General features: G+C 36.8%; 2 protein-coding genes across 3 annotated transcripts; both read left to right on the top strand.

Moving 5' to 3' along the window:
* Positions 1–31973: 31973 nt before the first annotated feature.
* LOC130246921 (transmembrane protein 196) lies at positions 31974–49360 on the top strand. Of its 2 annotated transcripts, none has more exons than XM_056480090.1 (4): positions 31974–32306; positions 35533–35589; positions 44863–45117; positions 48588–49360. In XM_056480090.1, the coding sequence occupies exons 1-4, from the start codon at positions 32142–32144 to the stop codon at positions 48654–48656; spliced, it is 546 nt and encodes a 181-aa protein (XP_056336065.1). In that variant the 5' UTR covers positions 31974–32141; the 3' UTR covers positions 48657–49360. The 2 variants fall into 2 exon arrangements, with proteins under 2 accessions (XP_056336065.1, XP_056336064.1); XM_056480089.1 differs by having other exon boundaries at positions 44863–45132.
* A 3288-nt stretch (positions 49361–52648) lies between these two features.
* Positions 52649–62413, top strand: polr1f (RNA polymerase I subunit F). The gene is made up of 4 exons (XM_056480490.1): positions 52649–52951; positions 54706–54847; positions 57757–57965; positions 60901–62413. The coding sequence occupies exons 1-4, from the start codon at positions 52674–52676 to the stop codon at positions 61601–61603; spliced, it is 1332 nt and encodes a 443-aa protein (XP_056336465.1). The 5' UTR covers positions 52649–52673; the 3' UTR covers positions 61604–62413.
* The last annotated feature ends 9676 nt before the right edge of the window (positions 62414–72089 follow it).

The raw sequence follows: 72089 nt of genomic DNA, 5'->3' as shown, positions 1-72089 counted from the left end.
TCAGATTCACAATATTGTAGACAGCGCACTCTAGTGGAATTGTCATCTAAAACATCCAATTAAATGTACCTTAAGTAACGTATTTCAAATTCGCAGTAATTTAGACAGCGCCCTCTAGTAGATTTAATATCTGAAACATGCAATCACACACATACACTACGGCCAATTTAGCTTATTCAATTCACCCATAGCGCATGTCTTTGGACTGTGGGGGAGACCGGAGCACCCGGAGGAAACCCATGCCAACACGGGGAGAACATGCAAACCCCACACAGAAATGCCAACTGACCCAGCCGGGACTCAAACCAGCAACCTTCTTGCTGTGAGGCGATTGTGATACCCACTGCGCCACCGTGACGCCCTTCATTGTTTTAATTGAATTTTAATAATTTTGTTGTATTAATTTTTATTAATTGTATTGTTTATTTATTTATTGCAATAATAAAAGAGTTACAGTACAAATAAAACTGAATATAGTCTACAAACAAGTTCATTTTCAACAACAAGGGAATTCACTATTTGAGTGGATAGTTAGTTCATTAAAAATAAAGCATTTAAATAGTTTATGGAGCTGAATACAGTAAATGGTCTGTATGAAAAAGGACAAAAATAAAGCTATGTACATAATATAGACTTTATAAACAAATTATTTAACATGAAGAGATGATTACTGCAGTAAAATATGTGTAGTCTTTTAATAAGCATGATATGTACAAGATAGAGATGGCATAAAAAGTTTGGAAATTTGTGAGACGGAAGTTCTCCAAAAATTAACGCAAAACACACTTGGTTGTTGTCATCCAGTGAATCCAGCCAATCTTCTAATATCGGTGTCGTCATCGCAGCTCTCTTCAGATGCTGCATCAGCTGAGTCTGCCGTCTGATCTCGGAGTGATGTCGCGGCACTTGTGATAATCATGTGGAGTCGGTGCAGCATCAAGTCGGACAAAATTTCTAATCGCCATACCCTACTTTGAGACCGATTTCGATCGGCCTGTGCAGCGCTGCATGAAGCCGAACAACCTAATATCTTCATAAGCTTGACAACCCATGCAAATAAAGAAACATGCTGCAAACAGTGCAGACCACAAAGAAAATGGGATTGAGGACCAAATAAGTGACGCCCTGACCAGCCTGATCTCACGAGAAAACGTAAGTATTTTACGTTTTGACAGTTTAGTGGCTTATTCGTACGAATTCGTACGAGTTCAGTCGTACGAAATTGTACGATTTTAAAAAGGAGGCGCGGCACCTAACCCCACCCCTAAACCCAACCGTCATTGGCGGATGAGCAAATCGTACTAAATTGTACGAATTAGATCGTACAAATTCATACGAATTAGCCACTAAATCAAAAAGTTACGAATTGCCGTGAGATTGTGTTGCCCTGACCGCTTCCTGTTTAGAGCCAGCGATGTTCTGTTATTGTTTTTACGTTTTAATGTTGTGGTTGTACATTTTGTTTTTCATTTTATTAATCACGTAATTAATATTACAATAAGCTGCAGCATTCATTAACAAAGTTAAAAATACTATAATATATACAGTATAATACATTTGACTATTTCCTACAGTATTTTTTCACATGGGTTAAATCGGATTCATCCGTCTACACGTGATAGCTTAATTTCAGAATGCAAAATGAGGCACTATATGAACAAATATGAACGTGTTTTTAGAGCATAATTGAGATATGAAACTAACTTATTAGAGTGTTTGCATTTTGATGAATAGCTCCTCTGCTGTGCTGAGAGCAGTTAGACCAATATGAAGGACGTTTTGAGTCTAAGTCTCTGTAATTCTCTGCTTCGGACTGAATGAAGCTCAGCGAGGTGTCAGAATCTGAGGCTTCATCGGTGTGAAGCATGCGGACGTGTGTGTGACAGCCTGTCAGAGCTCTGTCTTACACTGATATTTCACTGCCGGAGCTTTTCTGGAAAGAGTAAAAAGTGCGGTCAGACGAAATCATCTCCTCAGTGCTCGTATGTGTGTATGTGTGTGTGTGTGTCAGGTCAGCTTTATTTCTGTAGTGCTTTATACAATACACTGTTTCAAAGCAGCTTCACTTTAATAATAAGGAAAAGAATAATACAATCATTATATATAATATATACTGTAGGCTTAAGGCACATTAACATTTGTCTCTAAAAAGATTTTACTTTCATTATTGAGTGCTGAATATGCAAGTACATAATATGAATGAGAGAAGTCCTTTTTGAATGCAATAAATAGTTTTAAGTATTAATTTAAAGCATTAGTTTTCTTATTTACTTATTATCTGTTGTTATTTTGTATATTGAGAAGCCCCAAAGAAGTGTCCCACCCAGAGTGAGAGTGAAGCATGGGGGTGGATCAGTGATGGTTTGGTCTCCAATATCATGGCGTTCCCTTGACCCAATGCTTGTGCTAGATGTGTGCATCACTGTGAAGGACAACTAATTCATTCTGGAGGACCAAGTTTACCCATCGACTTCCATAGTATTTGTTTTTCCTACTATGGAAGTCAGTGATTACAGGTTACAAAATAGCTTACTTTGAGTTTAAAAGAAAAAGGAAACCCAATGAGGTTTTGAATCTCTTGAGGATGAGTAAACAGTAAGTACATTTTTATTTTTGGGTGAACTGAACTGACTCCTCTGCGACTTTGACACCTCTGAAAGACCTTGAGGAGGAAGACGTAGAGGTTGATTGATTGATTTCCAGGTTGACTCATTGATCTCTGCAGCGTCTCTGTGTCACCTTCATCAGCGTCTCTCCTGGTTTTTTTCTCCAGGTCATCAAACGCAGAGCTTTCAGTAACAGGACACTTCTTCTCCTTCACATTCACTCAGACCTGCAGATCAATGCAGATGGAGACGCCATCCCTTTCTCCAAAACCGTCACACAACTCATCATTCCCGTTTTCTCAATACAATACAGGCCAAAGTTGTCAGTTTTGACTTTGTAAAAGGAACAATTATTGTACATTAACAATTACAATAATAAACAGGGCATTAGCGCTCACTGCTTATCTCTGTATTAATGGCTTTCCGGCGTGACTGGTTTGCTTGGTAGCTTCAAGTCCCGTGTAAACCTGGTAAAATGAATCCCAAAACAAAGAGCAATGTGATGCCATGGTAGAAGCATGCAGCTGCGATGGCTTTTCTCTTCTAGTTTGCTTTTGAAAACAGTATTGATTGGGTTTATGGAAGGGGGTTGGTCAATATCAGGCTGATATTTTATGCACGACAACAAGCCGACCGGCTTCCTTCATGGAAGCCACGAGAAAGACGTTAGTATTTGTAGAAACGTACACAGCGGCCTCTGGTGGATTTACGAGAAATGGCACATATGTGAAAACCTGCCCCACTAGTGTATTTGAGATTGTCAAAAATGTACATGGTGGTCGGCGCCAGCGGTGTAGTGGTTAGTGCGTCGACACATGCACTCCGGTTTTCACGGCGACCCGAGTTCGATTCCCGCCTCGCTGTCCTATGCCGATCCTTCCCTTCTCTCTGCTCCCCATGCTTTCCTGTCAATAATCTCTACTGTTCTAGATATTAAATGTGAAAACCCCGAAAAATAAAATAATAATAATAAAATGTACATGGTGGCCTCTAGTGGATTTGTGAAAACAAAGAACAGCGTACATATTTGTCAGTTCTCCAAAATGTAGTCCTGGAAACATATTTCCAATGAGCCTGGGTTGCAACATTGGGCATGAAATTATTGAGCTGAATTTCCAACCTTATCACTCCAGTGTTCAGTGTCACATTATCCTTTGCAAATTCATTCATTCATTCATTTTCTTTTCGGCTTAGTCACTTTATTAATCCGGGGTCGCCACAGCGGAATGAACCGCCAACTTATCCAGCAAGTTTTTACGCAGCAGATGCACCAGCCGCAACACAGTACTGGGAAAATCCTTTGCAAATCATTGTCAAAATCATCTTTAATGTTGAATTCATTTTTAGTCTTATTTTTAGGTGAACAAACTTATGATGCATTTTATAGCACAGTATTTTGAAAAGAATATTAAAACGAAGAGCATTGATTTCAATTAAACAATGTCAATTTCTTGTTCATTTTCAGTGTTGATAAATAATCACAAATGCTTCTTGATTATCAAATCATATAAAGAAAAGCATATTATAAATGATTTCTCAAGGATCATGTGACACCAACTTGAGTAGACTGGAGTAATAATGCTGAAAATTCAGCTTTAGAAGATGCATCACTGCTACTTCAGTTTAAATCTGAATATTTGATTTGACTAATTTGACATGGGAAATAAACTATTCTACAATTGTGTTTCTTATTTAAATTAGCATAGCTTCTATGTCATAAACTTGAGAGTTTAATAATGCTTTGAAAATGCCTTAGAATTTAGATACTCCTTCTGCATGCTGAAGTACTTGCATGATCATTTTGGGCAGGTTTTTTTATTGCCTTCACATGAAGCTTATGCAAATGGTGTATATGCACAGGGACTTTTCATTTTCAGTCATCCAGCTCAAGCACTTCTGGTGAACTGTCATATATGCCATAATAAAATTATACTATAATAGCATATTATGGTATCAGTAGTAGTAGTCATTGTTGCAGTAGTATCAGTAGTAGTAGACATTGTAGTAGTAGTATCAGTAGTAGTCGTCATTGTTGCAGTAGGATCAGAAGTAGTAGACATTGTCGTAGTAGTATCAGTAGTAGTAGACATTGTAGTAGTAGTATCAGAAGTAGTCGTCATTGTAGTAGTAGTAGTATCAGTAGTAGTCGTCATTGTAGTAGTAGTATCAGTAGTAGTCGTCATTGTTGCAGAAGTATCAGTAGTAGTAGACATTGTAGTAGTAGTATCAGTAGTAGTAGACATTGTCATAGTAGTATCAGTAGTAGTAGACATTGTAGTAGTAGTATCAGTAGTAGTAGACATTGTAGTAGTAGTATCAGTAGTAGTAGTAGACATTGTAGTAGTAGTATCAGTAGTAGTAGTAGACATTGTAGTAGTAGTATCAGTAGTAGTAGTAGTAGACATTGTAGTAGTAGTATCAGTAGTAGTAGTAGTAGACATTGTAGTAGTAGTATCAGTAGTAGTCGTCATTGTTGCAGAAGTATCAGTAGTTGTAGACATTGTAGTAGTATTAGTCGTGGTTGTGGCTGTAGTAGTTGTAATATTAGTCATTTTCTGTAGTAGTAGTTGGTGTAGCACTTGTGATTTATTATTATTGTTGTTGTCAGGTATTATTACTGTTGTCCTTTCTTTTTACTGTCATTATTACTATCACACGTTACAAGCATTGTTGTCACTCCTTACCACTGACTGCTTTCTTTCTATGTTTTATTTATATATATGATACTTGCTTCATTTATTGACTGTTATTGTCCCTTATATATGTACTCTGAGCTGTCCACCAACATTTTTGCATATTCTAATTTTAAAAAAAGCATATTATAAATGATTTCTCAAGGATCATGTGACACCAACTTGAGTAGACTGGAGTAATAATGCTGAACATTCAGCTTTAGAAGATGCATCACTGCTACTTCAGTTTAAATCTGAATTTTTGATTTGACTAATTTGACATGGGAAATAAACTATTATACAATTGTTTTTTTATTTAAATTAGCATAGCTTCTATGTCATAAACTTGAGAATTTTATTAAGGCTTTGAAAATGCCTTAGAATTTACCTAAGTACTCCCGCATGCTGAAGTGCTTGCATGATCATTTTTGAGCAGGTTTTTTATTGCCTTCACGTTAAGCTTATGCAAATGGTGTATATGCACAGGAACTTTTCATTTTAAATTTTTAAACCATTATAAAATCGCTACATTTAAGATCTGATTTCTTTAAAAATCAGTGATCTACACTGCCTAATTGATATACGATAGGGAGTCTCAGACCAGACAAGCGTTGCATTAAATTTCATTGATCCGCTCCATGTCTTTAAAATATAAACATTTATTAGTTTCATTGCTCCTCTGCAACTCCTGTTAGCGCTTGCCTTTCTTGTTTTAGGCTTCAGCAACTAAACGAATGCTTAATTCTATCGAATGAACTAAATTGGTGTAAAAGTAACCTAATGAAATTAAAAATAGTCACATTAACATTTGACCTGAATTTGACCAGTGACTGAAACACTTGCTGCACATTTAGCGCCTTTGTTCACAGATCTGAGAGATTTACATTTTCAAAGCATCTTATTTCCTGTTCATCCTTCAGGAAAGTGTATTTTTACATTTTCACCGCAGTGTGCAATATATATATTTATATTTTTTACAGTCAGTCGCCTGTGTGCATTCATTTTCTCCAGGAATCCTCCAGCATCAGCATGCAGAAGTGTCCAGTGCCGGCCAGTGCGAGGACAAATGGGGCTTTCAAACAATTAGCATACAATGCAGCAGATAAAACTCAGCACTTCCAGCGGCTCTTCATCCTCCTCAGAGACGCAGGAAAGACCCCCGAGTCCTGCTTTTGCAGACCACTGCTGCAGTTTCTCCAAAACATCCTCAGGCTCTGCCAACATCAGGTTTTTACTACTAAAAATTACTCACAAACCAAAAGTGTCTATACACAAAAATCCATAAAGTAGCAGTTTTCTGTATTTTGTGATTCATGATTTTATTTTTCCACATTTATTGATGCTTTTGAATTGCATTATGGGAGTTTGATCTTTCTTCCAGCTAAATTTAACCTAGAAAATATTGAAAAAGTGAGTTTTATGAATAATTTTAATAGTTTAAAGTGCTATATTTTCTGGGTTGGTGTTGTATATCACGCTACAATAACCTTGTAATAAACTGCCAGTACATTTTCAGTTATTTTACAGACTTATTTCTCTATATATTATTTCTTAAACATTATATTATCCTCAAACTACTAAAATGTCAATAAAAGTCACTCTGTTAAACTGTAGAGTTGAATTTTCAACATCAAAAGTCGACAGAGCAGAGATCAACATCCCATAATGCAATTTGGCTAATTTTTAAATATACAGAAATATTGCAGTACTGCAAGTCCCTCATGAAAACCCTAACCCTAACTGAGTAGTCATTTATTTTACTGTAGTGCTTTTGAACCATACTACAGTAAAGTACTGGAATTAATCTGTTGTAGTAAATCTGTTGTTGCTATAGTAACACAAAAACTATAGTAATACAAATAATGACACAAAACTGTAGCTTTCTATAACTAAAGGGTATATTCAGCCTGATGTCATGGGGAAACGTGAGTATTTTACGTTTTGTCAGTTTAGTGGCTAATTGATACGAATTCAGTCGTATGACAAGGCACGATTTTAAAAAGGAGGCGTGGCACCCAACCCCGCCCCTAAACCCAACCGTCATTGGGGGATGAGCAAATCGTACTAAATTTTTATGAATTAGATTGTACGAATTCTTACAATTTAGCCACTAACTCAGAGAGTTTTAAATTGCCATGAGATTGTGTTGGTATATTATACTACACTACACCACGGTTTGCTGTAGTAAAGACTAAAGTATACTACATTATTTATTACAGTCCAATATAGTTAATACTACAGTATAATGTAGCATTTATTAACGAATAGTTTCTATAACTATACAATATATTCAGCCTGATGTCATGAGGAAACGTGAGTATTTTACGTTTTGTCAGTTTAGTGGCTAATTGATACGAATTCAGTCGTATGAAAAGGCACGATTTTAAAAAGGAGGCGTGGCACAAAACCCCGCCCCTAAACCCAACAGTCATTGGGGGATGAGTAAATCGTACTAAATTTTTATGAATTAGATTGTACGAATTCTTACAATTTAGCCACTAACTCAGAAAGTTTCGAATTGCCATGAGATTGTGTTGGTATATTATACTGCACTACACCACGGTTTGCTGTAGTAAAGACTAAAGTATACTACATTATTTATTACAGTATTAACTAAAGTTAATACTACAGTATTTATTAACAAAGAGTTGTAAAATACTACAACATGTACAATATAATACACTTTACTATAGTATGGTTACTATAAATTACTATATATTTTTTTTCAAGTGGGAGGCAATGTGCATATGTTATCATATTTTGCATTATATATACGTTACATAGCCATATATGAAAGTAAAACATTTATGGAACATATTAGGAATGGGAACAGTGCACTATATTAACATTATAAATTCAAGTTCATACAGTAATGAATGTTTCTATAAGTGAAATACAATTTTTGGAAGAAGCATGTCACTGCATTCCTTTAATAAAGAGAGAGAGAGATTAATTAGTATAATTTAAAGAGAGAGAGAGAGATTAAATCACCATATTACATGATACATATAACAAATCATCATATAAATTTTATTTTCATATAAATTTTACCCACATGAAAAATACTATAGTAGTTTATAGTAAATACTATGGTATTTTTGAACCATACTATAGTAAAGTGCATTATAGGCAAGGCAAGGCAAGGCAAGGCAAGGCAAGTTTATTTATATAGCACATTTCATACACAGTGGCAATTCAAAGTGCTTTACATAAACAGGAATAAAAGAAACAATTATAAGAGAAATAAAAACAAACATAAAAATGGTAAGAATAAAAATAAAATAAAAGCTGATAAAATGTGTTATAAAAGAATTAAAAAGAAGAGAAAAACATAGTAGTCGGACGTAGCACAGTGCTCATTCAGTAAAGGCACAGCTAAACAGATGTGTTTTCAGTCTTGATTTGAATGTGCCTAATGTTGGAGCACATCTGATCATTTCTGGAAGCTGATTCCAGCAACGAGGGGCGTAGTAGCTGAAAGCCGATTCACCCTGCTTTGACTGAACTCTTGGGATTTCTAATCTATTTGATCCTAAAGATCTGAGTGATCTGTTAGGTTTGTATTCAGTGAGCATATCTGTAATGTATTGAGGTCCTAGGCCATTTAGTGATTTATAGACCAGTAATAATACTTTAAAATCTATTCTGAATGTAACTGGGAGCCAGTGTAAAGACCTGAGGACAGGTGTGATGTGCTCTGATTTCCTGGTTCTGGTCAGAATTCTGGCCGCAGCGTTCTGGATGAGCTGCAACTGTCTGACTGTCTTTTTGGGAAGGCCAGTGAGGAGGCCATTACAGTAATCCACCCTGCTGCTGATAAAAGCATGAACAAGTTTCTCTAAGTCTTCACTGGAAACAAAGCATCTAATTCTTGCAATGTTTTTGAGATGATAGTATGCTGATTTACTAACTGCTTTGATATGACTATTGAAACTCAGATCTGACTCCAGAGTCACACCAAGATTCTTGACCTTATTTTTTGTTGTTTGACCCTTAGAGCCAAGGTACGCATTCACCTTGAGAACCTCATCTCTGTTCCCAAACGCAATGACTTCAGTTTTCTCTTTGTTTAACTGAAGAAAGTTTTGGCACATCCAATTGTTAATTTCATCAATGCATTGGCAGAGGGTGTCAATGGGGCTGTAGTCATTAGGCAGTAAGGCTAGGTAGATCTGAGTGTCATCAGCATAGCTGTGGTAGGAGATTTGGTTCTTTCTCATTATTTGGCTCAGAGGGAGCATATAAAGGTTGAACAGGAGTGGTGCCAGAATCGAGCCTTGTGGGACTCCACATGTCATGGGTGTCCACCCTGACCTATGGTCACCTATACTGACATAGTAACCTCTTCCTTCAAGGTAAGATCTGAACCATTTGAGGACCGTCCCAGACAGCCCAACCCAGTTTTCCAGCCTATCCAGAAGTATGCTGTGATCGACAGTGTCAAATGCAGCACTGAGATCGAGCAGTACCAGCACTGTTAGTTTGCCTGAATCTGTATTTAGGCGGATGTCATTGATTATCTTTATAAGGGCGCTCTCTGTACTGTGATGTGGTCTGAAACCAGATTGAAAATTGTCCAAACACCCCTTGTAGTTTAGGAACTTGTTAACCTGGTTAAAAACAAGTTTTTCAATGATTTTGCCAATGAAAGGGAGATTTGAGATGGGCCTGTAATTGCTCAATATGGTGTTATCCAGGTTGCTCTTCTTCAAGAGGGGTTTAACAACTGCAGTTTTAAGTGAGTTAGGAAAAATCCCCGAGAGAAGTGAAGCATTTACCACTTTTAGAAGATCCATTTCTAAGCAGGTAAACACCGTTTTAAAGAATGATGTGGGGAGCGTGTCAAGACTGCAGGTTGATGTTTTCATAACTTGCACGATCTCTTCTAAGATTTTGCCATTAATTGCCATGAAATCGGACATAATGTCTGATTTCTTAAGTTGTGGTTGAGCTAGTCTGACGTCGACACAATTTGGCTGATTGGATGAGCTGATTGCCTTTCTGATATTATTGATCTTGTCAGTAAAGAAATGAGCAAACTCATTACATTTGCTTTCAGAGAGTAGCTCACTGGGAATCCGACTGGGGGGGGTTGTGAGTTTCTCTATCGTTGCAAAGAGTTTACGAGCATTGTTTACGTTGCTGTTTATAAGGCTTGAAAAGAAAGTCTGCCTAGCAGTTTTTAGTTCCATATTAAAAGCACGAAGACTGTCTTTATAGATATTATAATGGACTACTAGTTTCGTCTTTCTCCACATACGCTCAGCTTTTCTGCACTGTCTTTTCGTCATTTTTAATTTTGGGGACTTAGTCCAAGATCCCCTTTGGCTGCTAGTTATATTCTTGGCTTTAACAGGAGCAATGTCATCTATGACATTCTTAACTTTAGAATTAAACAAATCAAGGAGAGAATCAACAGAGTCTGCAGATATACTTGGTGCTAGCGATATGGCCTTCATAAACTGCTCATTAGTGTTCTCATTTATGCATCTCTTTCTGACAGAGACAGATCTGTCTTTAATAGCTGGAGTGATCAATATATCAAAGAAAATACAGAAATGATCAGATAGTGCAACATCCTTAACAACAGTTGATGAAATGTGTAAACCCTTAGTTATAAGTAGATCAAGAGTGTGTCCACGATTGTGTGTGGGTCCTTGAACATGCTGAGTCAGATCAAAAGTGTTCAAAACAGTCATCAGTTCTTTTACAGCATTGATTTCTGGATTATCAATGTGAATATTAAAATCCCCAGCAATGGTAAAATAGTCAAATTCAGAGGTTACTAATGATAACAGCTCTGTAAAATCATCAATAAAAACTGGAGAATATTTTGGAGGTCTGTAGATAATGATCAGTAAGATACGTGGAGCACCTTTTAGTGCTATACTCAGATATTCAAAAGACAAAAAGTCACCAAATGACACTTGTTTACACTCATAGACATCTTTAAACAGGGCAGCAATGCCTCCACCTCTCCTATTGGCTCTGCAAACACTCAAAAAGTCAAAGTTTAAAGGAGCTGTTTCATTCAGAACTGCTGCACTACAGCTGTCATCTAGCCAAGTTTCATTTAAAAGCATAAAATCAAGGCAATTTGAGCTGATAAAATCATTGACTAAAAGTGACTTATTGTTGAGTGATCGGATGTTTAAAAGTGCTAACTTAACAGTTTTAGCTGTTTTTGCTACAGTAGTCTCAGATTTATATTTAATAGACACAAGATTTGAGTGATTTGCTATACGGCCTGAAAAAGTCTTCGGTTTTCTGTCACGTAATACAACACATATATGTGTAGAGAAAGCTACAGGCACACTGGGTTCCTGCTTGTTCTGTAAACATCTGATAAAGACACTGTTATCTAAGCAGGCACCCGAGACACATCATGGAGAGCAGTTTTGTTCACCAGCTGAGGATGGTGCGTTGTTGTTTGGGCCCTGGCGGTGGGGCAAATGTCGGAGGGCTCTTCCACGTGGGCTCAGAGGTGGTTGTGGAGCAGGCCGCTTTTTGGTTGGTAACTGGGGGCTTGCGGCGATGGAGTGTGAAAGTTTAGTTCCAGCATGCACCAGTTCCTCCATCTTTTTTGAGAAACCCAAGAGAGGCGAGCAAGGTGATAATGGGAACGTGTCTGGCGACAGAGGCTGTGGCTCTGGAGATTCTGGGTGCTGAAATATGTTTTCCTGGGTGTTTTCCTGAGGATCATTTTTTAGTGACGAGACATGATGCTGTTCTGATGCGTCACAGTCTGTCTGTGTTGAGCAGAGGGCCAGCGATAGTGTCTCTATCAACAGTGGGTGTTTTGGCTGCGTGGCGTTATCACTGTCCTTGGGTGATGCGTCAACCCCAAGTCCACTCGGGAGCTGATTTGAGGTCTTGTGGTCGTCCGGACAGATGCTAGGTGTGTATGTGCCATTTGGATTGAGGTCAGTGGCACATACAGCTGATGGATGATGGAGGGAGAAGAAGATATTGTCCTTTAGCACCTTTGCACCAAGTTTGTTTGGCTGAAGGCCGTCTGATGTCAACAGTTGTCTTTGGTTCCAGAAGAGATTGAAGTTGTCAATAAAATTCAGTCCTTTCCTGTTACATGCTTTCTGCAGCCATACATTTAGACCAAGCAGCCGTGAAAACATGTTAGTCCCTCTTGCAGGGAGTGGTCCACTGATGAACGGCTGAATTTTCACTCTTTCAACTGTTTCCAAGAGCTCACAGAAATCTCTCTTGAGCAGTTCTGACTGTTCCTTCCGAATATCATTCTTCCCCACATGGATGATAATCCGTTTTGCAGTCTTGTGCTTCTTCAGAATTTCCTTAAGTTCTTTGTTTACATCAGAAACTGTTGCATGAGGGAAGCAGTATGTCATTGTAGATTTGCTCCTAAAATTCCTGATTATTGAATCTCCTACAACTAGTGTTCTTATCTCAGGTGCGATCGGAGCAGAATGCCGCTGTCTAGTCGGCCTTGAGCCTCTGTTCCATGCAGAGTTAGCTGCTGAGTCATGCGATCTCTGTCTGACTGCATTTGGGGATTCTTCACCCATATTACTCAGTACTTCATATCTGTTCTCAAGCTGTATTTGAGTCCGAGCTGTATTTGGGGTAGAGGACGCTAATGCGGCAGCATATGATCTGACCCCACGAGTACCCTTTGGTCTCGCACCTTGTTTATGCCAATGCTCATTTTCCACAGTTTTAATCTGTTTTTCAGTGCTCCAAATAGTGGTAGGAATAGATTTATGGGACTCACCGGCTATTTGCTGTGAGCGTCCACAATGACGCTGCAGTTCTGGTTGGATCGCAAGTAACTTTGTTTCAAGAACTGCAATCTTTTGTAGAAGTTTGTGGCAGTTTGTACAGCAGTGAGAATCTGAATTAATCCGATCCAGAGGCATTTTCACAGCCGTGTTTTCCCGTCTCAGGAATGTGAGCAGCTGATAGCTGGTAGCGGGAGGATTGTTTAGACGATAATTCCCCTCTTGTTAGTAAAGCTATATTCCAGAAAGTTTGTAGAATCGATGCTGATCTTCAAGCTGTGTCGTTTGAGCACTGTGCTGATAGGCTCAAGTTAAAATTAGGGTTTAAGATATAAAAGCAAGTGAGCAGAGAGCGGAGCAGTAGGCAAAGACGTCCGAACAGTAGCGAAGCAGGAAGTATTAAAGCCTATATACTGTATAAATTATATTGTTTACAATTGTTTGTTAATGTAAAAATACAATGTCACTCATTATGTAGCCCTCATATAAAATACTATAGTAAATTGTAGTAAATACTATAGTGCTTTTGAGCCATACTATGTTAAATTGCATTATACTGTATATTATAGTATTTTCAACACTTTAATGAATTCTACATCATACAATTATTAACTAACGTCAATTGATAAACGGTAATAAATACTGTAGTATACTTTTGTTTTTACCACAGTAAGCTGTGTTGTTTTGTAGTATAATATACCTTATAGTTGTAAAAAACTACAGTACTGGGTATGGCAACTATGTAGTTACTAAATTCAGACCCTATGGTATGGTTCAAAAACAGTGTAGTATTTAGTATAAATTACTATAGTATTTTTTTATGTGGGACAACATTATATGTCAGATTTAACATTTCTGCATGAGGTACGCCTATTATACTACTGTATATTATACCATAGTACAGTTTACTGTATTTGCAATGCATGTATAATGTGATTTCAAAATGACAGGGTGTTTTTTCATGGTTATACCATGGTACTTTTACCTCATGCAGAGTGTTGAAGAGTTTCACGTCGCCTCAGGGTTTTTTCCAGCAGTGTTGTTGCATTAATTGTGGAAAGTGTCAATGGTCAGCTGGGATTATGTGTCAGAATCTGCAAATGTAAGAAGGTTTAGATGAGTTTGTGAAACACACACACACACACTGATGGCTGCACTCAATATTTGCACTATTAAAGCTCTCCAGCATTGTTTGCATCATTGTTGCGCTATATGAGTATTTGAACAGTTTTTACATTGTACCGTGCTACTGTGTGCATGTGTCCACATTTTCTGATGAAATTAATAAAGTGCCATGTTTTCCTAAGTTAGGATGGATTATAATTACTCAGACATGTAGCACTGTAATCAGTTTATATTATATATTTACCACACCTAATGCTAATCATGCTAATCATTTAGCCGAGGCAACAGGTTTGTACTGCTAAATATAATTTCCCATCATCCTTTATGCCGTCACATCAAACATGAGGGATCAGAATGGTTAACATCAACCAATGAACAATCAGCCATTGTGTTTGATTGTAAATTAATGATGAAAAGTTTTATAAATGTTTTTTTGTTTATATAATGCTGTTGTGTTTCCCAGTGATGGGTTGCAGCTGGAAGGGCATCCGCTGTGTAAAACATATGCTGGATAAATTGGCAGTTCATTCCGCTGTGGTGAGCCCAGATTAATAAAGGGACTAAGCTGAAAAAAAAACGAATTAATAAATGAACGAATAATGCTGCTGTGTTTATGAGCATCAGAATACACACTGTAAAAATTGAAAGACAACTTAAAATTGTGCTTAAAATCTACTTCAAATTGTAAGGCAACTTGCTGCGCAGCTTTTTTGAGTTGACTCAACTTTTAACCCAAGAAATGCACTTGACTCGGTTTAAGTTGAGTCAAGGGCATTGCAGTGGCGCAGTGGGTTGCACGATCATTTCACAACAGGAAGGTCGCTGGTTCGAGCCCGGGCTGGGCCAGTTGGCATTTCTGTGTGGAGTTAGCATGTTCATGTTGGCGTGGGTTTCCTCCAGGTGCTCCAGTTACCCCCACAGTCCAAACACATGCACTATAGGGGAATTGTGTAAGCTAAATTGTCCGTAGTGTGTGTGTGTGTGTGTGTGTGTGTGAATGAATGAGAGTGTATGGATGTTTCCCAGTGTTGGGTTGCAGCTGGAAGGGCATCCGCTGTGTATAACATATGCTGGATAAGTTGGTGTTTCAATCCGCTGTGGCGACCCCTGATAAATAAAGGGACCAAGCTGAAAAGAAAATGAATGAATGAAGCTGTGCAGCAAGTTGCCTTACAATTTTAAGTTGAGTCAACTTTTTTAAAGTGCCTATTGGGACACTTTTTATTGCACTTACAGTTCAGAACAAAATATTCTACATTGTAAAAAGCCATTAGTTGACTTTACTTTTAAAAAACGAGTAGTTTCAAAGTTTTATTTTTGTATTATTGTCTTTTATACATACAGTACATTCGTGTATACCTGTTATAAAATAATTAAATGTTTATTTTAACCAGGTAATTCAATTGAGAACCAGTTCTTATTTACAATGACGACTTGGCCAAGAGGCAACACAACCGGTTGAGCTAATTCACCAAATTGAACAGAATCATTTTAAACGATTCACGACTCCAGTAACGTTAACTCACTTTTTAACATGCCTAATACCTCCTTCTGACTCGAAATAAACCAATATATACTGAGTTATTCAGTTCTTAGAACAGTACACTGAGATCAGATTTGAGAAGTGGTGAACCGATAATACTGTGCATGCGTGATTCAGTGAATCGAACACAAACAGTACATGACAGCCTGCTGTGACTGAACTAAATTAAACTGCAGTGCAGGTAAACCGAGGGCTTAAATGAGAGGATCTGGCGAAACGTAAGTTCATTTCATAACAGAAAGTCGTAATGGAATTTAGTCATGCTTCAGTTGGGTTGAAAACGTAATTGGAAGAAACGTTTCAGATCATGGTGATGTTTGAACTGACTGAAATGATGATTGTTGACTGCATATTTTTGATATGTTGAGTCCAAACTTGGGAAGGTTGTCACAAAAAATCCAAACTTCCCATCACTGCTGTGTATCTAACCTCAGAAGCAGCCTTTTGCACACACATATACTTAAGGCTGCTATCTGTGTGTAGGCTGTTGTGTTTGAATTTGAGGGATGGTTAGATAGTAGTGTTCTTGTGTAGCCTATCTTGTGTTGAGTTTTGATCAAACAATATTTATTAGGATGTTTTTAAATCTTGCACCTAACAAATATCCCAATTTTACAAAAAAACTAAAACTAATACTGAAATTAATTAAAACTGAGCAATTTCAAAATATAAAAAGGAATTAAAAACTTGTGAATCTGCCTCTAAAAACTAATTAAAACTAACTCAATTTCAAGAGTTCACACTTAGCTGATGATTCATCAAAAGCTTGTTTGGCATGCTGTCCCGGGAGGGATCCTTGAGCCCGGGGCTTCCTCCCGTTTGCAGAGCGAAAGGGGAGCCTGAGCTCGGTGGATCTCAGAACTCCCCGTCTGCAGTAGTTAAGGGAACATGTGAGGAAAAAAAGAGGCTAGACAAATGTTTCATTGTTATGCATGATGTATATATTTGGATGGTGGGAGGAAACCGGAGAACCCGGGGAAAACCCACGAGGACACGGGGAGAATATACAAACTCCTCACAGACACACCTACAGACCTGGCAGGACCAGGACTGGCAGTGTTCTTGCTGTGGGGCTAACAGTGCTAACCACTGGGCCTCCGTGCCGCCCGATCTATAGTGAAGGAGGAGAACGGGGAGGAAGGGGGGTTTCTTCCAAACGAAGATAAAGTGGACTGAAAACTGTGGTTATTTATAGTAGCTTATGGCTCATGTGATTGGATGATACTGATTAGCTTAATATGAGACCGGCTGTGATAAATCATAAGCACGTGATCCTCTCGAAATTAGTTTATGAATAAACCTCACTTGAAAACAACAAGTCAAAACTAAATGAAAACTAAAACTAATGAAAAATACAAAACTATTATAACCTTGGTGGCCCTGAATCCAGCAAAATTATGGAATAATTTTTGTGCCAATAAGAATGAACGTAACTTTATAAAACTGAACGTAACTTTCCAAGAACCGATCAAAAATATGCCACTGCAAAAGAAGAAAAACACAATGAAAACTAAAAAATGAACTCAGTCGCACGAATTTAACACGCTCTAAATATGCTTCATTCTTTGTTAATGATTTTCAAAGAATCGTTTTCGCGAATCATGGATTTTGAATGCATTGCCACAGTTTTCGCTTACGCTTCGTAAATTTTCGTTTGCTGTTTTGGCACAAACTTCTCGTGGGGGCGGGCTTAACAGCGATCTACACTGATTGGCTAATGAGCTTTTGATGGACAGTTGCTCCCTGACCTGGAAGCACAGACGGTGACGTCAGTGGCGCGCATATCGGAAAGTTGTTGCGGTGTGCAATACGTCGTGCTTTATGTTAAGTATTAATGTTAGTATTTTACCTACGGTCGTCTCTTAGTTTCTAAAGATGACCTCCCGGGAGAGACACGGAGCGGTGCCATCATCTTCCACCTCAGCTCACCGTCTGTGCTTCCAGGTCAGGGAGCAACTGTCCATCAAAAGCTCATTAGCCAATCAGTGTAGATCGCTGTTAAGCCCGCCCCCACGAGAAGCTTGTGCCAAAACAGCAAACGAAAATTTACGAAGCGTAAGCGAAAACTGTGGCAACGCATTCAAAATCCATGATTCGCGAAAACGATTCTTTGAAAATCATTAACAAAGAATGAAGCATATTTGAAGAGCATGTTAAATTCGTGCGACTGAGTTCATTTTTTAGTTTTCATTGTGTTTTTCTTCTTTTGCAGTGGCATATTTTTGATCGTTTCTTGGAAAGTTACGTTCAGTTTGATAAAGTTACGTTCATTCTTATTGGCACAAAAATTATTCCATACAAAATGCCTCTCAAAACGCATTTCAGATGCAAAACAAAACAAAAAATAATAATAATCAAACCCGATATAATATAATAATCAAAATGTCAATACGATTGACACAACGTGAACTTTATTTTTTAATGTATGCAATAACCTTAAAGATTTTATTTTAAAAAAGCACTCATAACTCAAATACAGCGTTAGTTGTCGTCCACCTCTGGGAGCCACTACTGAAATAGCCTCCCTTTGATAACGAGGCTCTGAGAATTATAGATTACAGGATGAACACACTGAAACCCAGATCCATTTTTCAGTGAAATTACAGTGTTGCAGCTGTAAAGTTAAGCGCGGCTGGTTGTTAGTGTCATCATAAGTGTGTCCCACGCGCTCACAGGTGCTGATCTTCTACTGTGTGCCAATAAAGCGCAGGTTGGCAGGACCCCTTCAGACTCCGGCTCTCCCTCGGGGACCATTAAACAAGGCTCTGGGGGCCGTCCGTGACACCCACACATTTCCTGACTCACAAAACTGACATGGTTATTGCAGGGAAAATGAGCTCTCATGTAATGATGCAAAGACACAAAGCATCGTGGGGTTAAAGCCAAACAGTGGCCACACGAAAAGTGTTCGGACCCTTAAAAGACACAACGTATATTAGATCATGAAATATATAAATATATGAGATTATAAAACAACTTAGAAACAAACTTTGTACAGTCAACTTGTTTTTGCTCATATTACAGACAATAATTGCACTGTAAATATAAATGTAATATAGTAAATATAGAATTGTTTTTAAGTTGAATCCGTTCAGATTTACTCCTCTAATTTGCTCTTTTAAATGTACACTTTAAGTTTAATCATGTCTACATTAAAAGATTAAGCTGAATTTTAAGTTTTTATGAAGTATTTATTACTGTATTTATTAACTTATCACAGATAAAGCTTATTACAATTTTATAATATACAATATCGGAATGAACCGCCAACTCATCCACCATATGTTTTACGACATGTTTATGATTTGTGGGGGAAACCGGAACACTCGGAGCAAACCCACGTGAACACAGGGAGAACATGCAAACTTCACACAGAAACGCCAACTGGCCCAGCCGAGGCTCGAACCAGCGACCTTCTTGATGTGAGGCGATTGCACTACCCACTGCCCACTTATCATTATTTGTCTTTTATACATTAAGTTATGTATATCCATTTTAAAGCATTTAAATAAACATTTTATAATATCATAATGATCACATATAAATATAGCCTTATTACAATTTTACAATATTTCCATAGATTTTATTTTATTATAAATAGAACAATTATTAAAATTATTCATAGACTTTATTAGAATTAGAATTCAGTACATTTCAGAAAATACTATAATTATTATACTCAATATCAATATACTCAATAGGATTTACTACAATTTTTATTTAACTAGTACATACTGCAATATAGATAATAGTTCAGTATGATTTATATAATTATTATTGAATAAACGTTTTATAATATCACATACTATAATTTACTATATCACAAATCAAAATGATCAGATAGATATACCCTTATTACAATTTTACAATATAAAATATTTCATTTTATTTTTATTTTATTTAATTTAATAATTTTTTTTATTTAATTTAATTTAAAAAATAAATTTAATTTAATTAAATTGTATTTTATTTTTTTAATTTAATTTGTTTAATTTTTTTTTCATTTTTCTTTTAATTTATTTGATTTAGTATTTTTATTTTGAAATTTAATTTATTTTTATTTTATACTCTTTAATTTTATTTAATTTTATTATTTTATTTTAGTTTATTATCTGTCTGTTTTTTATTATAATCTTTTATTGCCTCCAATTAGGAAGCTATATCTTTATTACAATATACAGTTTTTTATTTAATTTTTTTATTTATTTTTGTTTTATTTTTTAATTGGTAATGTAATTTAATTATTTATAGTAATTTATTTGTATGTAATTTTTTTGTTTTTTGTTTATTCATTCATTCATTCATTCATTTTCTTTTCGGCTTAGTCCCTTTATTAATCCGGGGTTGCCACAACGGAATGAACCACCAACTATCCAGCACGTTTTTATGCAGCGGATGCCCTTCCAGCCGCAACCCATCTCTGAGAAACATCCACACACACACACACACACACACACACACACTCATACACTATGGGCAATTTAGCCTAGCCAATTCACCTGTACCGCATGTCTTTGGACTGTGGGGGAAACCGGAGCACCCAGAGGAAACCCACGCGAACACAGGAAAAACATGCAAACTCCACACAGAAATCCAACTGACCCAGCCGAGGCTCGAACCAGCAACCTTCTTGCTGTGAGGCGACAGCACTATGCCACTGTGTCACCATTTTTTGTTTAATTTAATTTAACTATTATTTTGTTTTTAATTTAATGTAATTTTACTTTTTGTTTTATTTTATTTTCTGTTTTATTTTATTATCTTATATTGTCTCTAATGTAACCCAGTTAGACATCCATTGTGGCAGAGCATGGGTATGAGTATATTACCACTGTCATGCATGCAGTACTCATGTACATGGATGTATGTGTATTCAGTAAATGCAGCATTGTTTTGGAGCGCAGCCGAGTTTGCCAGTGGACAGAAACACAGTGACTCATTCCAGTTAGAGAATCTTCCACTGTCCGCAAAGAGAAGAGAAAGCAGGAGGATGAACAGGCACAAACAGAGCGCGTCGCTGGATATAAATAGACGGAGGATGTGAGAGCGAGTGTATAGGAAGCAGCTCTTCTGTCCTGCTGCAGTGATGCTAATGGAAGATAATATGGTGCAAAGAGCCAAACTGAGACACCGGAGGACAAACCACAGGACAGAAGCGCCACCGCTCTCAACAAACACAACATTTTTAGCACTTTAAGGGAAATCTTTCTTCTTTTTAAAGAGCAGTAATGCTTCCTTTTTGTTGTCATAATCATGTTTTTAGAGACTACATATGAAAAAAAATAACATTCGAATAATTAGCATTTATTCTACGTTGACTACACGGTAAAAATATCTGCTAATTAACAGTTACTGTATGTTATACTTCAGGTAGCAAAGAATTCTGGCCCAGATCTGGTATATAGCTGGCACAGCAGGCATTTATCCGGCTCTGGCATACAGCATGTGGGCCAAACAGAACCCAGGTTTGGCAGAGGGGGCACCATCTTTAAGGCAGCACACAAGACTACATCAAATGTAGTATTCCAGATGTTAAAAACTGATGCGTAGACCACACTGTAAAAAAAAAAAATCCTTAATTTTAATTTTAAAAACGCAATCCGCACGTTTTAATAAAAAAATGTAAAATAACGGCCGTAAAATGACAGAAATTTACTGTAAAATAACAGTAAATTTAAATTTAAGGAAATGTCTGTAATTTAATGTCTGTCATTTTACGGTAAATTTCTGTACTTTAATGTCTGTCATTTTACAGTAAATTTCTGTAATTTAATGTCTGTCATTTTAGGGTAAATTTCTGTAATTTAATGTCTGTCATTTTACGGTAAATTTCTGTCATTTAATGTCTGTCATTTTACAGTAAATTTCTGTAATTTAATGTCTGTCATTTTAGGGTAAATTTCTGTCATTTAATGTCTGTCATTTTACGGTAAATTTCTGTCATTTAATGTCTGTCATTATTCAGTAAATTTCTGTAATTTAATGTCTGTCATTTTACGGTAAATTTCTGTCATTTAATGTCTGTCATTATTCAGTAAATTTCTGTAATTTAATGTCTGTCATTTTACAGTAAATTTCTGTAATTTAATGTCTGTCATTTTACGGTAAATTTCTGTAATTTAATGTCTGTCATTTTAGGGTAAATTTCTGTAATTTAATGTCTGTCATTTTACGGTAAATTTCTGTCATTTAATGTCTGTCATTATTCAGTAAATTTCTGTAATTTAATGTCTGTCATTTTACGGTAAATTTCTGTCATTTAATGTCTGTCATTATTCAGTAAATTTCTGTAATTTAATGTCTGTCATTTTACGGTAAATTTCTGTCATTTAATGTCTGTCATTATTCAGTAAATTTCTGTCATTTAATGTCTGTCATTTTACAGTAAATTTCTGTAATTTAATGTCTGTCATTTTACGGTAAATTTCTGTCATTTAATGTCTGTCATTATTCAGTAAATTTCTGTAATTTAATGTCTGTCATTTTACGGTAAATTTCTGTCATTTAATGTCTGTCATTATTCGGTAAATTTCTGTCATTTAATGTCTGTCATTTTAGGGTAAATTTGTGTAATTTAATGTCTGTCATTTTTCAGTAAATTTCTGTAATTTAATGTCTGTCATTTTACGGTAAATTTCTGTAATTTAATGTCTGTCATTTTACGGTAAATTTCTGTCATTTAATGTCTGTCATTATTCAGTAAATTTCTGTAATTTAATGTCTGTCATTTTACGGTAAATTTCTGTCATTTAATGTCTGTCATTATTCAGTAAATTTCTGTAATTTAATGTCTGTCATTTTACGGTAAATTTCTGTCATTTAATGTCTGTCATTATTCAGTAAATTTCTGTAATTTAATGTCTGTCATTTTACGGTAAATTTCTGTCATTTAATGTCTGTCATTATTCGGTAAATTTCTGTCATTTAATGTCTGTCATTTTACGGTAAATTTCTGTCATTTAATGTCTGTCATTATTCGGTAAATTTCTGTCATTTAATGTCTGTCATTTTAGGGTAAATTTCTGTCATTTAATGTCTGTCATTATTCAGTAAATTTCTGTAATTTAATGTCTGTCATTTTAGGGTAAATTTGTGTAATTTAATGTCTGTCATTTTTCAGTAAATTTCTTTAATTTAATGTCTGTCATTTTACGGTAAATTTCTGTAATTTAACGGCCGCTGTTTTACGTTTTTTTCCTGCCACCCCAGCCACCGGAAATAAACCGTAAAATTACGGATTTGTTTTTTACAGTACACATATGTTGAGAGGGGTCTGGATGAGAGCAGACCTGGCGCAGTGCAATCTGAGCTGCATCCAATGCTTTTTAATGTGCTCACCTAACCCCACCCCTAACCCTACCCCGCACAGTGACGTCACTCGCTCCATTTGAGTGCATTGTGTCTGGCATTGCATCGCTGAGTGATGCAATCTCAGCTTGCATCATAAAGGCTGCATCCAGATACTATTGCGTACGTTTGGCCTTTCTTAGTCCACATTAAAAATGATTTTTGAGTAAAGAAATAAATTCTACCAATTAGGTCGATTTGAGAAAATCTTTTATAATGTAGAAGTATATAGAATATATCTGTAGTAAATAGATAATTTACTATAGTAAGATTTAAAAACAGTGGCCTCACAGCAAGAAGATCGCTGGTTCGAGTCCCGGCTGGGTCAGTTGGCATTTCTGTGTGGAGTTTGCATGTTCTCCCTGTGTTGATGTGTTTCCGCCGTTGCTCCGCTTTCCCCCACAGTCCAAACACATGCGCCATAGGGGAATTGATGAACTAAATTGGCCGTAGTGTATGAGTGTGTGTGTGTGAGAATGAGTGTGTATGGGTGTTTCCCAGTACTGGGTTGCAGCTGGAAGGGCATCCGCTGCGTAAAACATATGCTGGAATAGTTGGCGGTTCTCCATTTTGAGCTGCTGTGAGTGTGTGTCATGATCTGCTGGAGCTGTGTGAGGTGTTTGTGTTGTCAGTGTGTCTCCAGCAATCACACACACACACACTCTTCATTCCCAAACCAAAAACAGCAGCTCTGCGCAGGAAGATGCTTGCACTACAACAACAGCTTTAAAATAAACCGTGTACAAGTCTGTATATTTTCAGTGCAGTTATATTTGTGATATGTTAGTATCGGTATAAATATATATATAATCATGTGTTCCTCAGTAAGAATTTCAATAAGAGACATCAATAAAAACACACTCACCCGAGCCAATTAAACACACAATGGAAAGGTTTACCCTCTGCACACTGATTTCCAATATTCGATCTGAATGCCTCGACAACATCCATCATTTACACTTCAAAATGGTTAAGTGGAGTTTGTGTAAATCTTTCCTGTCAGAAAAATCAATATTATTGATGAGAAACCGAGAGCATCTTTTATCAACTGTTACAGAACATTATAATATATATATTTCTGAAAGACGGGCGACACGGTGGCTCAGTGGTTAGCTCTGTCGCCTCACAGCAAGAAGGTCACTGGTTCGAGTCCCGGCTGAGCCAGTTAGCATTTATGTGTGGAGTTTGCATGTTCTCCCAGTGTTGGTGTGGGTTTCCTCTGAGTGCTCCAGTTTCCCCTACAGTCCAAACACATGCACTATAGGGGAATTGATGAACTAAATTGGCCGTAGTATATGTGTGTGTGTGTGTGTGTGTGTGTGTGTGAATGAGTGTGTATGGGTGTTTCCCAGTACTGGGTTGCAGCTGGAAGAGCATCCGCTGCATAAATCATTTGCTGGAATAGTTGGTGGTTCATTCCGCTGTGGCAGCCTCTAATGAATAAAGGGATTAAACCGAAGGAAAATGAATAAATTAATTTCTGAAAGACTAAAAATTAAAGAAACAAATTAGGGCGACGTAAAAACTGCGTAAAACATGTGCTGGATAAGTTGGCGGTTCATTCTGCTGTGGCAACCCCAGATTGGTAAAGGGACTAAGCTGACAAGAAAATGAATGAATGAACATGAACATGAAACAAATTAATTTATTACAAAAAATGCATCTAAAACAGCCTGATCTCACGAGAAAACGTAAGTATTTTACGTTTTGTCAGTTTAGTGGCGAATTCGTACGAGTTCAGTCATACGAAATTGTACGATTTTAAAAAGGAGGCGTGGCACCTAACCCCACCCCTAAACCCAACCATCATTGGGGGATGAGCAAATCGTACTAAAATGTACGAATTCGATCGTACGAATTCATACGAATTGGCCACTAAATAGCCGTGAGATTGTGTTGTCTAAACACAAAAACACACCGAAGGAAAAAGAGATTTTTTTTTTTATCACTAAAAAAATTATATAAAATGCAGAAATACAAAGAGGAAAAACTAAATTAATGTATTTGTCTTTTAAAACATCAGGTTAGTGAATAGGGTATATGCCGAAGTATGCTAATAGGACTTTTAATTAGCCGGTAACCTGGGTTAAGCGCTTCTGTTGAACTGTGTGGCAATGCAAAATCGGTGCCTTTAAGATCTGTTTTCTTTAAAAATCAGCCATCACCTCTAGCTGAGTGATATCTGATATAACGTGGGTCTCAGATTGTACAAGAAGCACTGCATTAAACAACATTTTTCCTCGTCATGTCTTTATAATATGAGCATTTATTTTACCCCAGTATATTCAATGGCGCTTCTGCGCTAGCCTGCTGATTCTGACAGGCGCATGCGAGTAAATGGCTTTTTGTCTCGTTTTACGCTTGAGCAACTAAACGAATGCCAAAGTCTGTTTAACTGATTGCATTGTAATTACATTACAACATGGATGCTGTAAAAGGAACTGTATAAAATAGAAAACAAATCTCACAATAACAGGTCACCGGAGGTTTATCAGTATGGGAACAACATTAGCTCGGCATATACCCTATTGCCATAAATAGCAGCTATTCTCACCATTTTGCAAATATATATAGTGTTTGAAAGCTGCGTTATGTAAAGCATGTTCCATATAAAACTGTTAAACCAAAATGAGGAAAATAAAAAGAAATTAATGAATAATTAATTGAGATATCATTAATCGATATCATAAAGAGTATTAGTTTTTACTTATGAATGTTTTTTTTTGGGGGGGGGTGGCAGAGAGTTATGGAATATACAAAGCAATGGTTTCTCTGTATTTACAATTCATAGTAACTTTTATGTACATTTAATTTAATTTTAATTTTATTCTATAATTTTGACTCTGTAATGCTAATGACCTTTTTAATTTAGAGCATTTAAAACAAATAAAAAATATGTGTGTGTTTATTTTTTACTATTTTTACATTTAAATGTTATTTAGAGCATTTAATGTGTGTGGTGTGTGTGTGTGTGCGTGTGTGTGTGTGTGTGTGTGTGTGTGTGTGCGTGTGTGCGTGTGTGCGTGCGTGTGTGTGTGTGCGTGTGTGTGCGTGTGTGTGTGCGTGTGTGCGTGTGTGTGTGTATGTGTATGCGTGTAATTTTGTTTAGAATTAAAAATCGGGTTGACGTCTGTGAACGCTGGACAATGAAGGTGCGGATCCAAATGCAGGGTTTATTAGCAGGAAAGTCAGGCAAGGTGGAATGGTCAACGCAGGGGCAAACAGATGTACACAGATGTATCCAGAGTCAGAACAGGAAGATGGTCAGTACAGGCAGGCAGCAGGAAACGTAAACAAACAAACAAGGCAAGGGTCAAAACACAGCAAGACGAGGCAAGGAAAACACATCGTAATGTTCAGTTTAACAAGACTCAGCCCTGAAGTGTGTGTGTGTGTGTGTGTGTGTGTGTGTGTGTGTGTGTGTGTGTGTGTGTGTGTGTGTGTGTGTGTGTGTGCGTGTGTGTGTGTGCGTGTGTGTGTGTGCGTGTGTGTATGTGTGTGAAAATGTTTGCTCTTAGTTCAGATTACTTCAAATGAGCTGAAACAACACAGTTCTTGAGTCTTTTGAATTGTTTTATGTTCGATCCACATAAATTTGTAAAAACTAGTAAGTTAATTCCTTCATGTTGTCCCAACAAAAGTCGAATGTGTGGAAAGAAATCACACAGAAATGCCAACTGGCCCAGCCGAGACTCAAAGCAGCAGCCTTCTTGCTGTGAGGCCACAGTGCTAACCACTGAGCCACCGTGCCGCCCTCATCAGAGATACAATTTAAACAGTCTCTGTGGTGTTGCGTGAAAAGATTTTGGAAATTTTCTTGGACACTTTAAAAACATGTCTTGAAATTGTTCCTTATGATGCAAAATTACTATTATTTGATTGGACGGGAATCAGATGACTGATTTTTCTCCTTTAGCCAATCACCATAGACAAGAAGAAAAATGAATTTGGCAGGTTGAAGGAAAATAGTGGAGTGGAGAGAACAATTCCTGAGGAAACCCACTGGATTACAGTAATTTGAATACTTGTAATTGGTTACTTTACACCTCTGTGTGGAATCAGCATGTTTATTTACAATGTGTGTATTTTTTTTGTTGCAATATAATTATATTACCCTTTCCATATAACCATCAAACATGCATCATTCAGGTTTCAGAGAACATTGATTACGCTGTCAGGATTTCTGTAATCGAGCACTATTATTGTGTCTGATTCCCGCACAGCAGCCTATAACTCGTGTCTGCTAATCTGCTGTGGGATTCATCTGTCTGTAATCTTTGACTGATGGCTTTACAGGAGTCCTCCGTCTGCTGAATCATCAATCCACAATGCAGAAGTTTCCCTCTTCATCCACCATGTTTCCCGCTCTCTCTGCTTCACTCTTAATGTAGAGCTGAACTGACTGTCAGTCTGGAGACCTGTTTTTGACGGGTGGTCTTAAAATAGCAAGAGAAGAGGGAGGAGGGGGTGGTGACAGGCTGACACAGTGGTTAGCACTGTCGCCTCACAGCATGAAGGTCACTGGTTCGAGTCCCGGCTGAGCCAGTTGGCGTTTCTGTGTGGAGTTTGCATGTTCTTCCAGCATTGGCGTGGGTTTCCTCCGGGTGCGCCTTGTTTCCCACACAGTCCAAAGACATTCGCTATAGAGGAATTGGGTAAACGAAATTGGTCGTTGTGTATGAGCGTGTGTGTGAATGAGTGTATGTGGGTGTTTCCCAGTACTGGGTTGCGGCTGGAAGAGCATCTAACATGGAAAACTTCTCCTTTTTTAGTATTGTTTTCATGTAAACAGTCCAAGCCAGGCTCATTACAGATATTTACTCAGGTCTACATTTCTGGGGACAGCCAAATACGTAACTGGAGGAACGTCTGCTCGCAGTTTTTGTTTGTGCAAATCCACCAGAGGCCATTGTGTATGCTTTTTGATGATCTCAAATTTCTCTTGCGTGTCCTCTTCCACCAAAAGACGCAATATACACTTCAGCCGACCAGGCCAGCTTGCTGACTGACTGACTGACCGACTGACCCACCCATCCCCATCCCTAAACCCAACCAAGAGTGTTTCAAAAGCAATCTAGAAAAAGAAAGCTGTCACAGCAGTGTGATTTCCCCACATTTTCCATTCTTCGCTGGAACCCAATTTTCACTGTCAACTCAGCCCCGCATCCCAAGTCTATCAGCATACGTGGCAAGCTACTGGGCAAACTGGTAACACCAGAAAAGCCGTCAATACGGAGATAAGTGGTCAGCTGGTAGTGCTAAAAGGAACAGAAGCCGTCGGTAGCGTCATAGCGTTCATTTCAAAGACGAAATGCAGCCAGACGTGCCTCTGGCTACATATTTCGCGCTCTCCAGAAATGTAGAAAGGGGTACGTATCCACAATGAGCCTGTGTTGCAACCATCACCACTGCATTGTTTGTGAGCATTACGGCTTCTTACAGACTTCGGGCAGCGTTTCTATGTTTTGTTTACTATTCTTTCAAACCCCTCCATGTATGAAACCAGGATATGAATTATTTAGAGAAGCCATTTAGCTGAATAAATGAAAATATTTCATTCCAAGACTCCAGCTTTCTTGCAGCCAACCACGAGTAAGTGATATTTTAATGCAAATAAACAAACACTCATTGTGAGTGTGATCGGAGATAACAAAATGCTCTGTCAAATGTTCATTATCGCTCTAGGTAATGCACTGTAATGCTCTCTAGACAATTCTATAGTGCTTCACACAATGTGCCTGAATCTGCTTAGGAATCCATATCCAATAAGCGAAAACACCAGTGTCCATTACAAGCAGATCTCTGGGTGGTTCCTCTCCAGAAATGTTTTGAGGGTCTATATAACTGCATGTTGGTGATGTGTTGGATTCAGTGGGAATACACTACCTGACAAAAGTCTTGTCATCGATCCCAGTTGTAGTAACTTGACTTCTAGTTATAAAAGGGGCAGAAGGTTGATTTTTCTGATGAATCATCTGTTGAACTGCATCCCAAATATCACAAATACTGCAGAAGACCTACTGGAAACAGCATGGACCAAGATTCTCAGAGAAATCAGTCAAGTTTGGTGAAGGAAAAATCATGGTTTGGGGTTACATTCAGTATGGGGGCGTGTGAGAGATCTGCAGAGTGGATGATCAACATCAACAGCCTGAGGTATCAAGATATTTGTGCTGCCCATTACATTACAAACCACAGGAGAGGGTGAATTCTCCAGCAGGATAGCGCTTCTTCTCATACTTCAGCCTCCACATCAAAGCTCCTGAAAGCGAAGAAGGTCAAGGTGCTCCAGGATTGGCCAACCCAGTCACCAGACATGAACATTATTGAGCATGTCTGAAGTAAGATGAAGGAGGAGGCATTGAAGATGAACCCAAAGAGTCTTGATGAACTCTGGGAGTCCTGCAAGAAGGCTTTCTTTGCCATTCCAGATGACTTTATTAATCAGTGATTTGAGTCATTGCAGAGATGTATGGATGCAGTCCTCCAAGCTCATGATGGAGTCAGACACAATATTCATTCTGTTTCCACTTTATATTCTATACTGGACATTATTGAAGGTTCAGTGACAAGACTTTAGTCTAAGCAGAGTCAGACCTTACTGTCCTAATTAAATCATTAACAATCAAGGCATGATCAGATTTTATTGTGGTCAAATAAGCATCATCTAGAGGCCTTTACCTTTCATATCAGCCACTTCTGATACCAAAGGATCAACTAGAAGTCAAGTTATTATTTGCTGTTCCTAAAACTTGGATAGGCGACAACACTTTTGTCAGGTAGTGTATATTCATAAATATAATCACAGTGCATCCTAGAGTGCCCAGAAACAGCATGCTTTATTATTATTATTCTATATAAGGGACTTTTATGTGCACGAACCCACTCAAAAGCTTTCCAATAAAATGTGATTGAATGTCTTAATGCGCTGTGCTGACATGTGGTGTCCAACTCTCTGGTTTTGTCCACTAAACAGACAGAAACACCACAATCAGCTCTTTTATCCACCATTGCATATAACCGTGAGTAAAAGTGTGTGCGCACTGGAGGACTCCTGCGGACTCCGCTGTTTGACCGTTGAGCGATTCACTACTTCCAGATTCGATAAATGAATCACATCACGCAGAGAATCAAATAGGAATTCTTAGTCATGTCACCTATTAATGCATATGCTTGTCTTGCACTCAAAAAACATCATTTATCTGCTTGCTCAAGTTACTTATTAGATTGAGCTGAAACAACACAATTCTTGAGATTTTTTGGGACAACTTAACTGTTTAATGTTCAATCATACCTGTCCTGTATTTTCAGTTCCATCCCGATATCATCCCGTAAAGGTATTTTTCCGTTTTTCTCCCATGTTTTTTATCTTTCTATGAAGGGTGGCAATAAACATTGAAGAGCCGATCCTCCCTTTACGCAACCCATACCGTCGAACCACCAGGGGATGCCCCCTGCTCCTAAATGTGAATTTGTTCAGTGCTTTCATTTTGTTTAGCCATGAAAATACTTAGATATAAAAACGGTGGGATTTCCTTCCCTTCCATTACTGGCGCCGTTGCTCTTATGCAATCCTCAAAACAGTCACGTAGCGGCGCGTGATGGTCAGACGTGCTCCATAGTGATAAATAGATGCTATTTCCTAAATGGATCAATTTTGACCCAGCTGGCCCACATTAGCTAATCATGATCCTCCAATAAAAGGATCCCAAGTCATTATATATATATAGATAGATAGATAGATAGATAGATAGATAGATAGATAGATTGATTGATATAGATATCTATATATATATATATATATATATATATATATATATATATATATATATATATATATATATATATATATATATATATATATATATATATATATATAGTCTTTTAACTCAGAAAGCTTGGGAAAAAGGTTTGGGGAGAGTTATTACAACCTAACAGACGCCTCACGATTTCGGTTTGTTGTCAAACCTGACAGCTGGAGGGGCGTGGTTTAATACGTTAGCCACGCCCAATACCTCCTGACGAATTTAACTGAAAACGAACATGGAGTATTCTGTACATGCGATTTGGGTGCAGACATGTACTTATAATAATAATAATAATAATAATAATAATAATAATAATAATAATAATAATAATAATATCTATACATGTCGATCTTGGTGTTTTTTTTTATACACAAAAAATATTGTCTCAAATGAGCATAAAAGGTTAGGAAATATTCCTTATTTTCACATCCCGATGTTGACCGGTATGTGTTCAATCCACTTCATCGCTTAGAGAAGTTTCATTTTAAACTAGTTTCTAGAGGAGCACGTGCTCATGATTGACCCATTAGCTAATCATGATCCTCCAATAAAAGGATCCCAAGTCACTATATATATATATATATATATATATATATATATATATATATATATATATATATATATATATATATATATATATGTATATCATAGACTGTAAAATATATATATATATATATATATATATATATATATATATATATATATATATATATATATATATATATATATATATATATAGGCTTTTAATTCAGAAAGCTTGGGAAAAGGGTTTGGGGAGAGTTATTACAACCTGACAGACGCCTCACGATTTCTGTTTGTTGTCAAAACTGACAGCTGGATGGGCGTGGTTTAATACGTTAGCCACGCCCAATACCTCCAGACGAATTTAACTGAAAACGAACATGGAGTACATTTTCAGATTTTAATCTTAGATTACAAAGGCAAACTATTTCGTTTTCTTAATGGCATGCACAAATGAGTTGTTCACCGCAAAACTAGCAATCAGTATGCTAAGTTTTGATTTAATTTGTACCCTACTTGATTGTGGGCGTGGCTTTTCCTCTGTCTGTAAACTGAGGCAAATCGGACGGCGTGCGATCAGTAAAGCATGGAAAACAGAGAGAGCAGCAGGAGAGCAAAGTTAATCCAGCGGCTTTTACGCATCATGGAGAGCGTCATCTTCGCGCACTGATCTGTTTTATTCATCTTCTGGATTTAATGTGTTCGGCTTGGGATCTGTGAAGGCATGGAGTAGTGAAGCGGTCAGGAAGGATGCCCGAGCAGAGATGTGCTCCAGCCGGAAGATCATCTGGAGTCTACTGGTGCTGTCGGTGCTGGAGATCGGGCTCGGGGTTTCCAGCATCGCCCTGGGCGCGGTGGGCATCAGCCGGGCAAAAGCGCAGCACAAGACCCAGCAGGGCGACGCTTCTCCGGTATGGAGCGGAGTGTGTGTACGTCTCACTTTCATTTTTAAGTTTTTCTCAGAATAAATTCATAATTTAAACAGCTACACTGTAAGAATATCCGTAAATTAGCAGTTTTCACCTTTTTTTAAATGTGATTCATGTTTTCCCCCCATTTATTTATGAATTTGAGTTGCATTATGGGATCTTCATCTTTCTTCCAACAACTTTAAACCTTGAAAAGATGACTTTTATTAACAATTTTAGTTGTTTAAAGTCATATATTGCGTGGGTTGGTGTTGTATATTAGGCTACGCTACGAAAACCTTGTAATAAACCTTGTAATAAGACTTATTTCTCTACTTATTATTTATTTTACATTCATTATATTATTTCAAACTACTGTAAATGTCAGTAAAAGTCACTTTGTTAAACTATAGAGTTGAATATTCATCATCAAAAGTCGACAGAGCAAGGATCAACATGCAATTAACATAATGCAATTCATATATAATCGGAAAGCAGATCAAATATGGAAACTGTTAATTAATAGATATTTTTACAGTGTATCCAAACTCACAGAGCACTGAATGTTTGTGCAATTAAACTGTTCAAATATTGTATAGAAATAGGCTAATGTTGCATATTAATGTCTTGCACATTTAAAGAATAATGTATCTGCTTGTTTAAATTACTTATTTAAAATGAGCTGAAACAACACAATTCTTTTATGTTCAGTCCAGTTAATCGCTAATAGTTCACTTAATTGATTTGTGTTGGGACAACATGAATGAATTGTGTGGAACCCTGCATTTAGTACAGTGTGGTATTATCATGCAGTACCTGAGATATTGGTGGATAAAGTACTTTAATGTGCCGTTTTACAGTGTTTAACTGAGAAGTTTTAATTTGCTAGAGTATTTCACAAATCATAAGATAGAAGCAGCAAGGAAATGATTAATTTAAAGAAAGAAAAACTCATTTTTAAAGTGTAACGTGATTCTAACCACGGTATAGTTCAGTACTTTTTTGTAAAGTAAATCAGACCTAGCTGAACGAGACCAGTAATGATGTGTGTTTAAATTAAAATAAATAAATAATTAAAATTAAATAATTAATTTATCTTAAATGAATTTTTTTTCTTAATGAATAAACATTGTTTCTTTTTGCGTAAACTTTAAAAAATGGGGTTTTCTCTGGTATTTGTGAAGCTGTATTTTGTTTTTTGGGATGTATGTGAAATCTCCATCATCAGTTCACACTTTAAAAAATGCTGGGTTGCATTAACAACACTGGGTCAAATGAGTAAAAATAATTGGATAAAAAAAAAACATGTCATTTAAATTCATTTATTCATTTTGCCTTAGTCTCTTTATTCATCAGGGGTCACCACAGCGGAATGAACCGCCAACTGTTCCAGCATATGTTTTACTCAGCGGATGCCCTTCCAGCTGCAACCAAGTACTGGGAATCACCCATACACACTCACATGCACACACACACTCATACATTACGGCAAATTTAGTTTATCGAATTCACCTATAGACCTATAAACATTCAGGATGCACATGCAGGGAGGTGGCAGAAAGAAACCGGGAGCGCTAGCATTTACAGCGAGGGAATGACATCCGATGCGGTACAGAGTTTGTTGTTGTCTTAGAAATAAGATATATTGATTACACATTATATACATTATTTAAATAATGCTTTCAGCGTATAATAACAGCTCATCACCCAGTGATAAGCACAGTGATTCTGCAAAATTTACGTTAAAGTGAGCGGCGTTCATCTGACAGGTCCATTTGCGATAGCACGCTCCCAATAGATACTGGATAAGATGAAATGACCAAGCATCCAGCCCCAAATATACAATCTCATTGAAGCTCCACGTGATTTTACAAGAGAGAAGTTAAAGATCTACAAGTCTTTGGATGCCAACAATGTTGTTCTGTGTGGTCATGTGCAAGAAATAATGCTCCATGATTACCAGATTCAACACTATGTAGAGCTAAAAATTATTGATTCTGCCTAGCCAAAGACAAGGAAAGAAGACGGAACTGTACAAGGTCTGGGTAATTAATCACCAACACGCAAAGCGACTGCATTCTGACAGAGAACTACACCTGTACGGCAGGGTGTGTGAACTTACACATAAATGTAAAGTTGGTTTTATATTCGCACATTCAGACTTTCTCCTTAATAATATAATTTCATAAAAGTATTATTAGCAAACTCTAAATAGCGAAATCATATCGAATCAACTCTAATAGTGAAATCGCAGCCAATGACTATCAAACTACAACATTGTTCAGTCAAATAAACAGTGTTAATGTTGTTTTCAAGTCACACTTGCAGGTTATTTCAGACCGAATATTCAAAGTGCCGTGGTAAACAATATAGGGAGTGTGTCACAAGTTGTCACTGAATGAATGTGTGAATATAAAACCAAGTTTACCTTAATAACTTACTTTCACGTTTCATTCTGAGCATTGTGTCTGCAGTTTAATTCACCATGTGTTACTGTTTTTGCTGAAATCATTTCTGCGATCAAAAACGAGTGATGTGTATGATTCAGCATAGCGTGAGCTTACCTGATATAACATGAGAACTGCAGAGTCCAGCATTTATATTCAGGTCCTCACTCCATTCAGCTCCCTTTTAGCCAAAGACGTCTGCAGTTAGCATTAAAGCAGTGTGGTGTACGGTAAAAGTTACGTATTTTATTTTTGGACTATGGAATTTAGCATCCTATCGCACAACACGACACATTTACTATTGCAGCCTGTGGTTTTTTTGCAACCGGGGACCCGTGTGACGTCATGTGTGGCGTAGGTTGGTAATTGGTCTATAGCGCATGTGTTTGGACTGTGGGGGAAACCGGAGCACCCAGAGGAAATCCACGCCAACATGGGGAGAACATGCAAACTCCACACAGAAATGCCAACTGACCCAGCTGGGACTTGAACCAACAACCTTCTTGCTGTGAATCAACAGTTCTAACCACTGAGCCACCATTTCGCCACATCATTTAAATGTAATGTAAAATATGAGTCCATCATTGGGTTATCTATAGCCATCTTTGACCCAATATTGAGTTAATACAACCCAGCATTTTTTTTAACAGCCTATTACTTCATTTGTGTGTATTCATGGCTTATTCTGTTCATTTAAGATCTAATCTGAATTGAGGCGCCCGTTTCTGCATGCTTTCTAGTCTTTCCTTTGGTGGATTTCTAGAAAGGTGATCAAATATGTCTTGTTTTTTCTCTCTTAGTTTCTTCTCTGTGGGCTGTGTGGGATGCTGTGTGCACGGAAGAGGACAGGACTTATTGTGAGTACGCACTTTACTATTTTACTGTACAGATGCAAATACTGCTGTATTGGTCAGCAAATAATCCAGCACACAGTTTGTCATAGGCTGCACAGGGTGGCTCAGTGGTTAGCACAGCAAAAAGGTAGCTGGTTCGAGTCCTTTTCTGTCATTCCTGTGTGGAATTTGCATGTTCTCCCTGTGTTGGTGTAGGTTTCCTCCGGGTGCTCCGGTTTCCCCCACAGTCCAAACACATGCGCTATAGGGGAATTTAGTCAACTAAATTGGCTGTAGTGTATGAGTGTGTGTGCGCGCAAATGTGAGAGTGGGTGTTTCCCAGTGCTGGGTTGCAGCTTTTAAAGGCATCCGCTGCGTAAAACATATGCTGGAATAGTTGGCGGTTCATTCCGCTGTGGCAACCTCTGGTAAATCGGAGACTAAGCTGAAGGAGAATGAATAAATGAATGAAGTTTGGTGATTTATTTTTTCTAAAATGACCCCAACATAACAAAAAAAATTAATAATTTTCACATTTTCATGAAGGCTGAACACATTTAGGCTACAGTGTTTGTCCTTCAGGTAAATTTTGAGCCTCCAGCTATAAAACCATTTTTTTACACCTCAAAAACTAATAAAAAAAAAAATATTCAAAGATGATTCCTTGGTTTTACAATTTTTTTAAAGGTAAGTAGTTGCAAACAAATGATTTGGGCTGAATTTAAACAAACAAATTAAGTCAAAAATTAACAATTGTGCAGAAATCATTGTTTTCAGTGTAGCATACACACACATGCACACTCCAACACACACTCAATAAGAATCTGCTGCTTCAATGTTTCTGAATGCTCTCTTGCTATCCTTTTTTGCTTATACAAGTACTTTTAGCATTAGAAAATACACCCTTTACTATTGACCTTATTCTTCAATGCGGAAGTGCGCGCGTTTTTGCGATTGTTTTAGAACTTCTGATTCAGTTGCCTATTGGAGAAGTGACTAGAAATAATAAACGGCAAAAAACGGTCAAACTACTTACTCTACAAACAAGTGTTTGCATGACAATACAGACAAAGTAGAATAATGTAATAAGAAAATATCAGTTTGCAACACCCAGCAGCAAAACGAGCAGTTTTTAACGTTTAAAAATGAATGGAAGTGAATGAGACCGGAAGTTTCGAGCCAAAATGATTCAAATGGCTGCGCCCACTCGTACGCGGAGAATAAGGTGAATAGTTTCCAACTTTAAACACTGATGAAAAACTCCACACCGATGAGGAAAAATCTAAACATTCATTGAGAGTTTGTGATAAAGATGAGCTTCTTTCTTCATGCAAAATAGATTTGAGGATTGAAATGAAATGTACTGTTGAAGTCAAAATGATTCGCCCTCCTGTGAATTAAATATTTCCCAAACGCTGGTTAACAGAGCAAGGAAATGTTCACAGTATTTCCTATAATGTTTTTTCTTCTGGAGAAAGTCTTACTTGTTTTATTTCAGCTAGAATAAAAGCAGTTTTAAATTTTTTAACCCATTTTAAGGTCAATATTATTAGCCCCCTTAAACAATATTTGTTTACAATTGTCTACAAAACAAACCACTGTTATACAATGACTTGCCTAGTTAACCTAATTAACCTAGTTAAGCCTTTAAATGTCACTTTAAGCTGAATACTAGTATCTTGTGTAAGTGCTGTTATCAAGCATGTTTGCACATTTATTTACATATTTGTTTCATATTTCATTCTTTAGTAATTTAAGGTTATAATAATTTGTATTAATTTAGCTGAAGTGTATTTATAAATGTAAAGGTGTTGGAAGGTTTAAATGTGTTATTTCATTTGTCGTATTATAAGACATTTAATATAGAAACGTGTCACTTTAAGGAAATGATGTGTAATGTGAGTGACTTGTTTATGAATCGCCGGATAGACGGACGATGAACAGACGCATGTCAATGCTGTGTAAAGTTACATGCGTTTAAGGAGCTTAAAGTTGCTGTTGTCATAAGTCAAAAGGGACAGTGAAGAAGACTTTATTAAACCAAGGACGCTCTTTTCATGACAAGCGACCAACAAGGTATTTGTTTTGCTTAATGTATTAGATAATCGTGGTTTGTATAATTTCTTATACGTTTGTACTGTGTTTATTTACTAATATAGTTCTCACGGCGTCAGGCGCAAAGCACATTATGGACGACCTTAAATAAACGCGCGTTCTGGAGAAACAACCTGTGTCTGTGTTGTTGTGAAGAGAGTTACATCTTGAAGAATATCTAGTCTAATATTATTTACTGTCATCATGGCAAAGATTAAAGAAATCAGTTATTAAAAATGAGTTATTAAAACTATTATGATTAGAAATGTGTTGAAATTGTATGGAGAGAGATTAGACTCAATAATAATTGACGCAAAAGACACGATGTACACATGCGTAGCCAAATTCACGTACGTAAAATATTTATTTATACTTACAAAAACAATTCACATGCACAAAATAAAAATACATTTTCATAAAACACGTTTCACAAATGCAAAACACCATTTGCAAATATATAAGAGTGTACAAAAAGTTTTGAATGTTTAAAATTCACGAGTTCATCCTGAATGAGAATGTGCAAATCCTCTCTCACGTACGACTCACCCTGAATACGAGTGTGTGCATTTTTGAGACTCTCCTGTCAGCACACACCTCCCACGTGAGTCACTCGTGCCCTGTAGCCAATAAGATGCGAGCTTACTGTTCAACCAATCACAACTCCCTGAGAACGCGGGAATGACCGAAGCGCTTCACTGTGCGCACCATTTGCGCAGTCTGACTTAATTAACGGAGATGATCAGAATCAAATTAGTTCATCCCTAACATAATTTAAACAACAAGGTTTGTTCAAATTACAACATGGCGGCTAATACAAGATGCTTTGCACATTTATTACTATACACTTAAATTAGCATAGACTTAAAACAAGCACTTTTCTATTGAGTTACTTAAAATACACTCAGATTCTACTATAAAAAGCGTATACACAAACTAGTATTAAACAGTATTGACTTACAGGAGTATCCGCCATGTTGGTTAGAGGAACAGACTGCGCAAAAGGAGCGCAGAGTGGTTGACATCGAGTACAGCTCTCATCTGATTGGCTGAGAGGTACGAGTTGCCTGTTTCTGGCAGGAAAGTCTCAAAAATGCACACACTCGTATTCAGGGTGAGTCGTACGTGAGAGAGGATTTGCACATTCTCATTCAGGATGAACTCGTGAATTTTCAACATTCAAAACTTTTTGTACACTCTTATATATTTGCAAATGGTGTTTTGCATTTGTGAAACGTGTTTTATGAAAATGTATTTTTATTTTGTGCATGTGAACTGTTTTTGTAAGTATAAATAAATATTTTACGTACGTGAATTTGGCTACGCATGTGTACATTGTGTCTTTTGCGTGAATTATTATTGAGTCTAATCTCTCTCCATAAAATTGAGGAGAAAAAATATATACAGGAGGGCTAATAATTCTGACTTCAACTGTATCTGCTTTATATTAGGCATGGGTCTCAAACTGGATTCCTGGAGGGCTGAATCTCTGCACAGTTTTACTGAAACCCTAATCAAACACAGCTGATGCAACGAATCAAGGTGTTCAAGACTCTTTTAAACAACTTGATTATCTGGATCAGCTGTGTTTGATTATGGTTGGAGCAAAATTGTGCAGAGCTGCGGCCCTCCAGGAATCCAGTTTGAGACCTGTGATATTAGGGGTTAAGAAAAGGTTACTCATTTTTAACCTGAAGGTGTAGACAGAATTCTAGGACAACACAACGGGTTAAGAAGCTAACGTAGGACAGTACTAGTTTGTTTGGGGTGTGAGTACAGTATATAGATGCACATGGCCATGAATGAGAGCGTCTGAATATCCCAGGACACTTCACTGCAGATTGAATTAGTCGCCCCGGCGGAGAGTGTTAATCGCAAATCGATACCGAAGTGAAACTTTAGTCTGAGAGATCTCTCCTGTCCGGCTCTCCTCTTGTCTCTTTTCACATCATTGCTTGTTTTTCCCTTTGATTTCTTGTGTTCGGGCTTTCAGCTTTGTCCTCAAACATGCTTCCACCGTTTGGCATTTCATCCCTCAGCCTTTCCTGCTGATTGATTTTTGTTTCGTGCTCTGCTGTAATGTTATTGTGCGGCTAAAAGGAAAAAGCGTCTGTGTAATGGCTGCGGATTCCTGACAGTAACGTCAGGAGCTACTCAAGAACACTTAAGCGTTTGGTCTGTAGAGTCATATTGACTTTTAGCCCCTGTGGAGAGCAAGGTTCAGATGCTTAAACAGCCGACAGAAAGTGCAGAAAGAGTGTGATCCTCTCCAGTGTGTAATATGATAGGAGCTGCGTTATGAATGAAACACTAGCATAATAGTAGTATTTTAGCATAGTATTTTGTTTTACGGTGTATAATAATAATAATAAGATGTGATATTTGTACGATATGCATTTTAAACAGAATTTAAAAAATGATTTTTGCTGCTTGTTCAAGCGACTTATTTTAATATGAGTTTAAACAACAAAATTTTTTTGAGGGGGGGGGGGGGGGGGGGGCAACTTAAGTATTTTATGTTCAATCCACTTAAATTTGTAAAAACAATTAAAGTAACTTAATCGAATTGTGTTGGGATGGCATAAAAACATCACAGGCTCATTGTGAATACATACCCCCGTATACATGAGCAATATGACACTCTTAGCAGTGCGATATGGCTGTATATCAGCATGGGTGGGAGACGTGCGTTCGCTTGAGGCAGCAGGCCGAGTGCCTTAGTGTCCCACCAGCGACGATATACAGCCATATTGCACTGCTACGAGTGTGATATTGCGTGTATACAACAGTTTGACAACACAATCGGGTTTATAAAATAGAAAATCAAACACGGAGAGTTTCAAGAACCCTTTTGTAAGAGGAACTACTTTCCTCCGCCAATCATTCACATCAGCAGACGGTCAGAACAGCAGAAACCGTTACTCATTCATCAACATCACTTTAGAATGAGTTTCTAGCGTAATGTCTAAAGTGACGACAAAACAGGTGATTTTACTCACGTTTTAGGATTATAAGGCTGAACGGCATGAAATGCCATCAGTCTACAGAGATTTCATTCATGAAATCACAAAAATTAACCCCGAAAAATCAAAGCAAAGTAAACAGTTCCAGATTACTATTGTCTAAATACAGCAATACAAAATTTAAAAGGAGAGAGATCGACTTAGAATGTCACGTGCCTTTTCTGTAACGGTTGACGCTGCCGAGGGCTTTCTTTTCGCGCTACCAGCTGACCGCTTACGTCTGTGTGAATGGCTTCAGTCAGTCGGTCAGTCATCAGTCGGCCTTTGGTGGATTTAGCTAAGAAAAGCAGGCACTCGCAAGAGTAATTTCAGATCTCAAAAAGCGTACCCAGCAGCCTCTAGTGGATTTAAGAAAACAAAAAGTGCAAAAAATGTACCTCCTGAGACCTATTTTGTGCTCTCCAGAAATGTACACAGGGATGCGTATCATAATGAGCCTGGGTTGCATGAAGGGATTATGTGGAACCCTGCATTTTTTACAGTGTAATTTTTCAAATATGGGACTAAGCACCACTTAAATTAAATTAAATTAAACAGACATTTCTTGGAGATTAGTGTAGTGATTAAAGCTTTTAGTGTTATTTTAATGATTAATTTTAATAATATGTATACATGCAATGCACGACTGTTGACCACAAAACCAGTCATAATAAGCGGTAATAGTTAATAATCTGTCCAATGATGTGTGGTTTGTTAGAGTAGGACAATATTTAGCAGAGATACAACTATTATTTGAACATCTGGAATCTGATTTTGACAATATTTACAGTGGGGGGTGGGTGACACAGTGGCTCAGTGGTTAGCGCTGTCGCCTCACAGCAAGAAGGTCACTGGTTCGAGTCCCGGCAGTGCCAGTTGGCATTATTGTTTGGAGTTTGTATGTTCTCTCCGTGTTGGCGTGGGTTTCCTCCGGGCGCTCCCCACAGTCCAAACACATGTGCTATAGGGGAATTGAATAAAATAAATTGGCCGTAGTGGATGAGTGTGAGAGTGTATGAGTGTTTCCCAGAACTGGGTTGCAGCTGGAAGGGCATTCGCTGTGTAAAGCATATGCTGGATAAGTTGACGGTTCATTTTGGCATAAAAGAAAAATCTGTAATTTTGCCCCATACAGTGTGTTTTTGGCCATTGACAACAATATGCTTGTGCAACATAAGATATGATGTGCAATTCTGTGTGCCTTTATTACTTTAATATTAAATGCATGCAATATGTGTTGTTATTGTAATATTTTGTGCATGCAAAATGTGTTATTCAATATTGAGTACATTTTATTAGCATTTATTGTATACACAGTATGCAATATTATTTAGCAATAGTACTACTGGTATTGCTATTATATTGTATGTTACTTTTGTAAAGATGTGTGCATGCATAATGCATTATTATTTGAATGACATAAACATGCAATATGCATTATTAGGTAGCACTTTACATGTTAATGTACTTACATGAACAATGAACAACACATTCAGTGCAGTGTTAATAAAAATAGAGTTGTTATTTCATATTTACTGTGTGTTGACATGCATGAATTTGGATTTCAGTAATGCATCAGTAAATGTTGAACTATAATTAATAATTCCTGTATTGGTCGTTATAGGTTCATGTTAATAAATACATAAACTAACGAAACCTTATTGTAAAGTGTGACCCATTATTATAATGGAATAATTGAGAAAAATTACATAGAATGACTGCAATTTCGCTAATTTATTTATTTAAAGTACACTGTTAACAAATTCCTGCTAAATTTACAGTAACTCACTGTAAATTAGTAGCAGCACAAATACTGTATTTACATTTATAGCACCATTTGTCATGCTCTATATGTATTTACAGGGCTGTATGTATATCTTTACTACAGTAATTTTCAGAATGCAACTTTAAAATACAGTAACATACCGTATTACTGTCCTATAGTAAAATACAGTTGATATTACAGTTAAATACTGTGCAGTTTACAAAAATCGTTAACAGTGTAGTAAAAAAGAAACATTGGCAGTCACATGCTCATAATGCATTGTGCATTTAATTCCGTGTAAGTGACGTTTTTAACAAAAACATTATTTTATTTTTTATTTATATTAAAACTGCATAAGCAGTGGATTGTAGATGAGCATACGGCAGCAGTTCCGGCACACTGCCTGTGCTTGTTCATCCAGGATAATGTGTTAATGTGCTGCTGTGCTGGACGGTCAGAAGTTCTTGTGTAATTTGAGGTCAGATCTGTCCTGAAGTGTTGAGGTGGCAGTTTTTTACCGCTGGCGGATAAACTCACTGTCTGGACGGTGGTCTGACCGATTACAAACTCACAGAGCAGCACAATCCATTCTCCGGCACACAAGGGTTTCGTCTTCATCATCCGTATATAGTATTTCTGCTGTGCCGGACGCTTTCCCGGTAAAATTCTTTGACCTTTATGAGCATAGAAATCAGTCGGAAACTGCATAGCAACACCTTAAAACATTAGGGCTGTCCATTTTGCCAAAATGTGCTATAGTAAAGTTTAAATTTTTAGAGAAATAGTGCAATAATTGATTTTAATTAATAATTATAAATTTAGTTATTATTAATTTAATATATACTATAGCTACACTTTATATTTAAAGGGCACCTATTATGCAAAAATCACTTTTATAAGGGGTTTAAACACAGTTGTGTGTGAATATAAGCAGCTTCTAATGGTAAATATTTATTAATTGTATTGTTTATAATCAGACTTGATATAAACAGTCTGCAGAAACACTTTGATTGACATTCTCCCTTTGTATGCATCATCAGAGGGGGAAAGCCCCGCCCACTAGTGACCACCTCTCCCTCATTAGCATAGGACGTTAGTCTTGTTTTTGAATCTGCCACCATGCTGACACGCAGGCATTTATAGCTCCGCCCTCTTCTGAAAAGAGGCTCATTTGAATTTAAAGCGACAGTCACCTAAAGGTCTATAAGGGTCAGTTTCAGAGAGTTAAAACAATATTAGTGTGGTATTTTGAGCTGAAACTTCACACGCACACACTAGGGACATCAGAGACTTATTTTACATCTCGTAAAAAAGGGCATAACGGCTCTCCTATAAATTGCACATGCAACATATGTGTGTTTATTTGAATGCTTTAAATGCATTTATTTTATTATTATTTAAATACTGTATCCATGCAGCATGTTTTTTATATCATATAATTGCAATATGCAATTAAAAATAATTTATGCATGCAGAATGTGTTGTTTTTAAATGGAAAGCATGCATATGCATGGTTATTTTAGTGCATGCAAGCAATATGCGATATACTGTATGCATGCAGTGTATATGTTACTATTGTATTGGCGAATGCATGTGATACTATAAGCGTTACTGTAATATTGAAAGCATGCAGATTCATATCTGGATGCTTTCAGTATTAAATGCATGTGATATGCGTGCAAATAATAATAATATTGAAATATTAAAATATTACTGAAAGCATGCAGATATCCATGATCATTTCAATGCAGCAAGCCTGTATTAGTAATTTAATATGCATTATTTCATGCATAAATGCAGTGTTATTTTATGATATGTGTATTTTGTTTTGATTATTTTAATATGTTAATATTATTTTATTACAGTAAGCCCACGGTGTGCATTGTTATTCTGAAACTGTTAACATGCAGCATATGTTACTGTTTGAATGCATGCAGTAGGCATCCATATGATATATAATCATATATAAATACTCATTCTTGAGGTGCAGATGATCACAGAGAGTTGGAAGAGATCTTTTAATCCCAGTTTCTTTGCAAATCCTGTTCTGTGGACATGTTTATATATATTACTATGGAGACATGTTAATAAACGACTGTCAATCAATTCGGTGGGCGGTGTAAACAGCACTCCTGTGTCACGTTGTGATGGGCCTCGAAGTCACTGTGATTTGGATCCTAATTTAATGTCAGGAAATTGTTATAAAAGAGACTTCTTGTGTTTATATCACCCCAAAATGACTGTGGACACACTATACCTACACATGATTCTCTCCAAAACTGCGTCCAAAAGTTGATTTTCCATCATAGGTGCCCTAATCTTAACTAACATGACCAAATACTGTATTGTTCATTGTTTGTTCATGTTAATAAATGCATTATCTACTGCAATCTTATTGTAAAGTGTTACCCTAACATGCATGTTTGCTCTGTCCCTCAGATGATATTGTTTTCGTCCTGCTGCATTTGTGGGTTGATCTGCGGCATCCTGAACTTCCAGTTTGTGCGAGCGCTGGTCAAGCGTCCGGACACCATGCGCTCTCTCCATCTGGCCGTCATGTCTCTGGCGTGTTTGGGCATCAGCAGCTGCACTCTGTCCACATGGCTGACCTGCAGACTGGCCAGCAGCGAACAGCAGCGCATGTTTCTGGAGAGAGAGCATTCGCTGCATCACTCGCATGAAATGGCAGAGAAGGTACGCCTGGAGCCGGTATGTTTGTTCAGTCTGCATGTGTGTGTTGGTCTCACACACTTCAGTTTCTCAACATTCATCTTTTATTTGTATAAATATACAGTTGAAGTCAAAGTTATTAGCCCTTATTTTCTTTTTCAAATATTTCCCAAATGATGTTTAACAGATTCAGGAATTTTTCACAGTATTTCCTATAATATTTTTTCTTCCGGAGAAAGTCTTATTTGTTTTATTCCGGCTAGAATAAAAGCAGATTTTATTTGTTTTATAACCATTTTAAGGTCAATATTCCATTAAGTGAAGTTTCATAAACTAATTTCGAGAGGAGCACGTGATATGATTGAGCACGTCTGGCCACTCATCTGTAATCAGTAATTATCCAATCAGAGTGATCCTAGTTTACTATAAATGGATCATTTTCTCCCTACTGCTCTATATTCGTTTGAAAGAATCCCCCCTTCCACCCCATCTCCTCCTTTTCCTCCCTTTTCTAAAGGGGGAGCTCTCGAGACCTACCTGATCTCGGATCTCCTGATATGCTTATCGACCGGGCGGGAGCCCTGGGCTCAAATATCTCCGAGCTCAGGGTTCTCTCCCGGGACAGCATGCCAAACCTGCTTTATACGCCAAGCATATCTAAGTGGGAACTCTTGAAACAGAAATTGGGGAAAAATATAGGGGAGGGCTAATAATTGTGACTTCAATGTTTCTGGAATTAGTGTTATAGATTTGATGCATGTTGTTCTAAATAATGAATACAACACAGGCTCATTTTGAAAACGTAGCCCTATATACATTACTGGAGATCGCGAAATATGTAGCCAGAAGTAATCATGGCTGCATTTCGTCTTTAAAACTAACGTTATGGTGTGGTAAGATGCTCACCTGCTGACCGCTCACCTTCGCGTGGGTAGCTTTTCCGCTGTTACCAGTTTGTCCAGTAGCTCGCCGCGTACGTCAGTGGACTTGAGACGCAGAGAGAAGTTAACTGCGATGACGGGGTTCGAGTCTGGCGAAGAACAGTTTCAGGTTAAAGAAAAGCCCAAATATAAAATAATCAAGTAAATAACAGGGTGAGAATGTGGTAAAATCTGAAAGTGTGGTAAAAATCAGGCGAGGGCTTTTCTGTTTTCTAGATTGCTTTTTAAAACACTATTGATTGGGTTTAGGGAAAGGGGTGATCGAGTTAATCCGTGCTTATGAAAATACTATCGGTTGGGTTTACGGAAGGGGGTGGGTGGGGGTATTGGTCGGTCGGTCAGTCAGCCGACTGCGGCCTCTGGTGGATTTACACGAGAACAGGCGTGAATGGCACTCGTGGGAGAAATTTGAGATCTCAAAAAGTGTCGTCTGGTGGATTCACAAAAACAAAAACTGCAAAAAAAAAAAAAAAAAACGAATTTCCTGGGACATATTTGGCGCTCTCCAGAAATCTATATAGCAGTACGTTTTCAGAATGAGCCTGGGTTGAATGAATTGATTCATATACTTTTCATTAAAATGCAATGATTGTGATATTTTCAGCTGATGTCATGTAATGTATAGCATTTTATAATTGTGTAGAGCTGCTATACACTGTAAAACAAATGTGTCAATGAACAGTTTCCATATTTTGTGTGTTTTCTGTGTATTTACGGTTGTGAATTGGATTATGGGATGTTGATCTCTGCTCGGTCTAATTTTGATGTCGAAAATTCAACTCCACAGTTTAACAAAGTGACTTTTAGTGACATTTTAGTAGTTTGAAATAATAAAAGAAGTAATATATAGAGAAATAAGTCTGTATAATAGCAGAAAATGTGCTGCAGTTTATTACAAGGTTTTTGTAGCGTAATATACACAACATTAACCCAGACAATATAGCACTGCAAACAAGGCATGGGCTGGTATAAGATTCTGATGGTATGATAACCTTTGATAAAGATATCACGGTTTCATGATATCATGATATTATGATTACTGCTCTAAAATATATGCTTTTTAAATGTCTGGGTTAAAAACAAAAACTTTTTAGCCTTTTGAACACAATATATTTTATTTTGAGAAACATTTAAAATATTTTGGAAGAGTAAACATGTCAGGCTAAATTAATTATTGACTTCTGCTGTCGTCTTTTGTTTCAAAAACAGATTTTTTTTGCTATTTAAAACAGCATCTTTAGATATATATATATATATATTTGCTGGAGATACGGTTGTCCTAAAAACAAAACAAAACAAAAAAAACAAAATTAAAAATCGTACACATACCTTAGGAAAGGTATTGCAGAAAATTTTGACGGTTTTAAAACCTTGACATTTCCAAACCGCGGTATACCTTGAAAATGGTTATCGTCCCATGTCTACTGCAAACTATTAAAAATGTTCACATAAAAGTCACATTTTCAAGGTTAATAGCCTAGTGGTTAGTGCACCAACATATGGTGCAGCAGCACATCAGGGCGTCCCGAGTTCGAATCCCAGCTCAAGGACATTTACCAGCCCTATCCCCCTCTCTCTCTCTCACCAACTTTGCTTCCTGTCTCATTACTGTCTTATCTAACAAAGGCAAAAAGGCCAAAAAAAAGAGGGATTTAAAAAACATGAATCAGTTAGTGCAATAGCCTAGTGGTTAGTGCACCGACATATGGTGCAGCAGCACATCAGGGTGTCCCGAGTTCAAATCCCAGCTCGAGGACATTTACCAACCCTACCCCCCTCTCTCTCTCTCTCCAACTTCGCTTCCTGTCTCATTACTGTCCTATCTAACAAAGGCAAAAAGGCCAAAAAAAAGAGGGATTTAAAAAACATGAATCATAAAATACCCAAAACTGCCGAAAACTTAAACATAAAACCGAAAACTGCTAATTTATGGATATTTTTTACATTGTAGGACTTTTTGGTGGCTGAAAAGTTGTTGATGTATCATTATAAGCCATCGGATCGGATGTTTTGTAAATGTAAATGTTGACTAGTACATTAGCATACCTTCTTGAGAGTCTTTGTGTCTGGTGTTTACTGTCTTCTGTTTTTTGTGCGTTATTTAATTATGATGTCACATTTAGAGAGTTGCCCCAACTTAAAGGCTAACAAAACCTACTATTCAAATGTGTTTGGGCTGTGGGGGAAACCGGAGCACCCGGAGGAAACCCACATCAACACGAGGAGAACATGCAAACTCCACATAGAAATGCCAACTGACTCAGCTAGGACTCGAACCAGTGACCTTCTTGCTGTGAGGTGACAGTGCTAACCACTGAGCCACCACGTCGCCTGATTTAAATGCATAAATAAATATATAAACAACCAAACAGTGCGAGTATATGTTGTCGTGCACTGTTTACTCTACAAGCACACAGTGTTTGGAAAATGTCCAATCTTACAGTCTCTATAAATGTCAGTTTCTCTCTCCTGCCGGTTTGAGTGTGTATATGTGTGTGTGTGTGTGTGTGTGTGTGCGTCTCAAACTCTGCCGTGTGTTTGTCTGTATTGCAGGAGGTTTTGGACAACACCAGCAACGGCATCTCTCAAATCTCCTACAGTGGACGCAGCGCCTCTCCATGACAGATCTCCACCCACTCGCTCCACACAGCACAAGCCTCACCCCTGATTGGCTGAGCCGGCTGACAGCGCTTCACTCTGACTGGCTGAGTCCGACTGACAGCGCTTCACTCTGATTGGCTGAGTCGAGCTGACAGATGACATTCTCCAGTCAGTGTCCATTTACCTGACGACCTCAGTGTAGGTCAGAACTGAAGACCTTGACAACCAGCGCTCGGAAATCTGACATCCGAGTCCGAAAACAAGCATGCAAAAATCTCTCCTCTCTCTCTCTCTTCTCTCTCTCTGTGACTCTTCATATTAGGTTTTTATTCAGTCAAAAAATGACTTCTGCTGCTTGTTGAAACTACTTATTTAACCCTTGTGTGCTGCTGGGGATGTTTTCATCCACTCTGGGGTGATTTTGAGTCTAAATTTGGCCACAACTTTCTCTGTGTTTCAGAAAATTGAACGATTTTTGCTGACAAATCTTATTTTGACACATATTTTGGAGAAAGTGCTTTGAAATGTAAAAAAAAAAAATTAAATTAACAATACACTCTGGGCAAATTGGCTACCCTTTCATTATGTTGGGGGCTGTTTTTGCCCCATTGACTTCCATTATAATCAGAGTTTTTGATTTCAAAGCCATGACAGCATATAATCATGCAGTCTTGACAGATGCTGGCTTCCGCTATTGGGAAGAGGTACAATTCGTCATTTTTACTATTGATCATTAGTTGCAGTGAAAAAAGGATTAGTTTCTGCCTTCTACACTACCTGACAAAAGTCTTGTCGTCGATCCCAGTTGTAATAACTCGACTTCTAGTTAATAATTTGGAAAAGTGTCAGAAAGTAGATTTTTTCCATGAATGATCTGTTGAACTGCATCACAATCATCACAAATACTGCAGAAGACCTACTGGAACCAGCATGGACCAAGATTCTCACAGAAATCAGTCAAGTTTGGTGAAGGAAAAATCATGGTTTGCGGTTACATTCAGTATGGGGGCGTGCGAGAGATCTGCAGAGTGGATGATCAACATCAACAGCCTGAGGTATCAAGACATTTGTGCTGCCCATTACATTACAAACCACAGGAGAGGGCAAATTCTCCAGCAGGATAGCGCTCCTTCTCATACTTCAACCTCCACATCAAACTTCCTGAAAGCAAAGAAGGTCAAGGTGCTCCAGGATTGGCCAGCACAGTCACCAGACATGAACATTATTGAGCATGTATGGGGTAAGATGAAGGAGGAGGCATTGAAGATGAATCCAAAGAGTCCTGATGAACTCTGGGAGTCCTGCAAGAACGCTTTCTTTGCCATTCCAGATGACTTTATTAATCAGTGATTTGAGTCATTGCAGAGATGTATGGATGCAGTCCTCCAAGCTCATGATGGAGTCAGACACAATCTTCATTCTGTTTCCACTTTATATTTTATACTGGACATTATTTCTGTTCAGTGACAAGACTTTTGTCTAAGCAAAGTCAGACCTTACTGTCCTAATGAAATCATTAATAATCAAGGCATGATCAGATTTTATTGTGGTAGAATAAGCGTAATTTAGAGGCCTTTGCCTTTCATATAAGCCACTTCTGATACCAAATGATCAACTAGAAGTCAAGTTATAATTTGTTGTTCCTAAAACTTGGATAGGCGACAACACTTTTGTCAGAAAGTGTGTAGTGTGTGTGTGTGTGTGAGAGAGAGCGAGAGACATTTGCACACTTATCTTGATATGTCTGAGAAAATCAAAATAAGCAGCTTAGCTCTCAGAACAGAGTAAACACATTAAGTGTATTTCTGCACACACACTATAATCTGCTGCTTTACTTCACTGAACTCCATATAAAAGTCAGACACTTGTTTACACAGGCCTATCTAAAGGGTTAATGCTGCCAACAGATGATCAACAGTAAAAAATTACACATTGTACCTCTTCCCAACAGGGAAAACCACCAACAATCAAGAATGCATGATTATACGCTCTCATAGTATTGCAATCAAAAAAAGGAATTGTAATGGAAGTCAATGGGGCAAAAACAGCCCCCAACATAATGAAAGAGGAGTCAATTTGAACAGTGCACAATGGATGAAATGAGTTGAAACAACACAAATCTTAAGTTTTTTTTGGAGGGACAACTTAATTGTTCAATGTTAATTGTTTATTGTTCAATCCACTTAAATTTGTATAAATTATTGGGCTAACTTAATAGATTTGTGTTGGGACAACATGAATGAATTGTGTAGAACCCTGCATTTTTTACAGTGTTGATGGGATCAGATACAAAGTGGTGGATATTAAAGAGTGTTTATTAAATTGTTTGATTGGCATGGCAAAAATTGCAATTTGGAAGACAAGGGAAAATAATGAATTGCACCTTTATTTAATTGATGCAGAATCAGTGTTGAAACGTATAAATCGAAGGATAAAAATCAAATTTTTATATAAATTAATTAATAATCTTGAATTTAATTCTTTTTAGTTGAATTTTAAAATTGAAAATGCTCTTTTTAATCCTTTTTGAAATGAAGAGGGGTGGCACGGTGGCTCAGTGGTTAGCACTGTTGCCTCACAGCTCAGTTGGCATTTCTGTGTGGAGTTTGCATGTTCTCCCCGTGTTGGTGTGGGTTTCCTCTGGGTGCTCCGGTTTCCCCCACAGTCCAAACACATGCGCTATAGGGGAATTGAATAAACTAAATTGGCCGTAGTGTGAATGTGTGTGTGCGAATTAGTGTGTATGGGTGCTTCCCAGTACTGGGTTGCCGCTAGAAGGGCATAAAACATATGTTGGCGGTTCATTCCGCTGTGGCAACCTCTGAAATAGAGAGTAAGCTGAAGGAAAATGAATACGATATGAAGAGATAATGAGATCATGTTACAAATTCTGGACATTATGTAAAAAAATTAAAGCTTTGATCAACCTCTCTCTCTCTCTCTCTCTCTCTCTCTCTCTCTCTCTCTCTTTCTCTCTCCCTGTATCTACATAAAGGGAATGTTCAATCTGAAATTGTAATCCTGATATTGTATGGTATACTGAATGCTTTTATTCCGATCGTATAAATTGCACACTGTAAAATGCCTGTAAAGATATTTATTGATTTACAGTATTTTTATATAGAGGCTTCATATGAAAATGAAATAAAGATGTCAAATGTAGTGTGTGTCTTGACTAGTAACACATAAAAAGACTTCACACAGCATACATTTGGTTATTTATAATTCTTTATTTATAATTGCAATACATTGTTCCCCGAAACAAAAGTTATTAAATACTTTATATTGTACTTTTAAAATATAACTAGATAGGTGAATTGATTAAGCTAAATTGGTAGTGTATGTGTGTGAATGCAAGAGTGTATGGGTGTTTCCCAGTGATGGGTTGCAGCTGGAAGGGCATCCGCTGCGTAAAACATATGCTGGATAAGTTGGCGGTTCATTCCATTGTGGTGACCCCTCATTGATAAAGGGACTAAGCCGAACAGAAAATGAATGAATGAATGTTGTTAAATAAATAATATGACTTTGGTACTTGTGATACATGCAATGTCAATATTTTGCTTTAAAATTATATTGCATTAAGTTGCATGTCATTCAAGCAAAATTAACTATTTATTTATGCATCATTCATGATAATTACTTATTTTAATAACAAAAGTTAGTAATGCTTTATATTATAATTTAAAAATGTAACTAAATAGGTTTAATAAGTAAATAACATGCCTAAAATGTTTATAATGGATTTTGTACAGTTGTACAGACAATTTCATAACAATAAATTCTTCTGATAAAAATAATGTCAATATGTTGGACTACAAAATAAATAATAAATTAATAATAAATAAATAATAAATTAATATGACGTAATAAATTAATATAAAATATAATTAATATATTTCCAATAACGCGGGGAAGCAATGCGTCATATTTATTCAGTGTGTGTGTAGTTCTTCTCCTCTCCGCCGGGGGTCACACGTCTCTACTCGTTTAAACACACGAACAAACGCACCACGTGCTCCTCCACATGTGTACAGCATGGCGAACTGGACTCAGCAGGACGGAGCTCCGAAACCCGTCACAAATCCTCCAGAAGTGTCGCTAAACTCCGGCGGGAGTGTTACCGGCGGCCCCGCGGCGGCTCCATGCCTCATCCCGTCATTCGCGGACGCGGTAAAGCTGCTGAAGGCCAGATACTCGTGTCTGGTTCTGGACACTCACCGGAGACACATCTCCCTGCCGCCCGTACACCTGAAGAAGAAGAAAACCGGCATACAGGAGCAACTCAACGCCGAGCTGCTAAAATACTCCAACAGGTACAGCATAAACACATTTTCTGGAAAAAGAAATTAATTAATATCATAATTAATGACGTCAACACTGCGCTTTGTTTTCATGCGCGGCTCTGAGACCTGACGCCCGGTTCTGGTGTCATAAAAGTGATTTTATAAACATGGAAAGCATATTTAATGGGGTAGTTCACCTCGAAATTAAAATTGTCATCATTCACTCATACTTCTTTCTCATGCTTTCTTTCATTGAGGTAAAATGGTTCATTCGTTTTTGAACAAAGTGACAGCTTACGACACTGACCCACGGTTATTAATATCTATACTATTGATGTCGGTGGCTGCTTTTTCCCAACATTTTTCTAAATATTTAGTTTTGTGATCAGCAGAAGAAATTAATAAAACTTTGGAACCACATTGAGTGTGAGAAATGGTGAGGAAATTATTTATTTTTGTGCAAACTATTCCTTTAACGCAAGCAAATCAGGGTTTAACTTTTTCAAATAACTTTTTGCCAGAATAAAATGTCAGAAAACGTATGTTTCATTTCTATTCAGAGTAACATGTATATTTTTGCATAAATTCACACTTGAACAGCACATATTACATTACAGCTGAAATTAGAATTATTAAAAAAAGCCCTTTGAACTTTTTTTCTTTCCCAAATGATGTTTAATGGAGCAAGGAAATTTTCACAGTATGTCTGATAATATTTTTTCTACTGGAGAAAGTCTTATTTGTTTTATTTCAGCTAGATTAAAAACCATCATAAGGTCAATATTATTAGCCCTTTTAAGCTATATATTTGTCCGATAGTCTACAGAACAAACCATCGTTATACAATAACTTTCCTAATTACCCTAATCTACCTAGTTAACCTAGTTAAACCTTTAAATGTCACTTTAAGCTGTATAGAAGTGTCTTGAAGAATATCTAGTCTAATATTATTTACTGTCATCATGGCAAAGATAAAATAAATCACTTATTAGAGATGAGTTATTAAAACTATTATGATTAAAAATGTGTTGAAAAGAAAAATCTGCTCTCCGTTTAACAGAAATTGGGGGAAAAAAATAAACAGGGGGGCTAATAATTCTGACTTGTTTGTTACTATATACAGTTGAACCTAATTTTACTGCATTTTAAATTATTACAACTGGGTTAAAGCTAGAGATGTAAAAGATTGTGTCAAAGTATTATGATGATAAAATTTGATCAGGTGAAGAGTCATATATTGTGACTTAAAATGTCCAGTTAACTTACAGTAAAAATTAAATGGTGAGAAATGCATGAATAAAAGTTAATTCAATTTTAATTGACATTTGCTCAACCACAAAATCAAATAAAACATCAAATGTCTATATCAACAATGTTTATTAAAATGTTTATTTACACAGAAATAAAACCTCTCCCCTTTTAATTCCTCTCATGTGTTTTTCAAACCTGTAAGGAATTAGCTCATCTTTAAAACACAAATTAATTTAATTATCAAGTCAAGAGATTTCTGAAAGTCTGTTTGCCCAGATCTCCTCAAAACATTCACATACTGATCATAAAATAACCCATATGAAGCAAGCTGTTTAATTCAAGCATTTTGAATGAACAAAAAGCTCTTAAAATCTGCTAAATCAGTGGAGAGAAATTTGTCAGTTTTCCTGGAATAAACCTTCAGTTAATATCTATTGTGATAAATAATGACAAATTATACATGTCTTGAGCTAAGTTAACCCATAATAATGATTCTGAGTAAAGAAATCTCCATTTGTTCTCTGGTTTTGCAGTCTGAATGGTGTTCCTGTGGCGTATGACAACATTAAAGTCGTGGGACAGCATGGGAATATTTTTGATGATCAGGGCTTTATTCACTTCAACATCGAGGCCTCATTCGTGATCTTCACACCAAAGAAGGGATCAAGGCTGGTGGTATGTTTATTTTTTCTACTTTGTTCATTTTCATTTTATTACAAAACCCCAGTGAACAGAACAGAATATTAAGGTATTTAACATTTACCGCCCCAACAAACAAGTTTAAATAAGTTCTAAAAATAAATACTAAATGCGATAAAGATTAAATTAGGAATAAAAAATCTAATTAAAACATTTAATTATGGCCCATTTCCACTGAGTGGTACAGTACGGGTCACCTTTATCAAGCTTGCGTTTCCACTGCCAAATGGGTGCCTTTTTGGTGTGCATGGTGTACAACAGAAAGTTTCAGACGGCGTCACTTTTACTCGAGAAAATGTCACAGTAAAGCCATACGGGTCGTTCTCATATCATATGAGAAGCACTTCTCACAAAACAGATGCTTTATACACATAAATACTGTATAAATGTTCATTACTAACCTTTCTATGAACATGATTTGATTATAACTTCAGATCAATGATAGTAGTGTGAAATAGCCTACTGTAACGTCTGCAGTTATATGAAATAAATAAATAAATGCTACACATATAAACACATACAGACCCTTACAGTCTCCGATATGTTACCAATTACAGAAAAACTACACACAACATGCATTTAGTCCTTATTTGGGTTCAAAAACAACACAAAATATAGCCTACAGTCAGTGCAAACCTCTCATCTGAGTCTTTAATCTTCAGCAGCACATGTAGCCTCTTGTTAGAGAGTAATTTCTTCATTTCCAGTTCATAATAGTGCAAAAGGTTATGATAATAGTTAAACGTGGCAGTTTGTTCATGTTTTAGGTTGCTGAAGCATAATTTGCTGCTGTTTTTTCCGGCTTCTCCTTTATTTTTTCACACTTCACTCTCGCATATGCCTCTTTTTGAAAGGATTGGATATCAGATCGCTTCAATGATCACGATCACGTTATTAATATGAGCTCAATAAGTTCATTATTTCAAATATAGACGTGCAGCGAACGCACACGAGCTCTCTGGAGAAAGTGAAAGCGCTCGTACTTTTAGACGGGCTCATAAAACAACAACAGCACACGGCAGATTTTATTCTTCTTGGCTTTGTGGCTGTTCATCAAGACGACGACAAGGTTTGTTTGAGCTTTGGTCAACCATGGCTTGTTATTATATGTATATATTATTATGGTGTAATGTCTTAGCTGTGATTTAAAAAATGGCCTTTGTTTTCATTCTCCTGCTTCTGTGAGTGATGTATCTCTGTAACTCAATAGTGTCAGCTGTGCGTTTAGCTTCACCTTATGGTACCCTTTGGGCCTGCTGGTACACTTTGCAAAGGGTGACCAAAAGTGGTACAGTACGGTTCACTTTTAGGTACCCCTTGACAGTGGAAATGGCCATAAAAGCGTACCGTATCGTACCACTCAGTGGAAACGGGCGATTAATTAGTCTATTTTATCTGTCTCTTTACAAATGACGTGAATGGGCACAACACTTTTTTTTAAGTCTCTGATTTACTTTTAATTGCATATATTAATTGTTCAAAAGCAAGATTATCAGACATCTCTTTTATCCATTGTGAAAGAACAGGTTTTTGGGTATTTTCCATACAATAGTTATAAAAAGCTATAATAAGCATATTTATCGGTTTTTCCTTTGCAGATTCTGTGATGTGCCGATGCACATATTGCGGTATCGATGCTGAAATGATATATTTATTCATTCATTCGCTTGCTTTTCGGCTTAGTCAGTTTAATAATCAGGGATCGCCACAGCCGAATGAAGCACCAACTTATCCAGAATATGTTTTACACAGCGGATGCCCTTCCAGCTGCAACCCAGCACTGGAAAACATCCATACACACTCATTTACACACATACACTATGGTCAATTTAGTTTACCCAATTCCCCTATAGCGCATGTGTTTGGACTGTGGGGGAAACCTGAGCTCCTGGTGGAAACCCACGCCAACACGGGGAGAACATGCAAACTCCACACAGAAATGCCAACTGACCCAGCCGAGGCTCAAACCAGCAACCTTCTTGCTGTGAGGTGATTGTGCTACCCACTGCACCACTGTGACTCCGATAGGATATATTGTGCAGCTCTAATTTTTAATTTATTATGGCTTTTCCCTCCAGCATGCAACATAAGACTGGTTTGTGCTCACAATTGTAATTGGTGGTACAGTGGGGAAAATAAGTATTAAGTACGCCACCATTTTTCTCAGAAAACATATTTCTAAAGGTGCCGTTGACTTGAAGTTATCACCGGATGTTGATAACAATCAAAGAAATCCATATGTGCAAAGAAAACTAATCTAATTAGTTTTCAAATGAAGTTAAACGTAAAAAAATGAAATGACACAGGGAAAGTATTGAACACATGAAGAAAGGAAGGTGTAGTTCAGCAGTGAAAGCCCAGACAGCAGCTAAAATCTCTTATCAGTTCTTCAGCACTCCTCTGCCCTTCCTCAGTGTAAATGAATATCAGCTGCTTCAGTCCAACATCTACATTAGCAGGAGGATGAAGATGAAACCAGGGCGGACATTTCAGCAAGACGATGATCCAAAACACAGACATGAAGACTCTAATATGATTTCAGAGAAAGAAAATCAAGCTGAAGAATGGCCCACAGAATCATTAAGATTTAAGCTGCCGCACCAAACAAGCCTTTTAGATAAAGTAATACATTTCAGTAGTTCAGCACTTGTCATTACACTGAACTAATTTTTCAGATTTTTGTTTGTTTTGTTTCATTTTTATGTTTGGATTTTAACCAAAATCTGGTTCAATTCCATGTCAACAGCTCCTTTAGAAATATTAATCCCAGGAAAAAACCTGACAATGTGTTCAATACTTATTTTCCCCACCGTATGTCTGAGAGGATCTGGAGATCCTGTTACTGATCTGAAGGTGTTTAATGTTGTGTCTGTGCCGTTCTTCAGGGTGTGATTAATAAGATGGGAGTGAGTCACGTGGGTTGTCTGGTTCACGGTTGTTTTAACGCGTCGGTGGTGAAGCCGAATGCGCTGACCTCGGATCAGTGGAGGGACTCGGGGCTGTGTGTCGGACAGAATCTGGAGTTCGAGGTCTTTCAGCTGGACGCAGATGCTGCAGGTGTTCTGCTCATCAGAGGACGACTCGACAGATCCAGGTACTGTACAGCCATCCTCTGCTAATGCATAACTGACATTGCAGGTGAAGTCAAAATTAGTCGCCCTCATGTGATTTTTATTTTCTTTTTCAAGTATTTCCCAAATGATGTTTAACAGATTCAGGAATTTCTCACAGTATTTCAATTCAATTCACCTTTATTTGTATAGCGCTTATACAATGTAGATTGTGTCAAAGCAGCTTCACATAAAGGGTCATAGTAAGTAGGAACAGTGTAGTTCAGTTTGTAGTGTTTAAGTTCAGTTCAGTTCAGCTCAGTTCAGTGTGGTTTAATAATCACTACTGAGAGTCCAAATACTGAAGAGCAAATCCAACGATGTGCAGCTCTATAGATCCCGAACCATGCAAGCCAGTGGCGACAGCGGAGAGGGAAAAAAAACTTCACTAATGGCGGAAGTGAAGAAAAAAACCCTTGAGAGAAACCAGACTCAGTTGGGCACGACCATTTTAATTTCTCCGCTGGCCAAACGTCTTGTGCAGAGCTGCAGTCTCAGTTTCGGAGGCTGGAAGCTGGCCTCAGCGAAGACTCGTCTGTCCCTGGAGCGTCACAGGAATCAGTCTCATGCTCTCCACTCCTCCATGACCACCACAGTAGCTGCTCAGGATACGGCCTGGTCCAGGATATGGAAACCTTGGGATCATCTCGACGCTGGTCTTGGATCGAATCAGTGACTCTGCATAGTCTGAGGGCCTTGGGAAGAGTATCCCCAGGTGGAAATGGAGAATAAAGAGAATAATTAGCGTAGCTGCTGTTCATAGTGTATATAAACAAGATGCAGAAACCTGTGTGGAAGGCCACTAAGTGGTGCACTAAGTGTATGCTTTACTGAACAGATAGGTCTTTAATCGAGTTTTGAATTGGGAGAGTGTGTCTGAGCCTCGGACGTTATCAGGAAGGCTATTCCAGAGTTTAGGAGCTATAAATGAGAAGGCTCGACCTCCTTTACTTGACTTAGCTAATCTGGTAGTATTTCCTGTAATATTTTTTCTTCTGGAGAAAGTCTTTTTATTTCGGCTAGAATAATTAAAAAAAAAAGTTTTAAAACCAATTTAAGGTCAATATTATTAGCCCCCTTTAGCAATATTTGTTTTCTATTGTCTACAGAACAAACCCCTGTTATACAATGACTTGCCCAATTAACCTAACTTAAACTCTTTAACTTTCAATTTATATGATCACATATGAACGAGTACATTTCTGCAATGTACTTGTAGTAAATCATTCTGTGAGATGATTCCATAGTTGCATGTTTCATTAGTCACGTTGAACCAATAAAAGCAGTTAGCTTGACTTGCTGCTATGACATAAAAAAATAACCCAAACTTATTATATTTTGTTGATGAATTGGGAAAAAGCAGCCTTTGACTTTCATAGTAGCTTTTTGACTACTAGTCATTCATTGTTTGTTTGTTTTTATTTCACAATTTTAACAAGAATATACAAACGAGTCCAGACTAATTCATGCATATTTTAAAATTGTGGAAGATAAAATACACAAAGCCACAAGCTAATTTCCATTGTGTTTCCATTGGCTTCCAGCTACTTTTTTCCAGCATTCTTCAAAATATCTTGTTTTGTGTTCAAAAGAAGATAAAGATTGATAAGTTTTCAACAGCTTCAGATTGTAGAGAGTAAATGCTCTTCATTTTTGGGTGAACTATCCTTTAAGACCTCTAAAAAGGTAAACATTTCAGTTTTTCCTTGTTTGAGTCCCAAATGTGATATAATTTGTCATCCACTAAAACACACTGTGTGATTAAGTGCGAACTCACACTAGCCACATTTGTTGAACCGAGCCAAAGCACACTCGTCCCCCTCCTCTCTCCCCCGAAGGCCTGCACTCACACTGCATCTTTACCTTCCGAGCCACAGCACACTTACGTCATCGATGATGCGACTGTTCAGTTTAACAGAAGAGAAGCGCTCTCGCTCAGCACAGTGGACAATGCTTTAGTTATATTGTTTTGTATTATTTTTAGTCGTTTGGGATGCAGTGAACAGATCCAGCACTTTTGACGCTCACAGATTATCATGAACGTCCTCGTGCTGCTGGTATTAGGAGATTTGCTGAAGGTGCAGCTGATGTACAGTGAGGGGTTGCGTCTTTAATAAACTGACAGCTCGTGTTCATTGTAAAGTAAGAATGATTAGGAAATCCATATGAGAAAGCCCCTTAAAAGTGACGTCGCGTCTTCACTTTCGGCTTCAGGCACGCTTTGCACTCACACTACAAGTGTACTAGAGTTGTGCGATTAATCGAATCGAAATCGTGATTTCAAACGTTCCAATTAGCTAATCGCACGAGGCTGCAATATGAAATATGTGTTATTTTACCCCACTCAGGAAATGCGTGTATGATGTGTGACAGTCTTACTAGCCAACTCATTCGGCCCAATCAGAATTGCGCAACCGAACTATGCGGAACGCCTACAAGGTAAAGTCTAGATCGGATACGCGGCCGGCCGGAAGTGCGATATGCACATCAATTTTAATGACATATGTTGCATAAGTTGGCGGTTCATTCCGCTGTGGTGACCCCAGATTAATAAAGGGACTATGCCGAAAAGAAAATGAATGAATGAATATTGTATATTTAGTATTTGTTTTTTGCCATGAATGCAGCCAATGCTGCTGATATGGCATTAAAACATAAATAAATAAATCCATTTTATTTTCTGTTGCATAACTTCTATTTCTCCATAATTTAGATTCTTATGTTAATATTATTATTTTATTTTGTTATCGTTGTTACTATTTGAAGGTCAGGACTCTCTGAAGGAAGGTCTGTGTAAGCTTTTCACTGCATATCAATGAATGTGGGTTTGATTTGAGTCAGACTGACATCATGTACTGATCGCACCATTATTATACACGTGGCTTCATTTACTAACAATGATTTCTCATTGGCTTTCAGAGTGCAAGAGCTCGTGGCCCAATTTGAACAAAAAGCAGAGACTGCAGAACCAAGTACTGAAGCCGACACCATAGAAGACACGACTGACAGTCCAAAACCCAAGAAGAAGAAAAAGAAGAAAGACAAGAATGATACGGAGTCATCAATGGACGAGTGTATGATTAACAACAGCCTGCAGGAAAGCTCAGAAAACCACCAAACCACAACAGAGGAGGACTACAATGCTAACGGACGGCATAAAGAGAAGAAAAAGAAAAAAGACAAGGATGATACAGAGTCATCAATGGACGGGTTTATGAATAACAACAGCCTGCAGGAAACCTCAGAAAACCTTGAAACCGCTCTGGACACAACAGAGGAGGACTGCAATGCAAACGGACGGCATAAAGAGAAGAAAAAGAAAAAAGACAAGGATGATACAGAGTCATCAATGGACGGGTTTATGAACAACAACAGACTGCAGGAAACCTCAGAAAACCTTGAAACCGCTCTGGACACAACAGAGGAGGACTGCAATGCAAACGGACGGCATAAAGAGAAGAAAAAGAAGAAGAAAAGAGACAAGCAGCTGGATTCGTCGGAGATCGTACCCACCAGTGACTCCAGCGGGTACATCAGTGATAAAACCAGCAGAAAGAGAGCGCTGGAGGCCGAAAACGACACCGAAACACCTGCTGCTAAAAAGAAGAAGAAGAGCAAGTGATTTCTGTCCTTTATGAACTATATTAACTTAACGTCGCTGAGATCTATTTGTGTGATTTATATTTGCAGAATGTAATAAATTGATTTTCTTCTGGAGGATTTGCACGTTTATATTTGTCCGCCACTAGAGGGCAGTAACTACACCTCTTTTTGACACACACAGTTAATGGCGCGTCTGCCAAATCAATCTAAGCAGTGTTATCAAGCTGAAAAGGGCTTATCGTGACTCTTTTGGACATTTTTATGATTTTGGGAACTAAACTGTTCATGTAATCCTGTTTATAATTGATAATAATAAGGATCTTGCTCTAAAAGTGTTTTTTATTGCTTTAAGGATTAAAATAATTACAGTGAGGTTTAAATAAAGAACTGGTAACATACTGTAATGTTTCTGCCAACATTAAGAGCAGTTTTTTTTTTTTTTGGATTGATCTTTTCTGCTCATTTTAATGTTTTAAATATGTGAAATTTATATTTTTACCTTTTAAAAACTCAGAAATTTGAACTTCTTAAACTGCTGTGCTGTAAAATGTTGTGCTGGCAGGAGATCATAAGTGTGAGTGTGTGTGAAAAATATATTTTTATGCTGTTTTATTTTTTTGTGACGATGGCATGCTGTTTATTTGTTTTTAAATATATTATTTTAGTGACTAAAACATTAGAAATGAATTTCTGAATGCAATAGAAGGATATGAATGCATTTCTTTAACATGTCTTCAACTTCTGAATTAAAATTATTTTTAAATCTTTTGACCCAAAGTCTAAAATGTGGAGATGGTATCGAATCTGTGAGAACAATGAATGAAAAAAATAAAAACAAGACTGTTAAGGGGTTTGGTGAAACATTTAGTTAATTCTTAAGGCATGTAGTTGTTTTAAACATCTACAGAAATTGAGAAATATTTGTCAAACAGTCTAAATGAGTTCAGTAACTTCTGTACAACCAGAACATAAATAGCTGGTAAATTAAAGCGTAATGACAGCTTGGCTGGATGATAAAAAAAAAACAGTAGCAGCAATCAGTTACCAGATAGTTTGATAGTGTGGATAGAAGCTGTAACCGTAGTAAAAGTTGAGTGTTTTAATTTCAAACTAAAATGTATTGGTGTAAATGAGTCTTATGAGTTAAATCAACATGATGTCATGATTGAGCCTGATCTCACGAGAAAACGTAAGTATTTTACGTTTTGTCAGTTTAGTGGCTAATTTGTACGAGTTCAGTCGTACGAAATTGTACGATTTTAAAAAGGAGGCGTGGCACCTAACCCCACCCCTAAACCCAACCGTCATTGGGGGATGAGCAAATCGTACTAAATTGTACGAATTAGATCATACGAATTCATACGAATTAGCCACTAAATCAAAAAGTTACGAATTGCCTGTGAGATTGTGTTGCATGATTAGTATCTGATAGTACAATGACAACATTTTACACAAACAATTCTGAAAAATAACGACACACTTTTGTCTTCAATTATAGGAATATTGTTAATGTTATCAAAGATTTAATTAATCACAAAAGTTCGTTAAGGGAGATCACCAGAACATCATAATTGGGGTGTACAGCAATAATGGTGGTGCTTTAATTTTTAATGCCAAAAATCACCTTTAAATTATAGAAGATTAAAATATACAGCTAAAAGCAAAGTTATTCACCCTCCTGTGAAATTTTAATTTGAGTAATATTTGACATTTTCACAGTATTTACAGTTGAAGTCAGAATTATTAAACGCCCTGAATTATTAGACCCCCTGTTTTTATTTTCCCCAATTTCTGTTTAACGGAGAGAAGATTTTTTCAATGCATTTCTAATCATAATAGTTCATCTCTAATGACTGATTTATTTTCTCTTTGTCATGATGACAGTAAATAATATTAGACTAGATATTTTTCCAAGACACTTCTATTCAGCTTAAAGTGACATTTACAGGCTTAACTAGGTAAATTAGGTTAGGGATAGAGTAATTAGCCAAGTTACTGTATATTGATGGTTTGTTCTGCAGACTTATGAAAAAAAATTTAGCTTAAAGGGGCTAATAAATTTGACCTTAAAATGGTTTTTAAAAAATGTAAAACTGCTTTTATTCTAGCTGAAATTAAACAAATAAGACTTTCTCCAGAAGAAAAAATATTATCAGACATACTGTGAAAATTTCCTTGCTCTGTTCAACATCATTTGGGAAATATTTAAAAAAGAAAAAAAAACTGATTTTAACTGTGTGTGTGTATATATATATATATATATATATATATATATATATATATATATATATATATATATATATATATATATATGCATTAAAAAATTTCTGCAGAAAGTTTTATTTCTTTTAGTTTGGCTGGAATAAAAGCAGTTTTAAGTTTCTTTAACATGACATTTAAGGTCAGTATTATTCACCCCTTTAAGATTTCAATGGCCTCCCCAAACCAGTGTTGTCCAATAATATAGTTAAGCTAATGAACCTATAGTCAAGCCTTTAAATTGCACTTTAAGCTGTATACTATAGTATGCAAAATAACAAGTCACATATTATGCACTGCACTGTAAAAAATGCTGGCTTCCACACAATCGAATTGTATTGGGACAACAAGAAGGAATTAAGTTAGCTTATTAGTTTTTACCATTTTAAGTTGATTGAACATAAAACAATTAGCGTGTGTCCCCATAAAACTTAACAATTGTGCTTCAGCTTAATTTAAATAAGCAGTTTGAACAAATAGCAAACCTTTTTTGAGTGTATCATCACAAGGGGAAAAGAAGAAATTAGTTATTAAAAGTTTTGTGTTAAAAATGTGTTCAAATGTAAAAGCATTTGGGAAATTTTAGAAAATCAAATTTTATAATTTTTTTAAACTACATATGGCTGAATTATATTCTACACTGTAAAACGTTCACACAATTCCACAGTTCGACACAATTTCTCCATGTCCCAACACAAATCGATTAAGTTAACTTATTACAATTTTAAGTGGATTGAACAAAAACAATTAAGTTGTCACAAACAAAATCTCAAGAATTCAGCTCATTTCAGCTCATTTTAAATAGTTTGAACAAACAGGAAAAACCTCTTTTTGAGTGTGGTGGTTATACAAACCAGTCTGGATTGAAAAATTACTGTATTGTTTGCATTTTTTCATACATGAAGAGTGATGCATGTTATGGTTTGCTCTCAGAGGCCCTGAAAATCAAACTCTGCATGAGGTTTAGTTTCTCTCACAGCCCGAATAACCTCAAAAAGACATCATTCACCTGACGAGTGTGAGGGTCGCTTATTAGAAGTGAAGGCCTTATAAAACCGACAAAATGTCACGTTCTCCCCCAACATTGAATCACAGCACATTGGAAAAACGTTGAGGTAAATTGGTTTTATATTCGCTCGTTCAGACTTTCTCCTTAATTATATAACTTCAGTAAAATGTGCAAATTCTAAATAGTGAAATCATATTAGCAGCCAATGACTATCAACGACAAATAAATAGTGCAAATGTTGTTTTCAAGTCATACTTTCATGCATTTCAGACCAAATATTACAAAGTAGCATGGTAAACAATATAGAGAGCGTGTCACAAGTTATCACTGAACGAATTTATGAATATAAAACCAGCTTATAGGCCTACCTCAACTGGAAAGTGAGAACAATTCAAGGTATGAGCCGATCTGGCCCCGATCCGAAACAAAGCCTCCCACAGAGCTCCAGATCCGTCACACCGTCTCCCTAAAGACTAAACACTCTCGCTTCATCTAAAGTCCAACAAAAGAGGGGCAAAAGAAAAGCAAAATGTATCAGTCTGGATGTAATCCCAAATGACTAGAAGCTGAAGTGCGTCCAGATTCAGCTCTTTCTTTCTCAGACAAACGCTCCGCCGGACTCTGGTGTGATTAAGCAATTGAGGTAAAGTTGGTTTTATAGTTGCTCATTCGTTAAGTGACAACTTGTGACACGTTCCCTATATCGTTTACCACGCTACTTTAAATATTTGGTCTAAAATCACATGCAGACTTGATAACAGCAATATCGCGACTCATTTGACTGTGAGCTATGTTGTACTTTAATAGACATGATATTTATTGCCATACTACTGAAAGCAGCAGCAGATAGTTCACCTCAGATCTTATAACTAAAATAAACCATTTAAAATTGAACTTTAGAACTGTGACTCAGCGCAAACCAACACATCGGGTTGACATATCAGTGACACAGCGTCTACATTTAATGATGTTAAAGAGGTTTAATATGTATTAATCAGATTGCTGGAGTGCAGAGAGTGCACTATTCTGTGCTTCAAATTTCTGTCGTGTTTCATCTTGTGCAAACAGCCAAATTGCTTATCATTGCAAATCTCGTCACATAGCGTGTTGTTAGGACACAGGGTTACAATGTAACCTGCTCAGCAAATGTTTACATTTGTAATATTTATATTATTTATTAATTAATAATCTCATATGGAACTCTGAATCCGCCATTTTGGAGTCTGTTACTGTCCACCGGAGGTCGCATTTTCAGTCGCAGATGTGTGTGAGAGCCATCATGACTGAATGAATCAAATACTCTGTTTTCCACAAAGGCAACCCAGGTGCTGAAATATAATTGGTTAAACTGGCATTGGGCAGGTTAAATGACTAAAAGTCTGGCACGTAACGCACATTTTCAAAGCAGAATATCTGACCTTAGCATTGTTTTTCAGATAAACAAGAATGTTCGGTAACACTTTATAATAACTACACACTATGAATCATTTATTAAGCATTAGCAAATAGTGAATTGATTATTTGTTAAGCATTAACTCTACATTAATAAAGGTTAGTAAGCAGTTTATAACTGCAGCTACAAATGCTGTACTATTGACTTATAACCACATTTATAATGCGCTTAATAATTGTACTTTCACACTTTGTTAATGATTTATTTTTCATTACTAAATTAAGAATTGCATTATTTACAAATCATTTGTATTTAAGAGTAGTTGGTGTGTTTTTTGGTCATTCAGAATGAGTTAGTAAATGATTAATAAACTATTGAAATCAACATTTATATATCTTATTATTCAGGTATATACTAATGGTTACTATTAAATGCTTTCTTAACTCAACTTCATGCAGTTTTGTGACCTAATCTAAAGTGAGGACTATTCATGCTTTATAAATCCTTTATAAATGACAATTAAAGACTCAGAATCAAATGAACAATAATCTTTGCAATCTTATCTAAAAAGTAAAACTACTGTAAAGTTCAAACAAATAACAAGAGTGTCAAAATACAACAAAACTGGATAAACAACAACAATATAATCATTTAACAATATAATAAGATGCAGTGTTTAAACTGTACTGTAAATTTATTTTAGATAAGGTTGCAAAGGTTTATTTTTAATTTTAAGTTCAGTTTAATTTGTGTATCTTTAAATGAAAAGGAATGAATAATGTCGTTTATGTTCTTTTTTTTCCCTGTTTAGAATTTAACTGAGCCTTTACTTATCATTTATAATGGATTTATAAAGCATAAATAGTCCTCACTTTAGATTAGGTCACAAAACAGCATGAAGTTGAGTTAATGAAGCATTTATTAACATACAAATTAACTATTAGTAAATCTAAATGTTAATTTAAACAGTTTATTAATCATTTACTAACTCATCCTGAATGATCTTTAAAAAACAACCAACTATGCTTAAATAACTGGTTTGTAAATAATGCAATACTTAATTTAATAATGAAAAATAAATCATTAACAAAGTGTGAAAATACAAATATTAAGCGCATTATAAATGTGGTTATACGTCAATAGTACAGCATTTGTAGCTGCAGTTATAAACTGCTTACTAACCTTTATTAATGTAGAGTTAATGCTTAACAAATAATGAATTCACTATTTGCTAATGCTTAATAAATGATTCATAGTGTGTAGCTATTATAAAGTGTTAGCCAATGTTCACTTAGCATGTTTCTTAAACATCTGCAAACATATTATGGTATTTTTATGCTTTAGAAGAGTCTAAAACGTACACACAGCCCCTTTAATTAACCTATAGTCAAGCATTTAAATGGCATTTTAAGCTGAAGACTAGTATCCTGCAAAATAACTAAAATATTATGCACTGGATGTATAAACCCAACTTTACCTCAATGATAAAACATGGCTGAAGACCTTAGAAAGATTCAGAAAATAAAGGTCTTTGATTTACTGTACCGTTGTTCCCCTGGCAAACACAGTTACTCACGGAGGAGGAGAGATTTTCCCACACACACCTTTACTTTCGGGATTGCAGGATCGATTCCCAGCAGGCCGAGATCTTTTTCCAGGAATCAGGGTTTTGAGCTACATGTCATGTTCGGCAATACCTGAGAATAAAAATGGTTCAAAGGGTCAACGATGATGAAGAAGAATGTCTGAGAGATCATCTTTAAAATATGCAGTTTGAAGCATATGTGGCGCCTTCTCAGAAATGCATAGTTTTCATGTGGTTTCGGGAAAACTGCTTTCAGGAAAGGGTTTGATTTAGCAAGTCATGGATCATACTTGGTGTAACCAAGTAAATAAAAGTCTTGTTTTCTTTGCATTAGGAATCAACCTGAGTTCAAACACCTTACTTTTTTTGCAAAAGTACAAGCATAGGCCTATGTCTCGTTGTTTTAACATGTGACAGTTTCCATGTCACCAGCTTAATGATCAATAATTCAACAGATTTGTTTACATTCACACACATCCATGAGTGTTTGTGATGTCATTTCCCATTTCATGCTTTGCCACATGAGTTTCTGTTTCCATTTTAAACCATTGATAATCCATTTAAACCAATGCTATCTCACAGCAATTCCTAGTTTTTGATTCAGTGGCTAATTTGCATTTGTACGATTTCATTGGTCCATTTTAGTAGGATTTGCTTATCCCCTAATAAGAGTTATTGCTAGAAGGGATACAGCTGCAAGTTTAGGAAAATGATTTAAGTCTTTGATTAAATTAACCATTATTTGTATTTTTATTAAGATCTAGCCCAACCCTAAACCCAACCATCACAGTAATTAAAAAACAGTAAGTATTATTCATATCATTTAATAAATTACCCATTTAATTGTATTTTATTAAAGCCTACCTCCATCCCAACCATCAGATTAATGTAAAAATATTAATTATTGTTATACACTCTACTAGACCTATGTTAAGCTGCTTTGACACAATCTATATTGTAAAAAAGCGCTATATAAATAAACATGAATTGAACTGTCACAAAATTCATGTTGATGCGAGTATCTGCAGCTGTATCCCTTCCAGACTTTACCCCTAATGAGTAGTAGGTTTAGGGGTGTGCTTTGGGGACCTCCTTTTAAAAATCAGACGTTTTCATATCAGAAATTGTAAGAATTTGTAAGAAATGGCCACTTAAGCTAAATAGTTATGTTTCCTGATGAAATTGGGCTGTTTTAAACAGGCATTGTGTTTGTTACACATACAATAATTTCCACTAGTAATACGCTGAAAACATAATTAATATAAATGTTTTAATTAATATGATGAAATTTTTCCCACTTGTTCAATGGAAATGTTAAGGATTATTCATGGAACCATTAATGTCAATGACGAACCTTTCATTTTGAGGTAATGTGTTATTAATGTGCATTTTGTCAATAGATTTCTTTCTATCAGCCTCAGTTAATGTGCATTTTGAAGTATTACATGAGAAAAGAGAAACAGAAATGGCAAATATTGAATAAAAATCCATTAAAGCACAAAAAAGGTTTTTTTAAAAGGCTTGAGGCGGACTTGTGCGAAAATGGGTTAATGTGAATAATGGGAGATGAAAACATATTTGCTGGATAAACTCTGATGTAGAGAACATTAAACCTATGTGACCAGTCAGCTGTCTTATGCGTGCCTTGTTTACTGTTGGTTGCTAGGTTACCAATACCACAGTCAACCACTCTAAAAAACTTGGTGGAAACACACGTATATCACATTTGCCATTTCTTTCTTCTTTTCTTTGCGAACTTAAAAACGATTCGCTTCACGTTAGGATGGAAACCCAGCTATTAGTGTGTCATTTGACATAAACACAGTACTATGGGGACATACTAACAAAATTTGAAGGGTTACTAAAACATTTGTCTGTTTGTCTGACTAATGGAAGACAGGGGGTTGTCCAGTACAAGATGTTTAACTGTACATTTTCCAAAAAATTTATCATTTTCGGCCCTCCAAATTTCCATTCTTGTGTAAATGACTGAGAAAAGTGTTTTTAGTGTCAACTGGAGTTGTGTGACAACCCCCTTAACCGTAACATGACATTTTGACTTGTTTATTAGATATTTTACCTATCTAAAGTTTTTTTTTTCCCTCATCAGTTACTATTTAGGGTTAGAACCTTGCCTTCTATAGAAATAAGCCAATCTGTGTAGACTAGACAGCAAGGCAGCTCACTAGGTTTTGGAACGGAGCCATATAAGCTGTGTTTATTTTTACAGTGATTGCATTTGCGCCATAAATAAACCCAGACTCTTTCTGAGGTGCTGCCAAAAACGTGCGAGATAGTGTTTTCTTTGCTTTCGCTTTATATCATCTCCAGTTTTTAATTTCCTGCAGATTTCTTCATTTCCTGGGTTTTAGCTTTGTTAATTAATTGACACAGCTCAAGACCGAGCTGTCATAAATCCGTTCGCCCTCGTCACCTAAACGCTCCGTATAGATGACAATGACCCAGAATAACCCATTGTGTCTGCCAGATCAGACTCATTCCTGGCCCCCAAAATTGCCTACTTTAATAAAGAGAAGGTGAATACCTGAGCGGAGTATCATGTGTCAATTCATAATGCTTATAAAACCGCAGACAAAATGTATGTGGATGATCTTAATAGGCTGATATTCTTTAGAACATAGTCTAATATCCCATAAGGCTACAGAAAATGAGCTGCAATTGTCACTTTTTGCTCAGAATTGTAAAAATTTATAATATATTATTATATCCAAACTTAAACTTAAAATTCATTCATTTTCCTTTGTCTCTATTTCAGAGGTTACCACAGCAAATGAACCGCCAACTTATCTGGCATACGTTTTATGCAGAGGATGCCCTTCCAGCTGCAACCCAGTACTGGGAAACACACACACACACACACACACACACACACACTCATACACTATGGACAATTTAGCTTATTCAATTTCCCTATAGTGCATGTGTTTGGACTGTCGGGTAAACCCACACCAACACGAGGAGAACATGCAAAATCCACACAAAAATGCCAACTGACCCAGCCGGGACTCGAACCAGCAGCCTTCTTTCTGTGAGGCAACAGCACTAACCACTGAGCCGCTGTGCTGGCCAAAATTAAAATTCTAAAAACAAAAAAAGTTGTTTAGGAAAAAGTTTTTAATTGCAATATGCAAACTGAAAATTCTAAAATAAAATTAACGTAATGTAAATGTAAAAGTCAGGATCGCAAACTGTAAACTCGAATTCTGTGGAAATAGGCTGAATTGTAAAAAATAATCTCAGACTTCTGCAAAAAGAGTCTGTAATGTGAGATGTAAACTCAAAATTTTTATATTAAAAAAAGTTGAAATAATGAGATTTACACTGAATTCTGCGGGGAAAAAAGCGAAATATAAACTCTTCTTCTGAGAAAGAGGTATAAAAGACAGAATTCTGAGGAAAAATTTTGAAGCGCAAGATGTAAACACTGATTTATGAGGGAAAAAAGGCACAATTACAGTTGAAATCAGAACTATTAGCCCCCCTTTGAATTTTTTTCTTTTTTAAATATTTCCCAAATGATGTTTAACAGAGCAAGGAATTTCCACAGTATGTCTGATAATATTTATTCTTCTGGAGAAAGTCTTATTTGTTTTATTTCAGCTAGAATAAAATAAGTTTTTAATTTTTAAAAACATTTTAAGGTCAATATTATTAGCCCCTTTAAGCTATATTTTTTTCGACTGTCTACAGAACAAACCATCAGTATACAATAACTTGCCTAATTACCGTAACCTGCCTAGTTAACCTAATTAACCTAGTTAAGCCTTTAAATGTCACTTTAAGCTGTATAGAAGTGTCTTGAAGAATATCTAGACAAATATTATTTACTGTCATCATGACAAAGATAAAATAAATCACTTATTAGAAATCAGTTATTAAAACTATTATAATTAGAAATGTGCTGAAAATATCTCTCTGTTAAACAGATATTGGGGAAAAAATAAACAGGGGCTAATAATTCAGGGGGTTTAATAATTCTGACTTCGACTGTATGTGAACAATTTAGATGCAAAATCAGAATTATAGAATTAAATTACAACATGTAAACTCTGAACACTGCAGAAAAAAGTCAAAATTGTGAAATGTAAAATTCTGAAAAACAAATCTGAATAGCAATAGGTAGATTTAAAAGTTGCGGCGGCACAGTAGCTTAGTGGTTAGCACTGTCGCCTCACAGCAAGAAGGTTTGAGTCCCGGCTGTGCCAGTTGGCATTTCTGTGTGGAGTTTGCATGTTCTC

Source organism: Danio aesculapii, chromosome 19, assembly GCF_903798145.1.
Source record: "Danio aesculapii chromosome 19, fDanAes4.1, whole genome shotgun sequence".
Taxonomy (NCBI): domain Eukaryota; kingdom Metazoa; phylum Chordata; class Actinopteri; order Cypriniformes; family Danionidae; genus Danio; species Danio aesculapii.
Note: the sequence above shows the minus strand (reverse complement) of the source record. Positions and strands in the feature narration are given on the sequence as shown.

Excerpts from the sequence above, each read along its gene's own strand:
- LOC130246921 (XM_056480089.1), top strand. The coding sequence starts at position 32,142 with ATGTGCTCCAGCCGGAAGATCATCTGGAGTCTACTGGTGCTGTCGGTG. Across the intron at positions 32,307-35,532 it reads CGGTATGGAGCGGAGTGTGT|TTTCTTCTCTGTGGGCTGTG; the intron begins GTACGTCTCACT and ends TTTCTCTCTTAG. Across the intron at positions 45,133-48,587 it reads AGAAGGTACGCCTGGAGCCG|GAGGTTTTGGACAACACCAG; the intron begins GTATGTTTGTTC and ends TCTGTATTGCAG.
- polr1f (XM_056480490.1), top strand. The coding sequence starts at position 52,674 with ATGGCGAACTGGACTCAGCAGGACGGAGCTCCGAAACCCGTCACAAAT. Across the intron at positions 52,952-54,705 it reads CTGCTAAAATACTCCAACAG|TCTGAATGGTGTTCCTGTGG; the intron begins GTACAGCATAAA and ends CTGGTTTTGCAG. Across the intron at positions 54,848-57,756 it reads AGAAGGGATCAAGGCTGGTG|GGTGTGATTAATAAGATGGG; the intron begins GTATGTTTATTT and ends GCCGTTCTTCAG.